This window comes from Neopelma chrysocephalum, unplaced genomic scaffold (assembly GCF_003984885.1).
Source record: "Neopelma chrysocephalum unplaced genomic scaffold, ASM398488v2 Primary Assembly neopelma1_97027, whole genome shotgun sequence".
NCBI lineage: Eukaryota > Metazoa > Chordata > Aves > Passeriformes > Pipridae > Neopelma > Neopelma chrysocephalum.
The window spans coordinates 766,691-838,779 of NW_020925669.1; positions in this window are offsets into that span (position 1 = coordinate 766,691).

Here is a 72,089-nt window from a genome sequence, read left to right on the forward strand (position 1 = left end):
GGCAAAACAGTATTTTTATATCATCAAGGAGCAACAAAAGCAGGGGAAGATGAACCAGGAGTTGAGGCTGGCAGCGTGAAGAGAAATTCTAGTGGTGGCAGCCAGGGCCAGCCACAGGCAGCAAATCCCAGACTGGTGCATAGTGATGAAAGAGGTCTGAGGCTAAGCCAGGAAGCCTAGTCAGCAGATCAGGGTCAGCATTGCAGAGGACTGGGGCACAGACATGCCTGCAGTGTGGCTTAGACAAGAACCAAAGGCTCAGACAACAACGGTAGCTCCAAAAACCAGAGGGTGGAGGCCGATACGAGTCTTTTCACAACTTCTTCTTCTCAAAAGGAAGTAACTACCAAATCAATGTTCCCTAGTAAAAGTTTATTCAGCAGTAGATTCTGCTTAGCCTTTTCTTTTAAACTGTCCATGTGCCCCATTATTATATATCATAGTAAATCACAAGTTTCTTACTCCAGTTGTTTCATTTCCTATTGTATTGATTGAAAAGTATCAGCTCATATAGAGCTGAGAGATGAAGCAGTAGAAAGCAAAAAAAAAAAATCCCCAAACCTTTTTGTTGTTGTTATTGGTTTAGAGTTTTTTCTTGGTTAGGTCCTTGGTTATTTGCCTTGTGACGCATGTCCAAATTCATTTCACAGTTTTGGGATGTGGACATTGGGCCATAGAAACTCGTGTCCCTCAATACGTGGCTGTCTGGTTGCAACCAAAGAACATTCCCTCTCTGAGTGAACAGTCCTCCATTTTAAAATTGATTCCAGCTCACTTCAACTGAAACCGTTGTCTGAGATTGTGAAAAAAAAATTGAGCAATGTGAGGTAATTCATAGGGTAGCAGTAACCCACAGAACTGTGAAAACAAATCATCAGAAAGATTCCTGGCATCATGTGCTACCTGAGACTTGCTCATGGTCCATTTTCCCCATCTCCTTTCCTATTTTCTCTTAAAACAACAAACAACAGAGATTTATTAATGAATAAAAACCAGTTTTCTGGCTTCTTATATTCTACAGAGAGTTGTTAAAAATGACACAAGTAAAATAATCTGATACTAGCAGTGATTTTCCTGAGACAGCAAAACAAAAAAAAATTACAAATTTCCTCTTTGAAATTATAATGATAATGAAGAAGCAAAACCAGGCCAAATTTCGAAACATTAAAAAAATTGTTTCAGTTCTTCTGTTACTACTTCTGTAACTACTTTGTTATTCACCTGAGTGAATAAGCATTTATGGAATCAATTCCCATGAAATTATAGAGATGTTATATGGGGCAACCAATATTTCCTTTCTGTTTAAACAGAAATTTTCTAGATACTTCTAATACCATGATTGCCTCCAGGTCTAAGGAGTAGTAATTTTTATGTGGCTGCAGGAATCCTGGTTAATCCAGAGGTTTGGAGGTGAAGGAAAATTGGCATCAAAAATAACATTATTGGTCTGAAACACAAGATGCTTTGAAGCCAGAGGAGATTGTCTTTCTGGTTGGATCCATGGGTCAAGTAATAATCATAGTGATGATGTGTACAAGTATTATAAAGCAGACCATGATACCTGAGTGAGGGATAGGGTAATATTCTCTAAAATTTCTGGATTTGTTTTGGGATCTTGTTGGTAGGTGGTCACAAGTACAGGGGCCTGGCGTGTGAAGCCAGTGACAAAGTAAAGACCTTGTTCTGCATTATTATATTGTGGGATGGTGAAAAATGGCTACAGCAGGTATTCTCCTTCATCAGGTAAAATGATCGTGATGCACCTCTCATGGAAGGTCTCACTGAGAGGGCAGTGGGGATCTGCTGCCAGCTCACTGAGCTCTCTGGAGGACACATGTATCGGCCCCTGAACAAAGGATTTTAATTCACTATTTGGGATGATTAAAATACAGACTTTCTCCTAAATCCAGGTCTCCCTGAAATAGCTCTCTCCTAAGTCACAGTGTCCAATGTGCCCTTCCATGGCTCCTGCTGAGCAATGCCACCACTTCAGCTGGAGAGGTGTATGGCATGGTCACAGGTGTTGTTTTTTGTTTGTACATCTCATAGAACTAGAGAATGGTTTGGGTTAGAAGGGACATTAAAGACCATTTTTGTCCAACACCTTCCACTATCCCAGGTTGCTCCAAGCCCCATCCAACCTTGCCTTGAACACCTCCAGGGATGGGGCAGCCACAGCTTCTCTGGGCAACCTGTGCCAGTGCCTCACCATGCTCACAGGGAGGAGTTTCTTCCCAGTGTCTGACCTAAAGCTACCCTTTGTTTTTAAAGCCATTCCCTCTTGTCCCATCACTACACGCCCTTCTAAACTGTTCCTCCTTTAAGCCAGTTTCCTCACGGATAAGGAATTTGATCCACAGAAGCTGATATCTGAGCTAAGCCCATATGTTTATGTTTCTGTTTCTGTTTCTGTACAGGTGGGTGCTGTAATGGCTGGATGTTGCATCAAATGCTTGCTACATCATCTTGCCCTCCTCTTCCCCAAAAAACAGCATTAGCAAAGTAAAGCACAAAGGTATACTATGCATGGTTAAATTCAAAAAGGTAGTTTAAACCCTGCAGACCATGATTCCAGAGGTGGCTTTTTAAACAAAAGGCTCAGATATTAAAAGAGAAGGGTGGTTTCAAATGTGCTTCTGTCCTCAGTGTCCCTTTGCTTTTTCCTGGCACAGTTATGCCTCCCATTAAATACACAACTTTCTTAATGCAAGGGAAAGAGTAATACAATGACTATGTCCAGTTGTACTGGACCCCTCATCTATTTTGAGATCTCACCCCTATCTCACTTCTGGGAAACATCTCTCAAGAGTTTTTAAAAAAAAAATTGAAAGAAAACTGAATGTGTACAGGCATTTACAGAGTAGATGCTCCTTCCGATACAGTGGGGTTACACATTTACAAAAGATTTAGTATCAAATTCCCTCTCTTCCTTAGGGTATACTGAGACCTAAAACCTCCACCATTAAGTAAAAGAATGTATAGTGTTATGAAACTGTTTTCCTTTTTAGTGTTTGTAGTTGGAATTATTCAAGTTTATATGGGAGCTGGATTACGAGAGAAATAGACAAAGAGAGGCAGATGGTCAGAAGATGTAGGCAGGCACAGAGGCACATTTCCATGGCCTAGATATTTATCTGTGGGACATGGGGGTTCCAGTCTCTTTTGCAATAAATTATAATTATGTGTAGGCTGGTTTCCTGTGGGAATAAGGCAACATGATCAATTGGTCTGTAGGTGTATCTGGGTCTCCCACAATATCTTTCTGAACTTCTTGGCTGTTTTAAACCCAGTGGAGCTGAGGAGTGATGGTCTCAAGATAATTATGTACTCACAGATTTGAATAATAATAATAATAATAGAGAAAGCAGATAAGATAATTGCTGTAGCTGGATAGAACACAAGCATATTTTTGCCTTGTGAGGTCTTCATTGTGGAAGTCAAATATGACCCTTCTCACAATCAAAACAGTTCAAAGTCCTCATCCTTTCAAATGCCAATAAACCATCAAGGCAGACGGTTTCAACATCATCTCGGGGGGGGGAAAATTTAACATAATTCAACAAAAAGTCAATAAAACAAAAAATACACACATCTACTAGAAACCAGACTGCTTTAGCTCCGGTGTTTGTGTCTGTCGCTGGTGTATCCTTGCTGTGACCCTTTCCTGATAATCTTCCTAACTTCAGTTCCATTTCTCTTAATAGTTTGTTTTCTATAGTTTTTTTGGTTTTGCAGAACAGAAAGCTGTGAAACCTCTCAAATAGACAGTTATGGAATAACCTGTAATGTGGATCCTAGTAACAGCCACGGTCCTGATAGGCTAAAGTCGTGTATGAGACTTTCCAAAAGTGGAAATATAAACACTGTTACCTGCTACAGTGTCCTGTGAATGATGTTCATGTTCCTCTTCCAGTTGGGAATGGCAACTATATTATTTTTCTTTTCTGTTTAAAGTACATTTCAGTTCTGGATGTTATGTATGGTAGGGTTTGATCCTTAGTTTATTTTCTGCATAATTTGTAAAACATTTTTAGGGCTTTGAATGTGGACATAAAATGTATATTTCTTTATGTTTGTGTGCATGTACATATAGACATCTCTGTGAGGAAAGGTCTAGGCACTAAAAAGTTCCAGAACGTAAGAATTAAAGTTTCCTATGAAACTGATAGTTTGACTCATTATGCAGTAGGACTCTGACTGTAACCAGTATAGAAAAAGTCTTTCCAGTTCCTGTATGGAAGAATGCCATTCTTATTTTTATCAGTAGTTCCATGCTTTAAGGACAATAATCATATAATGTCTTGTTTTGAATACTCAACATTATATTAAAAAAATAAGATATTCATAAAAGATTTTGCTATTCAGTGTGCCATTAATATCTGAAGCTGATTTTAGCATTATGTGTGCATTAGATGTATATTTATATATGCGTATGTACTAATGTGCATGCACAAAAACATAATACCAAACACTCAGTTGTATGTCACACAGACATACATATTCCATATGAACATCCTCATGCATATGTTAAGATTGCATCTCCAAAAATTATTATCTTCTCTCCCTCTTTTCTGACAATTTATTTTTTAAATTACAGATTTTTCTTTACTGTGAAGGGGAACGAGAAGCAGAAAACAGATAATTTAATTTTAAAAATGGAGAAAGAAAAACAACTGGTTAATGTTTAGGGGGAAAAAAATTAAACCAAAAAATTAATCTTTTCAACTCTCAAGATTTGAGAGGCTGCTGGTTGGACTGATAGAGGGAAGAGCTCATTATACAGGGAACACATATGGTGTCCTTAAAATATATCTCCTGAAATACATTATTTTAAGAACCATTATTTACTGTGTATGTAATATGCTTTTATTATTTATGGTCAGGTAGTTTTTAATTGGAAGTAGGCTGGGTGCCTTCCAAAGGGGTTGGTACCATTCGCAATGAGTCTTTGACTGATAATCAAAGAATACTTATTTAATTATATACCAGTGTATTGTGTGTGTTTAGAGGGGGATCTGGGAACGAGTTCATCAGCATTACGTGGGGTGACCCCTTGAAGAGCTCTTATCATCCTATTCTGCAGAAGCATCTCTCTTTTGCAATAGAGTAAATGATTTATACTGCTTGTGTTCCTCTTTTTTTAGACTAACAAATTATCTAAGCTAGAGCATAATAATAATAATAATAATACCTGCATCAAATTGATAGAATACCCATGAACAGCGTTCATGTTTAGTGACAGAGTTTTCTTTGAACACTGGATTTTTTTTTCTCTGTATTCTTTTTGGCAGCACACAGCAAGGAGTATTATTTAATGCACTCACTGCTAAGAAAAATCTTCATTCCTGTGTTAAGAGTCCAGCCTTATTTCCTGTTCAGTGACTGATATTTTTGCTTTGGTTTGGTTTGGTTTTTTTTGTTAAAATGAAATGTGTGCCTCCTCTCCATCAGGTTTGTCTGTCACAGACTCAAAGGCTTCACTCAAAGGTAAATTATGTACATTGCAATAAGGAGAGGCAGCAAAAGAAAATGCAAAGGAGAAGAGGGGCAGAGCAATGCTGAGAGGTAGTACCTCAAAAGGGTGTTGAGCCAGATCAATGTGTAATCTGAAAATTTTGCTTCAGTCTGCTCTACATTGATCTACAGTGTAGGCACAACACAACCCATCAGAGGTAGAACAGGAAGCTCAAGAGAATTGATGCTGTGTCAAGAGACACAGCATTTGCAGAAGACTGCAATCCTCCACGCAGGGTATTTAGAGGGTGCAGTAGGGATCACTTGGAGGGATCATGAAAGGTTATTTAACAGCCCTAAGCAGTCCTCAGAATTAAAGAGAAGAAGAAACTATTGCAGTAAGGATCCCTTTTTTAACACAGAAAACTTATCCAGTCTTTTTTTTGTCCTGCTATTGCTACTTTCTAGACCAAAGTGCTTTGTTGTGAATAATTATCAGGATATAATTTTAAACATATTAATAAGAAATTTCTAAAATCTCACATCAGAACACAATCCCATACATTTCTCTGCCCAAATTATCCATCAAATATGCATCTTTCTTTCAATTTAGACCTGATTGAATTATCAAAGTATTCATCCCCTTTCCATTCTTGCACAAGACTAGGTACCTGAGTTCATTGTTCAACCACACATAGTGTCTTATGTTCTGTTCTACATACTGCCACAACTTGTTCTGTGCAGCTGGCACAGAAATTTCAGGTTCTGGGCCAAGAGAGATTAAAACTTTTATAGCTTCACCAATTTAGTTTAAGACTAGAGACACCGAGAGCTTGGAAGTACTAAAAATCCTACCTGACAGCAAGAAGGTTTAACACGGATACTCACATGCGTGCACACACACACAAAATATATATAGATGGTCGGAGTTTTATGGTGATCCCCTGAGGAGCAGATTAGAAAGAATTCTTTTTGTCTGCTGCAATGAAAAGGCAATAATAGGCTGTTTGCCTTATGCCAGCATTTCTCCTCTCCCTCCTCCTCTTCACCCTCAAACCTAATGTGTTGCTCCATAATGCCCATCAGTCCTGCAAGAATACAACAGAATTATTCATTACATCAGTTGATGCCCCAAAGATTGAAAAATAGTTGCTACATACCAAGAGATGATTACGCACTGAAAGATTAATAGGCGTAAGGATTCACCAGCTGTCCACTCTGTTCAGAGAGAAGAGAAAAAAAATATATGTAAATCACTTTGGCTGCTGGCACAAGATGTTCTACAATATTTGCCTGGTGCCAGGGTCACCACAATAAAAAATTGTCAGCTCCATTTGGGCCTCAGTACCTTCCTACCTAAGGCTGAGCCATGATGGACGGTGTCGTTAGCACTGGAAAACCAAGAGCTGATTTGCTTAGGGGCTCACACCTTCAGGACTTCATGTAAATGAATCTCTTTCTATGCAACAGACCCTCTGTGTGGACAGGTTTAAATAGAAATGCTTTCAAACCATAAATTAAGGCAATCCTACCTCCATCTCAGTTCCCTGGTACTCTCTTTCTGTCTCCCTCCATGTCTAGGAATGGAAACTTTAAATTACTCCGCGTAAATCTGGTTTTCAAATGCTTTGTATTATAGAACCATACAGTTTTTTTCGCACATCGCGGGGATTTGGATTTGGGGTTTTTTTGTTTCTTTTTTTGTTTGTTTTGTTAGCAACATAAACTCTGCTCACTGATACAAAATCAGTGTTACATAGATAGCTCACAAAATAATAGAGGTGTATGGAGAGATGCAGGAGCAAAAACAGTGGGAATTTTAGAGGAGAAGAAAGAGATAGAGTATCAATGTGGTAAATTAACAAAGTTATTATTTGATTGTTATGAAAATATGTATTTTAGTTGTGTTTCTAAAATCCACATGCGGTTAGGTCCCCCTTTGGACTAACTTCTCTACACACAGTTAAAAATTCATGGATTCACTAGACATGAACTGTTCACTACATGAGATACAAGACAGAAGTCTACAGTTTTACAGACTTTATGATGAGTAAAGAGAAAAATAGGTGCTGCTAGAGTGATACAATGAAGGTACCTCTTCTTCCTTTCCTACAGAGGGAAATTAATATTTGGTTTACTACAGAGCTGAATATTGATTTTAAAAATGCCTCAGGATCCTCGGTGAGGATGCCAACAGTTAGAAAATGAGGAAGAAGACATATCTGTTACAGATGTACAAGTTAATAGAGTTGATGAAAAAAGGATACTGGAAACATGATTTTTCCAAGGTGGAAAGTCTCATTGTAACAGGTTTTTGTACAGCTTGAGAGAGAGATGGTAACTAGTGCCAAATTATTGGAGTTTAGGTTGTATGAACTCCAGGTTTCTTTAAGTGGAAATCTTACTTTTGGAACAGAATTTGCTGGATTAAACAAGTGTTCACATCTGGAAATGCATTATGCATAGTTAGCAAGTATGAAAGTTTGAAATTGTTAATCTTGGCAAAGGAAATGATGGAAAAACAAAATAAATTCTGACACCTTAAGGACTCTTCAAGCTGATTATCTAACCTATTCAGAGAAAGATTAGAGGAAGGCTTGCCCAGAGGTGGAATTCATAATACACCAAAATGATATTTTAGAATAGACTTCCCTAAAACTTTACCTCTAACATCTTTGTACATTTGCTATCCAAAAAAAAGTTGATCAGCTGCTGCTGGTGCTATTGAACCCAAACTGCACACAAGTCAAGTGTGGTGGGTTGACCCAGGCTAGACAGCAGATACCAACCAAAGCCACTTTGTCACTCCCCTCTTCAGGTGGACACAGGAGAGAAAATGTAATGAAAGGCTCCTGGATTGAGATAAGGATAGAGAGGGATCACTCACCAGTTGCTGTCACAGGCAAAACTGGCTTGACTTAGGGAAATGAGTTTGTTATCAATGAAGTCAGAGTAGGACAATGAGAAATAAAACCAAATCTTAAAACATCTTCCCCCCCACCTCTCCCTCCTTCCCATGGCTCATCCTCACTCCTGATTTCTCTGCCTTCTCCCCTTCAACAATGCAAAGGAACAGGAATTGGGCATTGGCCAGTTCATCACACGTTGCCTCTGCTGCTCCTTCATCCACAGGGGCTGGACTCCTCACTCTCTTGTCTTGCTTCACTGTGGGGTATCTTTCACAGGAGTCAGTCTTTCATAAACTACTCCAATGTGGATTCCACCCTACGGCGTGAAGTCCTTCAGGAAAAGGCTGCTCCACTGTGGATCTCTTCCATAGAGTCAGTTCCTCAAGAACAGACAGTTTCAGAGTGGATCCCCCACAAGGCCACAGGTCCTGACAAGAAACCTTGTCCAGTGCGGGCTCCTCTCTCCATCGGGTCATGGGTCCTGCCAGGACCCTGCTCCAGCACAGGCTTTCTACAGGACCACAACTTCCTTTGGGCATCCACCTACCCTGGCATGGAGTCCTCCATAGGTGGATCTCTGCTCCCCCATGGACCTCCATGGGCTGCAGGGGCACAGCTGCCCCACCATGGTCTTCACTATGGGCTGCAGGGGAATCCAAACACCTCCTGCTCCTCCTTCTGCACTGACCTGGGTGTTTGCAGGCCTGTTGTGCTCACACATTCTCACTTTTCTCTCTGGCTGTAGTTACTATTGCACAGATTTCCTCCCACCTTCCCCACAGAGGCACTAGATGGGCTGAGCCCTGGACAGCAGCCGGTCCATCCTGGAGTCAGCTGGAATTGGCTCTGAAAGACACAATTAAAAGCCTCCAGCAGTTTCTCACAGACATCACCTCTGTATCCCCACCTCATACTAAAACCTTGTCATGCAAACCCAATATATCAGATGAAGAAAGAAAAAAAAAAGGATTAAACACACCTGGAAGATGCTGTAGCTGAGTTCAAGGATTTCATTCTTTAGGGTTCATTATAGAAACAGCACCTCACTCTGATTGCCTCATTTTGACAGCTGCTTGCTGACTGACAGCCTATCATCTTACTGAAAAGCTCTGCTAATGACTAAAAATATTATTGCTCTAACCAGGCTTAGCATACTGCTATATTGAATTACAAAAACCAACCAGTTAATATTTTTACCTCAACTCAAAGAAGCTATAGTTCATACTCAGTCCTATCAAATTCCATGGGAATTTTGTGATTGGTTGAGGGGTTTTTTTGAAATCCTAAGGTCTCTCAGGCTTAAAAGGATTAAAAGCAAAAACCCCTATATTATTGCTGTCACTGCTCGTAGCAAGCATCTTATGCATTAAAAAGAACAAGTACAGAACTATGAGAGGTAATGGTGTTGAATAGGAAAGTATCCAGGAGCTAACAGCATGTTACAGCTGGAACTACACCTCTTGGTTTTCCTTTTAAGACTTAATTTTGGGCAGTTTGGAGTTTTCTACTGAGGAAAAATAAAAAAGTATTTCTACTGGATATAACTACACTCATCATATTTGTGCCTTTGTCCTGTTGTTAGCCATGATTCTGACAAGCACAGCCTGAGAAAAAATATTAGTCTAATTTTTGCCAGTCGTTTGACTATAGTCAGTAAACTGGATAGCCTCAGTGGTGAACTCTTTTTCAACTTGGAGTCATATATGACTCTCATAGACCTCAGATGGAGCAGTAGATCTTTAGTGACCTCAGACCCCGGGTTCTAGATTATTTTAGGTGGGTCATCTTTTACACTGTGCATCTAAAATTTGTCTTTTAGGAAAATACTGATTATATTGATACTCCCCAGGAAGGGCAGACATCAAGTACACCATATTGCAGACACAGCCTGAACCTTCCCACCCATACAGGCTTCCCCACTGCCAGACCCACATACATCGTGTTTATAGCACCAGGTACTTGGCTGAGGCTCCTCACAGGAGAATCATGACATAACAAAGCAGGCTTTGCTACAAAAAAATGTCACCTCATCTCTCCTCAGACATCATTTGACTGAAGATTAATCCACACTCAGAGTCAGTGTCCAATTTGGTTTAAATATATTTGCTTCTGCTTATGATCTCTCTTTGAAAAGACACCTTAAGACAAGGTCTCCCTATATCTCCTCCCCCTCTGTCATTTACGGGAAGCCCTGGATGTTCACCAGGCAGCTGTGTGGACAGAAGATACAAGGAAGGGTGACTTTGGTGAGCTTAGGGCCCCGCTGGAGGCTTCTTTTTCAGCCTATTGTAGACACAGGAATAGCTCTGTGCTTCCACTTCTCTGCTCACTTAACAAGGAGGTGATATTTCCTTGCCTTCCAGGGGTTTCACAAAGTTTAATTCATCAGTGGTCTGTGAGGGACCACTGTGAGGGAGTTTTTGCAGGGATGAGTACCTCAGAATGGCCTAAATAATTTATCCCTTGCTTTTTCTTTTACCCAGTAGGCTTCTCTTTAAAATGCTTCCAGCCCTTTAAAGTTTGGGAGCACACTGTACTTGCAGAAAGAAAAAAAAATTACAAAGAAAAAATGCATAATGTATGATAATGTTGAAAGTAGCAAGAATTAAAGTAAATGGTCTGATATAAAAAGGGTTTCAAACAGGATTAATAATTCTGCAATTTGTTATACAAAGTCAATTTTTCCACTTCCAAAGCTAAGTTGCCTGGTGGGGTTTATTGGCTCACTCATTATTAGGTATATATCACTTTTATTGTTTCACATTTTTATGTGTTTATAAAAAAAAAAAGAAAAAAGAAAAAAAAAGACATCATTCATGAATAAAACATTTTTGCTCTAAGCTGCCATATATGAAATTTGGTCTAAGAGCCTATATCCTCTTTTATTGGAAAAGGGAAATACATTGTATATTTATACATTTATATATTTATATATTTATGGGTTGGTCTATGTTGGGAGGTTTTGTGTGTTTGTATGCATATGAACATACATATGCATATGTATAAATGGTAATATGGCAATATGCGTAGGCATCTATTGTATACCCCATTACCATATATATATACACACCAATCTTTGAAAAAAGACCTAGTGATACTGAGAATTATATTTTTGCTTTCTGATAACCAAAGCCTGCTCTCTTCTGCTCCATCTGACCTGTTCTGGATGACACCCTTTGCAAATGTCGGTTTCCTTTCCCCTTTCCTGTATCCATCGGGTTTCTTGGGTGTTCATATCTACCCTGATAAAACCCTGTTCCTCCCCTAATCTGTGGCAGAGTGGCTCCTGTCCAAATGTCACCTTAGAACACTAGACATGATCGAGCATGCAGGCGGCAGTCGATGTGCTGCTAGAGATGACGTGAGGAAATGTTAGCTTGATAGATAATAGTTTTATTTTTGGTCTTCTTAATCACTCTGCACCTGGTAGGAGTTTTATATGAACTGATAAGTAGTATCAAGAGACAGATAGAAGTTGATGGGGAACATTTTTATGTATGAATGCACTTATTTATTTAATTATTTTTTTAAAATTTTTGGGTGAAAGGATTTTTCGTGGGAAGTTTTCCGAAGATTTTTTTTCTTCTTCTTACTCCTTTATCTTATGAAAGTTAATTTCCTGTTGACAGATTTAGTCTGGAGTTTTAGTGTTGATAACAACAAAAATTAAATAGATGTCCAACAAACATAATTTTATTTGATTTGAAGGAACTCATTGTCACAAAAGCAGTTTGAAAGTATGATCTCAGCCTTTGACCTTAAGGCTCTGTCCTCTTTGGTGGTGAGAGGTAAATTACATTTGCTAACTTCATCTATGACACGGCACAAATAACTCCATAAATGCTCCATAACTGTGCCGTGATTATATGGTTATTGCTGCACATTGTCAACAAAATGATCACCCTGAGGCCCCGTAACATCAGTGTCTGGCACATGGTAATTAGCTAAGAAAGGACTAGGATCTAAGGGGCTCTGGAGGAACTCCTTCAGCAAACACACAGGGCAATTAGCATGTTGAATGGACACCTCCAAAGACAGCAACAATGGAGACTGGAGAAGGAAACACATTTCGCAAAATGTGAGGCACAGACTTAATAGAAGACTAAAAGTATTGCAAGGGAAGAGAAAAAAAAGTAAAGTAATGTTGTAGACCAGTGTCTCCCAGCAAAAGTTTCCACGCTGAGTTGAGCACTTGTCATCAGACAAACATCACATTGAGGCCTAGGATGACTCTATCCTGTTAAGAACTGTTAAAAACTCTCTTTTATTCTTGAAATTAATAGTTGTTGCAGCTGCAAACAGTCAGGCCTGAAGTGGAGGGCAAAAATTTTAAGACAGCTGTCAGACAAAGACTTTATGATATCTACTGTGTATATTTCCAGTCTCTTTGGAAATATCTGAGCTCTCCAGCCACCGGACCAATGCATTATAATGTCCTGGTCCTTATGCCCAGGACTGTAAGTATTCTCTCACTTGGCCATACTGTCCTTCTGTGTCTCCAGTATAGGCTGAATGTTGGAGTTCTCTCCGATATGTTTCCCAGTGATAGCCAAAAATTATTTTTATGCAGTTTAGGTTCCATGATTGGCAGGGCAAATATAACGTGGCCTAGTTCACCATTAGATGTCACTACTGGCTTCATTCAGAACAACATGATTTGTCTGAGTACCACTTGCATTGAGGATGACCTTACAGACAGGGAGCAAGTGGGCCACGGGCTTTGTTGTACTTTGGTTGAGGATTTTGCTTACCCTGTTGCATGTTGAGGCCACAATTGAGGCCATACCTTGAATCTTGGCTTCAATTCTTACAATAAGAAGGACCTTGAGGTGCTGGAGCAAGTCCAGGAAAGGGTAATGGAGCAGGGGGAGGGTCTGGACCACAAGTCTGATAAAGAGCAGATGAGAGTGAGAGAGTTTAGCCTGAAGAAAAGGAGGTTCAAGAGGGACCTTTTCACTCTGTGATGAAGTGAGGGTCAGTCTCTTCTCCCGAGGAACAAGTGACAGAACAAGAAGAAACAGCCTCAAGTTGTACCAACAGAGCTTTAGATTGGATATTAGGAAAAATTTGTTCACTGAAAGGGTGATCAGACATTGGAACAGGCTGCTCAGGGATGTGTTGGAATCACCATTACTGGAAGTGTTCAATAGACATGTGGGTATGGTACTTGTGTGTATGACTTAGTGGTGAACACAGAGGTGCTCAATGACCTTGGAGGTCATTTGCAACCCTAGTGATGCCACGATTCATATCTATTAATCCCAGAGTTAGTTTCCAGGATTGGATGTTTTTCTGAGAAGTTTTGACTGAGCAACAAGGGTGCAGAAGTTAAAAGCGGAAAAACACTGGTGTTATTCCTTACTCCAAGAACAGGTGGTATTTTGTCAAAGGTATAATGGTTTCTACTCCTGGGATAGCTCTATCTGTCTTTAAACAACTTATATGTCTGGATGCATGTTGCTCAAATTGTTCCTTTCTCTTATTGATTAACACTCTGCTAGGGCTGCTAGCTCTAGAAATCTGTTTCTCAGGCTTCAAACTCACTATATGTAATCCTGAAATTTTAAACTCTTAACAGGTCTGGGTAATTTTTACCTGCCTGCATTAGATGCTGCCTCTTCTAGGACTTTTTGTAGGTTTAATTATAAGTGATTTGGCTAAGATCATCTGGAAAGGTTTTTGCAGAGCAAGGAACCTGAACCCAGGTCTGAAGCATCCCACATTCCTGCCCTAACCACTGACTCATCCTTCCTCCCACACGCTGTCCCTTAGGCCTTGTTGTTTTTGGCATGGTTTCTTCCTGTCCCTATGCCAAGGGAAGAGGGCACATGGAGGAGAGCCAAGTGTATCAGACCCATGACACTCAAAAACACTCTTGCAACAGGGGGTATTTACAGTTACTCCTTTCAGGCAGGTTTTTGGTTGCTTTTCCTTCCCTCATTAGCAGAAAGCATCTGGAGTTGAGGCCTTGGCTTGACCCCAAAGTATGGTCTGTGTGAGATGATGGCCAGAAATGAACTGCTCGATTGCTCACTGCAGTGAGTGATTACCTGGTGGTTGTACTTTTTTGTTTGCCTGTTATTCAAATGAGTGGAAGCAAAAGTTTGTCTGGATATACTACTCTTGGGCTATGCAAGTTTCATTACCAAATTCAGCAAACTTTCCCAAAAAAACTGTTTTTCTAGAAAATGGGAATATTTCCAATAAGATTGTAACGTGCACAAGATAAAATACCAAGAGCCAAATTCATCCATGTAATGCATCCAATGACTTCAGCATAGAGCTGCAGCAAAGACAAACTGGTCTGGAATGTATATGTTGAATATTTAATGGAAATACAACATACCATAAGTGCATGTCCTGCAGGTAGAATGTAATTATTCTAATTACACTGCAATTATGGTACAACTACAGAGTAAATTACCTGATTATTTGCATTCTGTGCTATAAAATGTTCTAATTCAGCCTTCAAACCTATATAAACCTATTTCCCTTGCATAAGAACTCCAGATATTTTGTTTAGCAGGCACATCATGACGAGACACAATTCTGGGTACTGACATATTTTTTACCCCTTATTCACATCTCAGTGTCCCCTTCACTTACCTGTTGGTGGCTGTGTTTTAGTTGATAGATACAGAAAGACATTCTTAACCCTTGTCTCAGCAATGGGCAGAAGTGATGCTGATTCAAAGGCATCTGCACCACAAGCCAGGGCAGCTGTGGCACACTGTAGTGCACATTGTGTATGCAGTAGCTCCGTGTTTGGAGGTGTTAACTCCATTTCATCATACTGATGGCTGAAAAAGGCACACAGGAAGTTGGAATAGCACCACAGCAGAAGGGATGGAGGAAAGTCGTATCAGACAGAATGAGAGTCCGTCTGGGTGGAATGTAGAATCATCAGGAATATAGACCTTATAGCAGCCATCCAGGACTTAAGGGGGGCTGTAAGAAAGATTGGTACAAATTTTCAGCGGGTCCCTTGCTAGGAAAAGGGGTAACAGGTTTTTACCATGTGGGCGGTGAAACACCAGAACAGTTTAATCAAAGAGGTGGTGGATGCCCCACCTCTATTCAAGGTCAGGTTGGATGGGGCTTTGAGAAACTTGATCTAGTGGAAGGTGTCCCTGCTCATGGCAGAGGGCTTGGACTAGATGATTTTTAAAGCTCCCCTTCAAACCCAAACCATTCTATGATTCTATGATGATAGAAAGGGTGATTAAATTGGAATCTGGAGATCATCTCTTCTAACCTCCTGCTTAAGACCAATACAAGGTGAAGTTAGACACAGTTTTGGCCATCTAGGTGCTGAAAACATCCAGAACATCCCTGTGCAACCTGTTTCAGAGTGGCACTACCCTTCTATGGAAAGAGCTTTTCTCAGTACCCCACCTGAACCTGGCAAAGTGCAATGTTTCCCCACCATCCTTCTCTGTATTGCCTACCCACTGTTGAGAAGTATCAGGTCTTTCACCTCTGAAAATATCCTTAAAGTATTTAAGGGCAAAAACTAAGGAGTACAGAGTTAGACTGTGTAAAAGTGCACCAGGAGGATGTGGTTTCTGTGGCAGACAGAACAATTATAAAACCAGATAATTTCCCCGATTCCCTATATGTATGTAATATCAAGATAAGTACATGTGTATGTGTAATCTACACGTGTCTACACACAATGCTGTGGTCTGGAAGATACATCAGAAGATGAAGAGGCTCCAAAGCCTAATTTCTGCTCTGCCACTAGCTGATGATCTTGATCAAGTCACTTCTCTGCATAACATGGGCACTGAAGGAAACTTTCTAAATAAGCTGCTTTGAGACATAGTAATGGGAAGAGCTAGGTAAGAATAAGGTCCTATAATAACTGTTGTTATTACATACTATTATGTGATATATATAATGCACACAAAAATAACACATTTCTGAGAATTCTATCACCAGAGGTCAATAAATTCCTTTTTTTCTTTTTTTTTTTTTTTTTTTTTTTTAAATTCTCAGGCTGGAGTTAAATGATCACTTTTTATTGAGCAGGTATCATGGATTCCCTTCAGTCACCTCTTTCTTTCTGTCTGGGAAACTCTCTGAGGCTTTGTTTTCTACACTCCACAGCAAAGGCAATTCAATTAGGACATCAAGCCAGCCTGAAACTGAGGTCTCTAAGGTGCACTGGAGACAATCTTCTAAGATGGCCAGTCCTGCAGAAATGAATGTCTTTCTTATTAATTTGGGAACACAATGGTTCTTCATGACCCTTTGGACCCTGCTTTTTATTGATCAAAGTATGTAGGCATTTTTCCTTGGACAGATAGTTGAATGTGAATGTTTCCTAAGGCTGGGTTATTTTCATTAGAAAGATGATGTAAACTGTAAAATCATAATCAAAATTATAATTCACAGAAATTTAAATATCTGTTGATTTTTCACATTTACTATAAAATATGAAGTATATGTGTTTGTCCTGTGGTCTCTGTTAGTTAAATTAAATGTCTTTTTCGAAGTTTTTGTTTGTTTTTTTTTTTAATTTCAAGAAGCTACAGTATCAGATACAGTACCTCTGATGAGTTTCTAGAGATTTCTGAAATAATTCATGATGTACAAATAGAAATTTTATATCAAATTTTAAAGAGTTTGGGTAACAGAAATAAATGAGGTTTCACATCACATTTTGTTACAAAAAAGTGCTGTCATTATGGTTTCAGTAGTATCAGTAATATATTATTTTTCACCAATTCAGACTTTCATAATTGTTGTTGTTGTTTGCTTAGTGTCTACCTTTGTCTGAGTTATTTATTTTATTTATATTAGGTGAAATTTTAGGTAACGTTATGTAGCCATTTTTATTAACAAGGTAAAAGAAGGAAAATTAGGCTGCTCCTGACCATATTAAAAACAATAGAATACAACAGGAAAAGAATACAAATTTAATATGTTTATGCTCGGGAAACCCAGGACCCCATATGTTTTACAACACAATAATAATTTCAACAGTATAGCTGTGATTGCGTCAAGGTTCTTCTCTTCATATTCCTCCAAAGGTGATTGATGCACAGGCCTTTCATTTGCCACACAGTCAATACACACTGAGAGCAATTGTTAACAATTGTTTTCTGGAGCTTTTGTCTATCCTCTGCATACTCCACCCCTTACTATTCCCTCTTTCCAACTGTCTGCTGCATCCCATTCCTGCAATTTTCATATTAGATCTGCAAATATTAGACAAGAGTTGCTATGCAATTATTCTCCTTGGTTTTCTGTAACATTTATGGTAGGACTAAAGGCAAGGAAAATATCTGACATGAACAAATGTTTGGGAAAAAAAAGGGTACATCTTCATGCAATAAGTATATGTCATATAGGACTTTTATGAAGCAGTAAAAGAATAGCCCATTAATAAATGCATTAAGCAAATTATTCTGGTTTCAATGTTGTTTCAAATTGTTCCATATGCATATTGTCATATGTAAGATGAGGTAAATGTTTATAATGGACCTCATGTATGAGGTAACATGCACTTATCAAGTTTCTTTTCAAAGCGTAGAAATGAGACTAGAGGGAGGAAATGTATTTTCTGTTAACAATCACATGTAGCTTTGAAATATTTGGAGGTAAACCCCTGAAGCTGAATCTGAGCTGTCCTCTGCCAGGTCATCCCATTATTATGCACATAAGATATCAGAAAATGCAGAATATATGAAATACATACATTTTATAGTTATGTAAGCATCTAAAAATGTTTCAGTTGAATTACAGTGGTCTGGAACTGGGTGCAGATATCACACTAAATTATATTTAGTCCCAAAAAATATCTGCCCAAACTTAGTCTTACGATGTATTCCACCTGGTTTTGAATGTGGTACTTAAAAAAGTGAGTCCTATCTCTTTAGTTTAACATTTTTCAATCCTTTAATTTGAAGACTGATCAATTTGCCAGCTCTCATATGAAACTGTGACTTTTCATAGGTTTGAAAAGGGTTAAACAAAGCCCTAAACAGGTGCTCAGTGCTTCCTTTTTTCTCATATTTTGGTTAATGTTTGTGTCTACAGTGTAACGGTGGGAGGAGTTGTCATAAATCTTCCCACACCCTTCTTTTCAAGTTGATTCACAATTTATGTTCATTTGCCTCTAATGAGATGATTAGAGTGGAATCAGATCAGATTTAATCTGCAGTTAAACTGTGAAGTTATTTTTCCCCCAAAATGAGGTTGTAAAACCAACATCAAGTTTAAAATGCTATGTGTGATTTTTTCCTCCCCCCCTTTTTTTTTTAAACTTCAATATTTCACAACTGCAAAACAAGCCATCTATTTGAGCATGGTAAATACTGACATCTGGATTGCAGCTACTTGTAAACTACGTAAGTTGAACTAGAACTGTGTAAATATACTATTCAGAGTTCAAATACAAATTGAATTTCTTGGAGATTCTCTTGCAATATTACTTACCAAAATTTCAGGGACCTCTCAGGTTTTGTAATAGAACACCTTTTTCCATTCTAGATGTAAATTAACTATTATAATCATGCCAAGATCATTAGATGTCATGGTCTTTTTATGTCTGATAGCTGGTAAATCTGTGCTAATGTTAGTTCCCTTTTTGTGGGTGCAGAATATCTTAAATTGTAGATGTTCTTATCTCTTGGTTTATCAAATGTGGGTTCTTCATATGCTTAGGTCAAATGCTCCAATGTAAGGGCCCCACTACTCATGTTCGTTTCTTACTTTTTTGTTTTGTCCCTACTAACCAAACTGTTCATTCCAGATTAGCACAACCAAGTCATACCAGCTCTTCCTGTCTCTGAACCCTCACTTAGAAACAGAGTAAATATTACTCCCTGATTTGACATCACTTTACAAATCATACCAAGTGGTAAACGTCTCTGCCTTCAGGACTAGACTTTTATCTGTGACTTCCTAATGAAATATCCAGGAACCACCTCAATAGTGATAATACACACATACATACAATTGTTGTTAAAGTCTGTTTGAGCTGCAGGGGATCATGAGCCTCCTATGCTTTTTGCACGCAGGTTATTGCAGTCAAAAGTCCATGAAAAGAGCATGTGTATCAAAACAGTACTCTTTCAAAGCAAGGGACACATTTCAGCATCATTCTGAAGTGAGGCTTGCACTCTCAGCATGACACACTAATAGCTTTAAAAGCACAATGACTATGTTGTTCAGGTGACTCATAAAAGTTGGCCATCAAACCACAATCCCTCGAGCCCATGTGAATCCTCCATAGTATAAAATGCCAGTCTATGAGTCCTTGCCAGAACAAGTGATTACAAGGTCATAGCCTTAGAAGTCAAGGTCTTCCAAAACCAATGTCTAATCAAATAACCAATACTAACTATGTTTAATGCTGTCCTTTTTGCAGCATTTCTATCCTATTACATTTAGAAGAATATAGAACTTGTATACTGTACAGTCTGCTTATCTATAGCTTACCCAGTGAAATATTATTAGTTTTCATATCTATAACTTTTATTGTTTTATCTTTGACAAACTCTGAAATAGTACACTAGTGACATTTTTAAAAATTAGCCTTCTGCGTTTAAAGACCACTCATCATTTTTATCTATCATTGTTCTGAAAATGTCACATTGATTTTATCCTCTTTGCAATAAATGGTAACATCCAAAAAAACCCCAAATAATAGTCTGACACTTCAAAATCAACTGCCACTCTTGGGTAGAGCAAAAATAAATAAAAGAACAATTTTCTTGAAGGACAAGGGAGAGAAAAAAAGAAAAAGCTAAGAATGAGGTGAAGAAAGAAAGCTTTATCTCTTTCTGGCAATACTGAAGACAACCAAAATAGCAGGAAACATAACTGTTTTTTTTCTTTTCAACCAGTGTTATACAGATAGTAATTGTGTGACTGATCAATGAAAATGCTTGCAAACATGTCTTAAGAATTAGTTCAAAATCCTTCCATGTATGAACTACCACACTGAAAAAGAAAATGGGAAGAAAAATAAAAGATACAGACTCCATTTTCCCTTCTCTCAACCCCAGCAGCGTGATCGGGCAACAGAGACCTTAAACTGACAATCTGTCCTTACCAAATCATGCAGGAATTTTGCAAAAAAAATCACCAATTCCAGCAGTTCACATGCAGTGACAGCAAGGACACCAAGGGTGGGCTGTACCCTTGGTGAAGACAGAGCTGGACCAGGCAGCGCTCCAGAATCTGGGCTTGTCCCAAGCCTCAATGAAGTGACTGCAGGATTATCTTTGCTGGCATTGAATGGTGAATCAAACTACCTGTATCCACATCCAGATGGGTAGAGGAACGGGGAAGTGGGTGGATGGGACCCGAAAATGAACAGGTAAAGAAAGAGTGGGATGTCCAGATGATAATGGTAGATGTGTCTAAGGAGTTTAAGAGGCCAAAGGCAAGTTAGGAAGGAAATTCCTAAATAAATATTCTCTGAGGCCACATGGAAAGGTTTGCTGATATTGATTTTTCATTACAACCATTTATCTGGGATTATCTTGGATTTTTTTTTTGTTTGAATATTAAAAAAAATAAGACCTATTGTGTCAATAGAGAACAAAATCCATCCAGTTTCTTATTTTTCTGTTAGGGTTTTTTTGTTTAAAAAACTTCTTCTTCATTATAAGCACTGCCCTGTATCTCCCCTTAGAGCAAATTTAGAGCCTGATTTAGCATTGGCCTGTGCCTAGGCATGACCATCTACACAATTGTAAAAAAAAAAGCACATAAACATGTCTGGAATCCCTGCTTCACCAGGCCCAACAAAGAGTGGTTTCCGATGGGCTCATGCCTTCAAGCTGATTGAGTTTGGAAAATGAATTAGACTGAATATGCTGTCTATATGCTGCTCACATGTGCCCTCAAGTCATATCTCCTTCCCCAAGACATGAAAAGGCTTCCCCTTTTTCCCAACAGAACCCATAACACGATTCTCCTCATTGTCTTCTTGTCCCCTCACAGTATAGCACAGTGTTCACCATGAAAATTTACCTCCCTAGAAAAAGAATCTTCTTTCTTCATATCACTTTGCTCCAATACAGCCTCTTATTTCCTTCCATTTGTTAAACAGGTAAAGAGCTGCTTAAGCATTAGTTAATTTGATTTTACCAATGTTAGCTGACTATCAGGTCCAAAACCCTTCTTGGGAAGAAGAGGAAGAGGAAATGGTTAAACATGCAGGCAACAAGATCAAATCTGCTTTCTTTTTTTAGTAAACTTGGGAACAATTTCCACTCCAACACAAATATGATTTCAATTTGGCATTTCATCCTTACTCAGCAAAGCATGTAAACACCCTCTTAATTTTAAGCAAGTGCTTAAATCCTATTCCAGTGGCACTTAATCAGGCACTAAAGTTAAGTATGTGTTTAAATGCTTTGATGACTTGAAGCCTAAACAATGAGCAAAGTAATGACTTACTGAGATTTCACTGTGCTAGGAAATAATGCTTATTGAAGAAGGGACACTGCAATACACCTCAAGCCATTTCATGGTGAAAGAGAGGACTTTGGGTTGTTCGCATGGTTTTCTACAGTCTTTCACCTTCATTAAAATAAAATAACACAAAAGAAAGGAAAAAATATCCTTGAGAAATACTCAGAGCTATAAATAAATAATGAGGCATACAATATTTCAATCTATAATCACAGTTTATGGAGGTAGTGGAGACTGTGGTAGAAATGTGTTCATCTGTCTTGTACATGAACAATAAGGCCGTGTCATGAACAATGAGCCTATAAAACAGGATCATAACAGGAAGAAAGCTTTAATGTACATATTATTAAAATTAGGAAATAACACTGCAAGGCTCTTTCTTTTATTTTTTTCTTAAATTGAACACTGCATATATAACAATGAGATGTTTTATCTCCTTCACCACTGGTAGAATGATTTTGCGAATGTTTTTATGTGGAAAGAGTATTTGGGCAAGTATTTGGAGGCAATAGAAATGGTAGTGCCTCCTAGACAGTTCAGTAGTGAAACAGTTAATTTTAAAATCCAAATATATTTTATATTCATGAGAAAACACCTGTATAGGGCATGCTTATATCCGCAGGACAGTAACACCTTGACTGATTTAGTATCAATCCTTACATTATAGCTTGAGGATATTTAAGAAACAAACATACAATATTGTTGAAAATGAGAATTTCAAAAGTACTGAATAAAGGATCAGAACACTTATAAAACAGAACATAAACGTTCAGGTTCAGTGGATAAGCTAGTCAGCAACTGGAAAGGTTAAAATGAGTTCATTTTGTTTGACTGTTCCACAAACCTTTACTACAGAATATCTTGCTCTCCTGAAACCACCAACAATTGACACAGACCACTGTAAACCATCAGAGAGAGGTCTCTAAAATGGTTCCCAAACTATTTGTTTCCTTCCGACTAAGAGTACCAAATGATACACAACAGTCAAATTATAACAGTATGTCAATTTTGCTATACGTACCTTGATGTGTGCAATGCTTCCTGCATTCCTGTGAGGAAATGCAGATTATCTGTGTTATAATATATATCCTATTACTCCTCTATATACTATCACTCCTCCATTCTCTCAGAAAGGATGTGAAGCACAACCAATTTTGAACTTGGCCCAGTTAGAGTTTGAATAATATTCTCATTGAGTGGGCTTAAAAAGTTTCTCACCAACATTTAATTTAAAAAGAAAAAAGAAAAAGAAAAAAAAAAGGTGGAAACAAGCAAACGTAACAAAAGAAATCCTGACATGGACAAGATTCCTGAGGCATAGATTGTCTCTTCCTTTCTTCGTTTAGTTTTATATTGTATTCACAAGAACAGAGGCCCTATATTTGAGGCCAGAAGATACCTCCATAATAATTAACATTAAAAAATTAGGAGCATTTGAAACCATCAGGCATCATATCTGTGTGCTTTTTCCCTTCATACATTGCTGATATTCATAAGGGAAGCAAATGAAGCTTAAGAACTATCAGGTTCCTTCTTGAATATCTCACGGAGGCTCGAACTTCATAGAGGAATTATCTTAATCATATCATCAAAGGAAAGGGCTTGAAATATGATCTCAGATGAAAACTCTGATGAAGAGAAGTATAGCATAAATTTCTCAGCACTCAAGCCTTAGAAATTACAGCCATGACTCCATATCTCAGGCTCTGGAAGGAATAATAATTACTATTTGGCAATTTATCAAGGTGAGGGTTCCACTGGAGGGAACATCGTATTCAATTTGGGAGCTGAAATTACACAACTAGTGAGATATTAAATAACAGCACAAAGCAGGACGTGTAGGCAAGGAAAATGATGGAACAAATCTGAAGTAAAGGTGAAGAACTCAGAATGAGTTAGCAAGACAAGCTCCTTGTTTTTCAGTTATTATCTTTAGGTTCTTCAGTAGAAAACTCTTTGTAGCCTGCCAGCCTAACTCAGTAGCTTCCAGTAGAATCTTTAGCAGAAGATCCAACCTGGAAAAGTACAGTTGCTCTGCTGGTACTTCTCTTTCTAGATGGACACATGGGTTTTCTGGGTATACTTAGAATCACACAGTACCCTGAGACGGAAGGGATCCATCAGGATTATCGAGTCCAATTTCTGGTCCTGCACAGGAATATACCTGCTGCATTTGTCTCAGGCTTTCTCTTGGCTATATCGTAATAGAATGATTAACTAAGTGTTTTAGGAGGCTTATAACTTATGTATCTGTAGAGTCAAAATTAAATATGTGATTAAGAGCATACTTTCCCTATTACAAACAGCTGGGACAGTTATTTTAGAAAATTGCTGCCTTTTGCTTAACACAGAGGACCTGATTCCTGCTTCATGGAAAATGTGAAGAAAAGTCAGACAACTTAGATTCCCTTACATATCTCCTGTTTCAGCTGTCATTTCCAAGAGAGGTGGAATATATACATGGCCTGTAACCTGCAGAATCTCTCTTCTCACCGACAACTTTCATGCAAATTTATTAACTTAGTTAACATTATATAAAAGGAAAAGGAATCTGTACTTTCAGGATTTTCTGGGGAAACAGAGAAGCCCCTGAGGAACCTAATCAAAATGAATTTGGAATTAGTAAGAAATTGGATTAGATAACCTCCTGAGGTCTTTTCCAGCCTAAATTGTTCTGTGATTCAGACTGCCCAGAAAAGTGGTGGAGGTATTTAGAAGACAGGTAGGTGTGGCTTAGCAGTTTTAGGTTAAGGGCTGGACTCAATGGTCTTAGAGGGCTTTTCCAACTTAAATGTTTCTGTGATTCCATGATTCCGTGGTATAGTCTGCTCTATATGTCTACTTTCGGATCTGGAAGATCACATTGTAGAAGTGTACAATTCCATTGGTTATAGAACCACAGATTCACAGAGCGGTTAAGATTGGAAGGGACCACTGAAAGTCTTCAATCTAATTTCCCCGGTGTGCCCAGCTCAGACACAGACACCTGCCCTGGATGGGTGACTCTCAGGCAATGACTCAACAGCAGTGCAACAATTTCTTTGGGTATGTTAGACCACTGCTTATGTGAATATAAAGAACATAGAAGCACGTATGTGCCACAGTTTGAAAAACACTAAAATAAAGACGAGCCAACATTATGTGTTGCCTTTTTTGGTGTAGGTTGATTAAGGCAAGGGATGTCTTCTTTACTCTGCCCAGCAACTTGAGTTTTCAGTGGTACAGATATATTGTGAAAGGCTCATGTTAACTAAGCTAATGATCAATTAAACAAATTTGAATGGTATGTTATATATGTGACATTGGATTGTCTAGGCAAGAATGCCTAAAACTCAATAGCTGAACCAGAGGCAGGAATGACATAGTGAATTTATCTTTGTGTTAATGCATTTAGTTCACAAATTTCCTGTGTATTTGTTTAGTCTCAAGGATATTCAATGCAATTCCCAGACTGATACATGAATTACTGTAAAAATGTTTAGGCAGTGTCATGCTTTATGAACCAGACCCCTGGGCTGTTCAGTATGGGTTAAACCAAGGACAGACTGTTTTTCATGACAAAGATATTAAGCTATCTATATGAACCTCTGACCATCAAATTACTCACTGTTTGTCATACCATTTTTAATTTACATGGTGCAAGGGGCTTAAATGTCAGCATCTCTGTTATAACTTAGACTCCAGTGTCTTTAATTAATGTTTCATGTTCATGTTATGGTTATTTAGAATTTGCTGAAAACCCAAGAGTCATAAATTTCTTTTACAGGTCTTTGTGGTATGAACTTTAACAAAACAGCTATAAAGAGGTAATAGGAATGAACAGTACATCACATAAAGAAGAGCAAAGAAGGAAGAAAGGTGGGAATAAACTCCAGATAGATTAAAAATTTTTTGATTGGCATTTGTGATCATTTTGTTACATCTTCAGAAGCAGGAAGACAGAAAGTAAATAAGAAAATTGTGCATAAAATTTTTCATAGTTTATTGATGTTGAATTTACTTTTTTTTAATCTGCACTGGTATTAATTTAATATTTCTTACAAATATTTAACTAACTGAAGCTGAAAGCATTCCATCTACTTGCATAAAATATTCCTGTCTTAGCTAACCTCATGTTCTTGATGAGTGCCTGGACTCCATTAGATGGTCATAGACCCATTGGTATGAATTTGGTCTTGCAGCTATGCAGTTCAAGATGATGGTAAGAATGGGAAAATTCTCTCTGCTGGTTTTCATCCATGAACGTGTAGGCACATTGCAGAGCTAGAATAAACTCAGGAATCTGAGAAAGCTGATAAAGCAATATGAATGGTAGTAAAGAACTCCCTTAGCTTCCAAATACTTCCCCCTTAGGTGAACAGTGACATAGCTAACGAGCCTCTGCTCTTCTTGGTTATTCAGCTCACATCTTATTTTATTCTGGATCACACTGGTAATCAGTAAACTTTAAGTGGGATATTGTAGTCAGGAATAAGTTTATGTCTAACATGTAGGAAAATATAAATGGACTTTAGAATATGAAACAGTTGCTATGAACAATGTATGTTGAGTAAATTGAAAAACACTACAGTATGACTCAGAAATGTAATATCAAATATCTAAGGGATTGGAATTGAGGCTGATATATTTTCACATCAGGGAGGAAGATGCTTTTTTGTCAAGTTTTGTTCTAACACAGAAAGCAGACATGGAATTGTATTTGCAAAAAAATGCAGAGGCTTGCGTCTCCAATTGAATAGTAAGGTGTATTAAGTCTCACAATGAATGTATTCACATGTATGTATTAATACAGAAATATAACAGGAATAAGTTGTGTTATGTCAAAATCATATATGACTTTAAAAGTCTCTATGTTGCCTTAAGAATAAAGATGAAGAAATGTTGTGCTACCCCAGGTTAACCTGCTTTGATAAACTTTGGTGGAAGGAGTTGAAATAGAAGAACAGACTGAGCAAAAGTAAAAAGTTATCCTGCCTATACAGAGCCATTATCTATCAACATAATTGTGATTTCTCAGTGTCTTCAAGAGCACTCAGAATACACAAATCCATCTGAAGAATGAGCAGCACTGCCCTGTTCCCACCACCTCTGTTCATCTGCTCAAAGGTTCAGAAACAATCTATAGCTTAATACGTTGCATGCTTAACTGCAAATACAGATATGTGTGAAATATTACAGTTGTATAAAGAGGGCCTCTTGTGGCTATTATTCTGAAATTAAACATTTTTCTCATAATCGAAATTATTCAGTCTAGTATGATGAAACACCACAGTCAAGAAAACTCTCCGAGCTCATGAGTTGTTCTACAGAAAAGTGACAAGCAGAAATATGAATTCAGAAGGAGACTGAATGACTTCTCACTCTCTTTAGGTCCAGGAAACACCTGATTGTTTGCATTGCAGGTTTGACCTGGATTGGATACTGAGTTCTGACTAGGTGAATGAATTACAGGCTGTATCCAAATCCATATAATTGCCATTTTCAAATCCATACACATTCAGATATTGTTTTCATTTTACTCTGAGACTGCCACCACAAGTTATACAGCTTGAAGTACTGCAGGTCTACTAAGATTTTGGGAAATCTTTCTTATTTTCTGGCTCAAATGATGTGGATACCTTTCTTTCATCATTCATGTAAATACTTTGGTCAAGCCTGAGTCAGTGACAAATGGAATCCTCCAGTCATCTTTTCCCTATTTCTAGTCTACTGCAAAAGCATTCAACTTTCCTTCTGTTGACTTGCCTGCCAACAGTTTCCACTAACTTCCCATCTCCTCCACTCAACCTGACAAAACCTGGAGTATTTCCTGTTAATCATATTCCTTCACTCAACAAACCTAAAATACTCTCCAGACTGCTCTGGATAAAGAGACAGTCATGAACAGTAATGAACAAATTCCAAAGGGCTGGAGTATTCATTGGTAAGAACGGTCACTTGGCAGCGGGACTCACTGCCTGGTCAAAATTTGGGGAGTGGGGGAAGAAGGGAGAAACAAGAAAAAACTAAATCAGGAGAGTGGCTGGGGGTGGGGGAGAAGCTGCCATTTAAAATCAAAAGAAAACCCCATTCCCTCCCAACAACTGAAATTCCAATCTTGATATAAGTAGAAGAGGGGGGGAAAAAAGAAGAAAAATAAAAGAAGAATAAAGGATTTCTTTTATTCTCTTCAGAATACTTCAGTACCAAAGCATTTTCAGAGACTGCTACCATTCCTCAAGGGATTGAAAATGCCTTCTGTCATCATTCCCATCCATTGAAATGTACATTAGATACTACAGAGAGAAAACTGGGGCAAGGCAGAAATGAAACAAAACAAAACCAAAGCATAGCCCATCAAAGAAAAGACTCGTATTTTTCTGGAGTTCAAAGGAATGGTGTGTCCCTAAAACAAACCTATTTTCTCTCCCTTCATACACCACACACACACACACACTCACTTGAACACACACACATATAGAGGCTTCTGCTCTCGTTGTAGGCATCCACTTTCTGAATAACCATTTCTGTAAGTAAACAAGCTGCTCCGACTGCAGCATAAAATGAGCTTAATAACAACTGAGATCAAAATGAGCCAAGATAGTAGGGGATAATAGTGGGGGATCATTCCTAAGACTGTTTGCCCCTGAAGGGAGAATTATTATTATGACCTTGTACCACCGAGCGGGCATGTGCTCCTAGCTGGATCAAATATAGGCCTTGGCAAAGCTCTCTGCCTGGGAATGTGGTTGCAGTATCTAGTTTTTAACACTACTGGAAGTGTTGCTACAGGCACTGAGGCACAGGAGCCAAATACAGGGGAAGGGAAATAATGAAAAATGCTGATTAGGAGCTCAGAGAAAGGAATGGAACATTTGTGCTCAACAATAAAATGTAATGCTCTGTTAATCTGTTTCTTGGCTGTCTGTACTCCATAGGATTTTTAACATACTTTTTGTATATTACTATATAGGTTATTTAATACACTTTTACTCTATGGGATATTTAATATCCTCCTTTATTCCCTCTTAAGCTACCTATGTATACCCTTCTCAAAAAGCCCACAGTCTTTTTTAATGCAGCTTGATTGAGTCTAGTGTGCACTCACGCTCTAGGAAATATAAAACAAACTCCCCTGCTGACTGCTTGAGAGAACAGATATTAATTAGCACTGTTAGATATGCTATAGACTGAAGAAAATATTTCCTTCCATGAGAGCTTCCTTTTACTTCATCCACTGTAATATGGTTTACCCTTTTCCCACTGATTGATGATAGTTCACACCTATGCTGTATTCTCAGTGATATCCAATACACTGTCAAGACAAACAAACAAAGACAAAGCTTTCTGATTTCAAACACCATGTCTTTAGCCAACTGTGACATTGGGACATTGTTTCTCATTCCAAGATTTTTGATACTTAAAAAATAGAACTATATTGACATGAAAAGTTGCCAAATCTACAGTTGTTTAACTGTACAGGAGTCTCTTGAAGTTGAGCACCCTCTTTTTAATCAAAAGTAAAATGCACTTGCATACCATAGTACCATTACCATAGAACCACAGAATCCCAGAATGGGTTGGGTTCAGCTGGATTGGATTAGAAAGGTCCCTAAAAATCATCTAGTTCTAGCCCCCCCTTCCACTAGACCAGCTTGCCCCAAGTCCCATCCAAACTGACCTTGAATGCTTCCAGGGATGCTTCCAGCCACAGCTTTTCTAGGTAACTTGTGACAGTGTTTTACCACCCTTATCGTAAAAAATTTCTTCCTAATATCTGATCTAATCCTGCCCTCTCTCAGATTTAAGCCATCCCTGCTTCTCCTACCACTACACGTCCATGCCCAAAGTCCCCCTCCAGCTCTCTCAGAGCCTTTTTAGCTACTGCAAGGGCCTGTAAGGTCTCCCCAGAACCTTCTCTTCTCCAGGCTGAACATCCCAACTCTCTCAGTCTGTCTCCATAGCAGAGGTGCCTCTGAGCATCTTCGTGGCCTCCTCTGGACTCACTTCAGCAGTTCCACAACCTTCTTATGTTGGGGCCCCAAGAGCTGGATGCAGCATCTGCAGATGAGGTGTCACAAGAGCAAAGGCAAAGTAGAGGGGAGAATCAGCTCCCATGTCCTGGAAAACTTTGAGCTGTGACAGAGTAAACTTGGTGTCTGTAAGCTTGTCTTTCTTGCAGCATATTTAGCTCACTGGCCTTCTGTGATCAGACTCCTAACAATTATTCTATAAAAATCCAGTGTTAAAAATAAACGCTGAGGTTTTTCCCCCCAAACTCATCTCAAGCTAAAGTAGAACGATAGCATAGTTGCCAACAAAACAACTGATATTCACCCAAGCTGGGCATCTGCCCAGAAATTATAGACAACTAGAGTATTTTTACTTATTTTACATTAATATACACCCCCCCCCCAACATACACAAGCCCATATAAGATGAAAAGGCAACACAGCATGGTGTTGGGAAACATAAACTCTCATTAAAGTAAATGGACAAAGTTTTTACTGCAGCTTTAGGAAAAATATTCATTCAGTCCAAGGTTAGTTTTCAGTAAACAGGGAAAAACTAGTGAGAACAGATGGTTTTATCCTTATCTATGTTATTAGGAATGGAAGAAACTTCACATCTTGCTCAATAGTGTTTCATATTAAACTAGGCAATCTTGGAAAATAAAGTTAGAAGTGTATTTTGCAAGAGTTTTAGGTAAAATTCTCCTGATTTTTCTTCTACTCTATATGTTTTAGTATAACCTGCTGAACTTAATGGGACCACAGATCCTTTAACATGCAGACCTATGTGAATTTCTCCTAATTCTCCTGAGCTGAGAATGTGGTCAAGTGGCATTGCACACCTGCATAAGTCATATGGAAAAAAATTATTCTGTTAAATTATACCAGAATCATACCTGTGGCATCAAAAAATAGGTAAGGGCAAAACAGAGGAAGCAGGTGGGGGAAGAAGAACCTGGGAATGTGCAGAAAGAAAGAAACCTCATTCATTGTTCTGAGCAGATGCATGCGTGTGGGAACTGAAATAATACCCTGTTTAGCTAATCTGGCCTTGGAAACATGCAGCGCCGTAGATTAGGCATGAAGGCAGAGCCTGATGCTTTTCCAGAGGAACAGGATGGTTTTTAGCTGTTCAGCATGCACAGGGCCTTACTGGGAACACTTAAAACCTTTTCCTCCTCAAATGCTTACCCAGCCTCCCTTCACACCCACCTTGATCGGTGAGGGGAGAGAGGGGAAGGGACAGAGGGGAACGGGATGCCATGGGATGTCACTACGAGGTGGTACTGATCTAGTCTCCCTGCTCAGAGATCTTGATTTGATTTAGGGTAGCAGTTGTTAAGAGCAGAAGGAGCTGCTGGCACGTGTGGCAGCCCTCTCAGCCAGCCACACTTTCCAACTGTCCTGAATATTTAAAAAAAAGAAAAAAAAAGTAAAAAAAAATTGGGGCGGGGGAAGAGAGACTGAGAGAGAGAGAAAGAGAGACTCAAAGAACAAGCCTACTGAAGAACAGTGGCTGCAGCTCACTCGGAGGAATTCTATTAAATGAACTCATCCGTCATCTTGCCTTTTATTGATGAGTGGCATTGCTTGGCGGCAAGTGACATGGCAGAACAAATAGCATCGGAGACCTGGCTTCCTCTTCCACTGCACACAGAGACACACAGGCCCCAAAACAATGAGTCATTACTTATTACATCCATTATTAACTCAGCTCAGGCTCATTAGGCATGGAAATTGAGGAGGAAAAAGGGAAAAAAAAAAAAAAAAAAGAAGACCAAACCAGGAGCTAAGTAGCATCAAGTACCCACAGATCCAGGGAAAGGGTGTGGTAGGAGGTGGAGAGAGATGGGCAGTTAAAATCTGCTGCTCAACATTTGTGACATTGTCAAATCCTGAGGGTCATGGGTAGTTGATCATATGTTTTCCTTTTTCTGACATGATTGCATTGAGGACTGTGCTTTAAAGCAACAAGGCCAAAGGAACAGCAATATAAGAACTACATCATTAACTACTACAAGACCTTCAGAATAAAGTTTATCAAGAATGATATGGTTTTATTAGAGGAATCTCAGGTGGACACAAAAAATGACAAATAATGCTACTAGAATAACCAAGTCAAATGCAAACATTTTTTTAGTGAGGGGAGTGAAATTGAATTCCTGTCTGTCTTCCTGCCTGTGGCCTTGGATTACTTTCAGTGAAAGTTGGTTTTCTAAGAGTTAGATGCCTAGCCTAAAAATGTGCCTTGTCCAAATTTCCTTTACAATCAAGGTAGAACAATACCTGCTGGATGACTTGTCCAATACTAAAAATAAAAATTAAAAAAAAGTTTAAAACAGTTTAAATTAACTGCTATGTTGATGTTAGTATCTCTCAAGGAAACCTAGATGCCAGTTTTGATGGCTCAAACAATTTGTAGAGACCTTAAATTAAATTGAGTTAGACTGTAGCTATCTTAGCTCATGACTTACTATAATAGCAACTGCTTTCTGGATCTGAATGAAAACAAGATTTCTTGTTGCTTCCTTGGCTTCTCATGTCTAGAAAATTTCCTAAACTGTGTTCATTAGCATACAAAAAAAATCAAACAAACAAACAAATGAAAAACAAACAAAACAAACAAAAAACCAAAACCAAACCAAAACAAAACAAAAAAACCAAACAAACAAACAAAAAAAACCAACCCAAAAAAAAAACCCACCACAAAAAACCAACCAGTTTAGGGAAAAAAATAACAACAGCCAATGGACCATGGAGAAAATACAGGTAGAAGTAAAATGGGATTGAGTGGGTCTGCAAAAAAACCAAGAGGTGTGTGGACCCACTCAAATAAAATGAGACAACAACAGTGAAGCAATTCCAGTAAAAGTAAGGCTGTCTGAATTGGTTTAGTCAACTGTTCAGTTAAAGGGAAAATTATTCCAAGTGTCTGCACCAGGTTCAATCCGATTCAAGTTTCCAACTTACTCAATAAGTTTTATTAACTCTTCTTGGCTAGATTTCACCTTTTCTCTATCAATGCCCCTTCGCTTAAGGATGAGATAAAAGAAAAGAGATTACTGAAGTATTGAGAAAGACTGTTGATATTCCAAGGATTAGCCAAAGCCAGGGGAGAAGTCTTGAAAATTCTCGAGGGAGTCCTGTCAGCCTGTGAAGAAAATGGACACTGATTGCAGTCCAGGTGGTCCTCACCTCCAAGCACAGACTTACAGGTGGATTTCAAAACTTCTGTTGTACTTCCTAAAACTGTTTACCACAAGGTAGTAATTAATATTTGCATTGTGAATGCAACTAAAGGAAATTAAATTAGTTCTTAGATCAAGTAGCTATATTTTCAATACAATTAACAGAAATGGCTAATTGCACAAATTTCCGAAGCCAGGTATTTCCAAACTGGTTGAATTCTTTTGTGGCACCAAAAAGACTTGCTATATGTTACCTCTTGTAACTCCTGGCTTACACCTGCTATAACAGGAGGTGGATAGCTTAAGAACTCGCACATTTATCTCCTCCAGAGGTTTGCTGGGAACAGGCAGTAGTGGGGAGTAGAGTAAGATTCCTTCCAAGTTCAACTTGGCAAGAACATGTGTATTAAAGGCTGTTCTTCTGCTAATTAATTCTGAGAAGAAGCACAGAAGAAAGCTGTGGTGCCTCTGACAGCTGCCCTAAATATCTTAGTGTCAAGGTTGGTTAGCTCATGCCACTGATCAGATTCTTTCAGCTCAGATGAATAAGTTGCAGTCATTTTTTGCAAGAGTTAACAGAACTGGGAAAATAAAAAGGAAATGGATCCTCCTCAAAATGGGAATTCAGCTGATGTTTCCCTGTATTTTTTCTATCACTCTGTAGATGCATTTTACAAGTTCATAGGGTTATTTTAAAAGCTTATTTCATTAAACGGAATGGAAAACATCTCACCCGTTTTCATCTCTTTTTCTCCCCATTTCAATGTTTTCTGCTCTCTGTGAAAAATAAGTCAAATAATGGAAAGTATGAGAAATCAAATTTTCAGGGAAACGAGATAAATCTTTATTAGTCCTGTTGCATTGTGATGGATTTCATTCACACATGCAACAAATAAATGATTCTTATATCAATAAATATTTTAAATAACTATCTGTAATATATCTATGTGCTATAAAATAAATTTTACTTTTAATCTCAGACAGCACCATTTCTTAAAACTATTCTTTCAGAGGAGAGATAAGGAGGAAATGGCATTAATTGCACCAGATGATACCTACATGTCACTGTGGTGACATGTGGTCAAATGTCCACATTTATTCTACCCTTTGAGGTTCAGAAAGGAAAACACACGGGGTTTTGAGTCTGTGGTAGCCGTAACAGTAGATGAAACCATCTGTAGTGTTTTGCCAGTGATTCAGAATGTGTTAAAAAGCAAGAAAAAAAATAGATACATTCACATGGTTTATTTTTCTCCAATTAATTCTGAGGCATCTGCTTTGAACATTAAGAAGCATTCTCTTTGTAAATATATAACCATTAAAAAGAAAAATCATGGATAGTCTTGGCAAGTTATCTACCTTCCCAAAATCTATGAGGCTTGCATGAGTTCATTTAGAAGCTCAGGAGCTTCAGATCTCTTCAAGTGAACGAGTTTCTGTGGATGCTCAGGCAATATCTCTAACACTCCTCTCATTTGCCACCTCTGGAACCTACTGTGGGAAATCATTGCTCATAACTTGCAGCACCACAGCACAATCCATGGGAGCTTTACATGGTTGCTGTGGATGATCATCCTCTCTGGTTCAGAGCACTTTGTCTCTGAGGACAGTCTTGCAATGAGCTTTAATTATTCATCAGCTTTCACTTCAGCTGAGCCCATTCCAGGGCTAGGCCTAGGGGTGGGAATTATTTCACCTTGTGTGAAGTGTCTGTAAAGTAGAAATGTAAGGGAGTCCGTACTTCAGTCTCTCTTTCCATTAATAAAGAGAAATAGGAACATTTAGGGCACAATTCAATGACCTATTTTTTGACTTGCACCTTAGGATTAGATGAATTGTGCCTTAAACGTGCTTGATTCTCCATCGATTACAGAGACTCAAGTGACTGCCTCAGATGTCAACAGCTACATTTGGGCAGATGAATCTCACCCAGGAGGTTTACATTTTATTTAATGACTTTGCATTAAGGCTCCAGAGACAAGGCACACAAGAAAGCGCAGTCAAAGAAAGATCATCTCCCCCTGCTTGTGGTACAGTGATATTTTGTGCTAATGTTTTGCAACTGTTGTTCATCGCTTGCTTCTTTGCAGTGTCTGCAGTAGCAGGGAGGCTGGAGGTGTCGCATCAGCCTGTCTCAATTCCATCCACAGCTGCCATAGCGGGAGAAATCCTAATTTGGTACAATATGCCAGTTGCTGAGGTTAGCTCAGCAGCAGCAGCAACTAAAAGACAGATGTAAAATCAGTAGCTGATGATTTTACATCAGAGAAGTGAGTGTAAAATCAATGAGAAGTTTTAAAATGGGGAATGGCTTAAATTTAACAAGGGAAATTAAGTCAATGTTTATTTTGGCGAATGGAAAGGTTTTCCCTCTTCCAGACTATGATTAGCAGAGTGCTAGAAACCACGGACATTTTAGTAGAAGCTTGTGCTAAGCACAGTTTGATGTCAAAAAACAGACTCTACATCTCTCTGATCTCACTGATTTGGTCTCGAATATTATAGGCTGAACAAAATATGTAATAGAGTTGAAAATGGTGTTGCATTATGGAAGGCAATGGATGTAAATGGAGAACACAGAAGTATTTTCAAAGAGAAAGAATGTTCTTTCCCTAAATTTTAATTTTCCTTCATTTAAATATATCTTGATTTGTAAAAAAATGCCTTTTTTTCCTCAAAATTTTTGGTTTTTTTCTTTCCCCTCTTCTTTTTTTTTTCTCTTTCACTGAGTCCTTCTTCCTGGGGTTGGGGAAGGGATTAGGGGTAAGGAAGAAAGAAAAAAAAAGGTAGGAAAAAAAAGGAGAAAAAACAGTAAGGAAGACTACCCATTAAACAAAAGACCTCATACAAAATACTGCATCACACTTTCATTTTCTTTTTCTTCTTTTTCTCAACTTTGTTTGAAAAAAATACGAGTGAAAATTGAAATAAGCCGGCTTTTAATGGAAAGGATTTTGAACTTGAACTTCTGTTAGCTCTATTGTTGCTCAGTAAAGGTTAAGCAAGCTAAACTTTAATCGTATATTCCCCAGGAAATTTCAATGAAACATTCATGTTCATACAGAAAGAACCTTGAAATTTTTGGATATAAAATATTTCAACATATATCTCTAAGTTAACGAGTACTTAAGTGTTTTGGTGTATAGGCAGCCCTTCAAAGCATTTATGCTGAAACTTCTGTTATATAAAATATTCCTCGATGAACCCCATCCCAGAGATTTATGTATGCCTGCATATCAGTCTCCTTTCTAAGATGTGTGATCAGATGTGAGCTGGTAGATTACAGCTTAGGTGTTTGCAATGCTGTGACATTTTCTTGTATCAGCTCATCTCTTTCCCCATTCCGTAGAAGTGTAATTTGCAAAGGTTTCTTCATTTCTCATGTGTTTTAACACTGCCCTTCAACAGAAAACAAATATTATATAAATATATACACCTCTATAGATGTATAAATACATATGCAGCCCAGCTGGCAGTGTGGAATCTACCTGCACTGTTGATATTAGAAGCTAGTGAGTTTTAAGAGTTATGATTCATTTTGCATATACTTGGTTAATATTTTTCAACACTTACTTTTATGGGAAAATGCTACCTGTTTTTTCACCCTGTACTATTTGACAGTAAGTTTCAACTCACAGTAATTTAGAATGAGATGACTAAACTAAGTTAAACTGTTTTTACTCTGTTAATAGCCATGCTAGATAAATACTGAGGTGTGGACAAAAATTTGCCAGACGTTCTAAAAGGTGCTTGGCTTTGGATGGGATAAATCATTTTCTGGAAATATCTGTTTAAGTATTTCTCCTTTGTCCATCTGTCTATGTGTCCACTTCTGTCTTCATTCTCCCCCAGCTAAGCACATGACTAATTTCTAGACAGCAAAGGATGGGAGATTAGTCCCTCCATTTACACAGATCCAGTATTTTCTGGTGCTTGGAAAAGGGAATGGTAGTGATTTCTTACCAGTGAGTTTCTGGTAAAGTTAGGACCCGTATCAGTATCCATTTCAAATGTACAGTATAAAAATAAGTATTCTGGAATTCTTCCAGATAAGAATTACTAAGTTTCAAATACTGGAGCTTTAGAATTCTACAGGGAATCTGCAATAGTGGATGAGCTCTACACCATAATATTGAGACTGTGCATGAGATATAATATTTTGAGACAGCAGGAATATTAAGAAGAAGAATTCTTAAGCAGAGGTTTTTAACTAATTTCATATATCTAAAATATTAAAAGGAGAATACGACAAGTTATATATATCATGCTATACAAAAAAGAGGAGAAATAATATGTTACAAATACAAGATTATTTTCAAACCCTTATAGCCTTTCAAAACCTACAGTATGATGAAGCACCCAAATGAACCTGCATGACATAGTGTAATGTATTTATTCAAGGTCTTCTTTTTATTAGATCCTTCATATATAGTCATGTAAAGCACATACAGTGTCTGGTGTGTATTATCAATCCATTTGTTCCCCATCTAGATTTACATTTCCTCCCCAGAAAAAAAATAAGATCATGTCCCTAAAAGATTATTTTAAGATTCAGATTTTGGATGCGAGCTTTTAATTGCTATGACAGCAATGTGTTTACTGTGTCTAAAGATATGCAACCTGCTTTATAAGTAACTCGATAGTCTAATATGTGTTTGTTTGTGATCTTTTTCTGTTAGGGGCTGATCCAGAGCTCTTTGAAGTCCGTGGAAATTTTTTCATTGACTTCAAAGGACTTTTGGCTCAGACCCTTATCCTTAAACACTGAATAGATTAACAACTGATTTATGAATAGTTTGCAATGCCAAAAGGAAGAGGGAAAATCCAGCATTTACAAAATTATGTATCTGGCAAACACTATTTAACCATCTTCTATTGATATGTGTATTAATATTAAACTAGAAGCACAATGGCATATGTACACTGTTGGGCTGACAGAACAGGGTGGGAGAAAATAAGTGCTCCATATATGGAAATATTTAATGATATCCTTGTATTTTACACAGAGCTTCACCAAAGCCTATTCCAAGAGTGAGGCCACTGGAGTATTCAAGGATGCACAACCATTTCCTAGGCAGAAGTTCTTTCCCAGATGTTCAGTTTGACCCGGGGCAACTCAATCAAAGTCTGTAAGGTTTCCAACATTTCTAGTGGGGATTTATTTTTAAAAATGTGGCATATGGATTTTTCTGGCAATAATGAAATATAGCTGTGCACACTCCATTAAATAAAATGAGACTGTAATCCTTAAAACTGTGTGAGTAACTGGAATTGGAAAGTTGGGAGCTGGGAAAAAGAGAAAATGTTGAGGATGAAGAAAGTGAAGAGCTTCAGGAAGGACATTTGAAGAGGTGACCCAGGGAGGATATGGAATGAACCATATGGAATACATGAATACAAAAGACATATAGCCATCCTGAAAGGATGGATTGATATAGCATTGTAAAATAAGCTCAGGAGAAAAAATCAGATCAAAAGATGGAGAGTGAGTTAATGGAACTGTTTCAATAAGTAGATTGGTTTTTTTTAATACTTGCTGTGGAATTCTCTCTGTATCTCAACCTCTTGCTGCTTAAAAGCATAAAAATGCTGCTTTGGGTAATTAACTGACTTGATTTGCACTACAGCAGTTTTGAGACTTTCAAAGCAGGATGAGAGGCTTAAGAATCTCTATTCCCATAAATTCAGTTCCAGTTTCAAAGAACTTAAAACACTAATAGGCAAAGCAGACAGAAAAATAACTCCATACAGTATTTGTGGGACCTGTGGTCTGACCTTTTAGTTTGTGAAGCCTTTTACCCCAGCACAAACTGGAAATGTTAGGATTGAGTAGAAATATTTTCCCTACTTTGCTCCAGGATGCCTGATCACAAAATGAGTAATACTATACAGAATCACCTTTATTATTTGAGACTTCTGAAGCTCAGCAGAGCCATCTTTTCCAGGTGCATGTCCCTCTGCCTCATTCTCTTTATTCTTCCAGAAAATGTCCCTAAGAACTCTTCTCCCCTCCCTACTTATTTTAAGCTTCAAAATAGTTTTTAGCACCTTTTTTGTGTATTAGAACAGTATTTCTCCTTACACTGTGTTCCATTTAAGCTTACATTTAGGAGTTATTTCTACAGTGACCTCTGCGAGAGCATCATGACCTGCTCCTTTGTGAACAAATGACCATGAACCTGCAGTGTCTGTGTGCAGCTACACTGCTGTCTGGGTACATGGTAAAGAAGCTATTCTCCCTCCACTTAACAGATATGAACATTACTGAGTCCAGTTGGCGGTTAGTAAATAACAAATAACAACAACAACAACAAAAATAATGATAATAATTATAATCTACTGTCTAACCACAGCAGGAGGGAGTCTATTATGCCACCAAAATTGTTTGCTAAACGTGAGCTGTTCTACAGAGTGTCTCAAGCAGCCGCTGCTGAGGTCTTGTCATACTGAGGTCTTACCATACAGAAACGCTAAGCTGGCCAAAACTTCCTGGTGCAGAGATATCAATTTCCCTCCCTTTTGGCTGCTGAGTTCACTCTGTAGACAGACAGCGTTGTTGTCAGCTCTGTGTCTGTGATGGACAAAAGAACTCAGCAACGATGCACCAGAGCAGTGCATTGCTTTTTACATGAGCAGTGGGTTTGCACTGTCAGTGACAGTGGCAGTAGAGTTGGTAGGTTTGCTAGGAAACAGATGATTCTGAAGCCATTAAGAATATGAAGGGCAATTAATGTTGTCTTCTCCATTGCCTGTAAGATTCAAGCGCAGAGAACTATGGCTATACTTTCCTCTGTTCTTTCTTTAGTCTAAAGAGATATTGTGTAAAGGATCAGAGATGTGTAATGAGGTAGGTGTTTGAGAAACTTTGTTCAGTGGAAAAGAGCAGAGCCAGTAAGGCTCACACCTGTAAAAACCTAGACTGGAAAACTGAACTTTAGTCACAGTTTAAGCACTTAACTCCATCATAATGTCTCACAAAACCCTATCCTACCTGCTGAGGCAACGCGGTATTCATAGGCATTTGCAGGTTTTTTGCCACAAGACTTAGAGAGCTCCTTAAAACTCCATCACTGCATACAGCCAAAGCCATTGTCTTGACATGGGCAAGCAGCCCATCAGCTGTTTTCACCTCAGTCTGCTTACGTGACAGTGCTGGATTTTGTGCAAATGACAGCCTCTCCTGCTCTGAAGCTCAGTGGGATAGTATGTAGCACTGATAAAAGCAGCCAGGTTTTACTTTTTTAATTTACACTCACGTCTCTCCTCTGTGTCAGACAGCTCCAACAACTCAAGTGAATGATTTAACTGCTAGCTTTATATAATTCTTCTTTACTGTCTTTATGACCCCTGAATTAACCAAATTTTGCATTCCCTTTTCTTTTTGTTGTTTAGGAAAAGACAAACAAGATAGAAGAAGCTGAAGTACGGTGTAGATGGGCATCCACCAAAGTATATGTTCTTATTCTGTTGCAGCTGTCATATAACTTGTATTTCTCTCCCAAGTGTGAGAGACTTTTTCCTTACTACTAAAAGATCATATACAAGCACTTACTATCAGGTATATTGTAAAGTCAAACTCTACATTATTTAACGATAATGATTTGTATTATTAAACATTATATACACATAAAAAGATGCAAGATGAAACATCTCAGTATAAAAATAGAGTTAATAAGGCCTAGATTGGCATAGAAAAGTTGTTTGGAAGAAATACTCAGGAGACAGCTTCACTCATAGAGTCATAGGACGGTTTGGGTTGGAAGGGACCTTAAAGACCATCTCATTCCACCCCCCTGCCGTGGGCAGGGACACCTTCCATTATCCCAGGTTGCTCCAACCTGCATCCAACCTGGCCTTGAACACTTCTAGGAATGGAGCATCCACAGCTTCTCTGGGCGACCTAAGGCTGTATCTCACCATCCTCACAGTCAAGAATTACTTCATGATTTCTAATCTAATACTATCCTCCTTCAGTTTGAAGCCATTCCCCCCTGTCCTATCACTACATGCCCTTTAATGATTCCATCTCCAGCTCTCTTATAGCCCCTTTAGGTATTGGAAAGTGCTATAAGGTTCCCCTGGAGCTTTCTCTCTTCCAGGCTGAGCAACCCCAACTCTCTCAGGAGAGGTGTTCCAGCACTGTGATCAAATTAGTGGCCTCCTCTAGACTCGTTCCAGCAAGTCCATGCTTTTCTTGTATTAGAAACCCTAGAGTTTGATGCAGCACTGCAGGTGGGGGTCTCATAAGAGCAGAGTAAATGGGAAGAGTCACTTCCCTGATCTGCTGGACATCTGCTGGTTATCTTTGAGGGGTACCTCCTTGGCCTTGGCCTTGCTCTAAGGACTGCAGCCCAACGGGTCACTGTGACTAGGCTGGGCTTTGGGCTTGGCTCTGTCACCCAGATGTGAAGGCTGTTGTTCTCTTTTTCCTACCCAGTACACTGGCACAGTTCTCAGTGTTAGTTTTAGAGTTCTGGCTTCTAAATCATGTTCTCAGTATTAATTTCCTGAAAAATAATTTTTCATCAAGTGATTTACAGACTGAAAATGATCCTCTGAGAGAGTGATGGGAAAGCATGAATGGAAAGACAAGTAAAGCCTGGTATTCCCAAAGGAGTTTGTAGGGAAAGTGGAAATGTGAAAGTTAACTTGCTGTGATAAATTGTACTCACAACTAGGAAGCTGTGGAGAGCTCAGTGGCCCAGTCTAAGCTGGAACTTGCCCATATGTAATTTTTTTTTTCTGTTTTCCTATTTATCTTTAAGTTCACAGGAAGTCAGAACCCGCAGCTTACAGCACAAAGTAACCAGATGTGGGCCACATGACAGGCTTCTACTTAACAGCAGTAACAGGTTAAAATAAATAACTGTCATCCTTAACCACACACACTTGCAAATCCCAAGAATGCTTTGGTTTGACATATATAGCTAAATCTTATGGTGAAAATTATATTGTCTGCTTAATGCACTTTGCTGTTCCCAGGAATTTACACTTTGAGTTTAAATGTGTTTAATCATAGTTCATAAGCATTACTTTTTCTTTCTTTCTTTCTTTCTCTTTCTTTCTGTTCCTTTTTGTCTTTCTTTCTTTCTTTCTTTCTTTCTTTCTTTCTTTATCTAATCCAGTGATCTTTGAGAAACTGGGATCTTTTTTTGATTTAATTAAGAGGAATCATATATTTTCTTTTTGTGGTATTTCCCTTTCAGCTCAGTTTTACTAAGTCATAAACTTAACTGCATTAGATCTAGTGATATGCAAATGAGTCCTTTAAAAATCCACCCCCTAAGCTCCAGAGACATGTGGGGTGTAATACCCACAGAAATCAGAGCCTCTGGGGTTCATCTGTTGTTAGTCCTGTCAGAAGTGACATCCTTGAATACACACGGATGTCTTCTCCCCCTCTCCCCTCCTTTAAAGTACTTATTTGCAGATTGTAGCATTTTGAGTCTTTGAAGTGGCACCTACAACTAAACTGCCACCCACACTTTCCTCTATTTAGGTCAGAGTGACTTCAAACTAGAAAGAGAAAAAGCCACACGCGCACAGACACACATGCACGCACTCGCACAAACAAAATTGATGCAGAGAAAATCAAATAATGAGGTGCAGCCACCCAAGGCTGGTGTGAAAATCAACATATGGGGAATTATTGCGAGTGTTGGGCTCGGCTTCAAATGGGCTTGTTTTGCCTGGAACCCTGAGATGAGCTGAAAAAGGCAGAGTCGGTTGCTTCGCTAATCACTGAGCTACCTGCAGAGAAACAGGCAACCATAAAAGGAAACAAAACAATAGAGAAATAGATACAGGGGGAGCTTCTGCTGAATGGCATAGGATGGACTCAATGGCACAGGATGGAATCACCTCTGAGAGGTCTCCTAAAACTGCTGGTTAAAAACACTTTCTGTGGCAGTCATTACAAAAGCCAGACCTTGGACTTTAGTCAGCCCTCTGTGTCTGAGACACCTGCACAGACAGTTTTCCAAAGCCATCAGGGTGAGGGGCAGGTGTGACTCCATTTCACTGGGTTGGCCACTGCCAAGTCCAAAGGTTTTGATGGATCTCTGCTCCAAGCACTGAAATAGCAGACAAAGCATGTTCAGGAGGATATTTCTCGTGGATTTGTACTCCAGAGACTTCAAAGGATGTCACTTCATAGGGGTTTTATGATGGGGTCTTAAGAAGGGGGGGGGAGTGGAACCCTAAAAAATAAAAGGAAAACATTTTTGGAAGAGTAAAAATACATCTCAAGTCACTACCATAAATACATTACAGTATCACATCTACTTTCTAAGGGATGTAAAGCAATGTGACGCCCCTGCCCATGGCAGAGGGTTTGGAACTACATGATGTTTAAAGTCCCGTCTGAAACAAACCATTCTCTGATTCTGTGAGTCAGGAAAGGACACTGTCCAAAAAAGGATGTGGATTCAGTTCATAGAGTCTAATTTTTGGTTGATGACTGAGACTCAGAAGAGGAGACACCTGTAGAAGATGCTCTTCTCTCTCCTTGTACCTAGACAATCTTATTAGGGTTTTATATATTAAATTATATCATCTTGGAAAGGAAGAAAAAAATTCATTTAGTTTTACTGGTTTGATCCATACTTTCCTGGCTGTTAAACTAAAGGTATATAGGTGCATAAATTGAATAATGTGCATTAAAATGTCAGTCCACATACAGATTTGATATAATGTAATGACTAACATTGGTCATTTTCTGTTAGAAAACTTTCTCTTTAACAAAATTAAGAAATATGACAATATAAAGAGATGTTGGGATTCAGATTTCCTTTATTAACCAGGAAAAAAAAAAGTGTCATATATGTCTGCAAGCAAACATACAAAAAGCATGTCAGAGCTTACCAAAAGAACAAATTTCAAAAAAGTCAGAATTTCTAGGAGGAAATTTCTTTATCCTTATGGAGAAAACAGAGGATTTCAACCTAAACATGACAAGAGGGACCAGAAAATAAGGCAAAGTGAAATAAAGGCATTTAACTTAGAGCCATTAAAATCTGTTCTAACTCTTCTGAAAATTCATGTATGTTTGGTATCCAAATAGAAGTGTAATGCTAAAATACCATTGCAAGTCCAGACAGTATTTATCTAAAAGTAAATAGGTGAATTCCAAAAGGAACTGAAGGTTTGTCTACGTTAACGTTTCAATTCAGACTATGAGTGCACTTTTTCAGTGAATCATCTGGTGTTCCCTTTCCTGGTGTACTTAAACCTGATGATGGTTCTACTCAAACCTCTTCTAAAGGCCCCCAGTGCACTTCAGATGCCCAAAGTCTACAAGACCACAGTGAGGTTGTCCCCTGAAATGAAAATGATATGGAGATGCTTGTCCAGCGACTGATGTAGGTAAATACTTATAAATGAACAGGATCATACTCCTGAGAAACATGAGGTGGTAAAATGTGACTGTGCTTGTGTGCATGTGTGCCTGTGTGTATGTAATACAGTTATAACCATGCCAGCAAAGAAAATATTGCCAATACTGAGATGCTACAGAGATCGTAGTACCATATTGTATTGTGGTGAATATTTCTTTCTTTTTTTCCGCTGTAGTTTTATAACCTTCTTAAAACACATTATTGAGAGTGATTCCCATATCCCCCAGTAGTGATTAGTCAGTCATGAATGAGAAAGTTTCAAAAGAAACTGCGTTACACATACAATAAAATAATTTTTCATTTTTACAGCTGTAATAAAAACGGGGGGGGGGATGAAGTGAAAGGAAAACAAAAACCAGCCAAACTGAAAAAAAAATTAAATAAAACATTGAATGCTACTAAATGGAAAAATAAAAGACACAAGTAGCAATGGCAGGTCAGGATTCAGATAGAGCCTTCAAATCATACAGGAAATATGAAAAGCGTTAAGCATCAGTATTCAACCAGCAATATGCATAAAACAAAAAGATATTAATCCCAAGGTGATGCCCATCTTTCACTCAGAGGAAACTCAAGCTAACTAGAAAAGTCAAGCACTTATCATGAAAATTACTTGAAGGATTATAAGAACAACATCCCAGTCATTCTTAGAGAAGTAACACAAACTGTAAAATCCCTAATGCCAGTTATTTAGTGAGGTGTAGGTTTCATTTTCTCTCTCATCTTCTTCTTTTCTTCCAGCTTGACAAAGATAACTTGTCTAAACAATAGAAATACCTCCTGTGCTGCACCAGTTCAATCCAAAATCTATCAAGGTAATAATGTGGTTTGAAAAACCATCACAGAAGCTCATTGAAAATATTACTGAGCATACACCCCGGAGAGGCAATATGGCTTATAGTTCACATCAGGGAGATGAAAATCAAGTTAAAATACAGGCTAAGTGACATGCCCAGGGTCTCACCAGTATTTTGTGGCAGACCGAGGGTGTGAACCCAGGCTAATGTTCTGATCAGCACTTAACTATACAGACTTTGATTTAAATAGCTCAGTTACAACAGACATAGCTGTAAATCCTGAGCTTGAAGCCAGAAAAGGGAAGCTGAGAGAGGAAGTAATTTGCATATACGTAACTTTGTGAAAGATCTTGCAATTAAACATATAATTTCTAAGACTGAAAACATCATTTCGTTCACGAGACCATGCGTTCTGAGCAGCAGGGAACTGTTTTTGTTGACTTCTTTTTTTTTTTTTTTGCTGATGTTCTACTCCCGGATAAGTGCTATTCAGCAAGAATTTGGGTGACATTATCAATCTGGAATGTGCAGAAGTTTAATTTTGCCACACACTTAGCAGAAACTTACACAGTGGTAGATTATAGTAAGAAGCAGTTGAAAAAATCCAGTTTGTAAGGCACTTACGGCAATATCTGGAGTCACAGGTACTGAAGAGGTTTGAACCCAGAATAAGCTAAACAAGGAGCAAACAAGGGCTTGCAAAAGCAGACAGCAAACTATGTATCACCTCATTCTTTGAAAAGTCTTCAAAGTTGTTTTGTTTGTTTGTTTGTTTTCTTATTATCTTTTTTTTTCTTATTTTTTCTTTCTTTTCTTTTCTGTCATGTCCTTAAGTGCTCCTCAAATTTGCCTCTGGCTCAGCTACTACACAGGGGAGAACAACCTCTATTCCCTAAGCTTTGAAGTTGCAAATTCACAACACTCCTGTTCAACCACTTGAAGCCACATTTAAGCCTTAAATGGGCTTAAAACATAGTCTGTGCTGAGAATTTAGTCCGGGTAAGAAACAGTCAGCAACTCTAAAACTATCATTTTTGGATCAGAATATAAAACACATAAAATATTTGGTCACAGAAAAAGCAGAAGGCTTAAGTCCAGTAACCTAACTGACATAGAAGAAAAACCCTTTGTTGACTTTCCTTTCTTCTGATATGTTTCATAATTTATTCTAACATTTTCTGTTTATCAGTGTTCCTAACTACTGATTTTAAATCTGCCTTACCCAGTACTTTTTCCTCATCTAGTTGTTTCATTCAGGTTTTGATAGGCCATTCAGAGAGCAGTTTATATCATCTGATTTCTTCCCTGGGGAAAAAAGCTTTCACTCACTTCACTGCATATAAACAGCACAGAGAGAGGTGGCGAAACTGATTTAGACACGATGAAGGTAAAATATTACAGAACATTCCTACTTTCTTTACAATGCCAGATACAAAAAAATATTTGTACTCCACTGCAGTTGCTGCCTAAATCTTGTCTTCCTTCTGTCATATACATTAACATTTCTGAAATTAACTCTCATTCCATCATTTCCATGCTTGTTCCTACCCATTCTTTCACTCAATCACTTCTAAAACCTTCTGGGATTTACAGAACAGACAGACCAGGCACTTCAGAAAACACAACTAAAGGCAAGTATGTTGAAGAGAAGCCTCTTGGAATCCACAGTTTACCTATTTTTTGGGAGCAGGAGTTTTGATTTCCACATTTTTCCAGGAGGAACTTAAAAATTTCCTCTCAGTTACAGGTGTTTTTCATGCTGGAGATGAGTATGGGTGTATTCTCAATTACCTATATTAAAACTGTTCATTTTGCTTGTCATTACTAAAAGAAATTGTGTGAACATTACTCCAAAGGTTATTACTTGAGCATTTAGGTGAAGGCACAGAGTTCTAAATTGTGATGCTTTTACCTCCATTTAAAACTCACAATTCTAATAGGAGACAGGACCAGAGTGAAAAACATTTTTATGTCATATGAGTTCCTCATTACTAAGATACGGGTCTTCTTCCCTTCTTTGATGTTCCTTGTCCTCCCCATCTCCATTCCGCCTCCCACATCCCTTTACCACTGTCAGGGTGCCACAGGACAAAGAAAAAGGCTGTTACACCTTGGATGGCCAAGGGGTTGAATAACAGGTCCTACAATAGAGAGACTACAGTGCTCAAGTCCCTGTGTGAATCTGAGTGGATCCTCAAAAAGATATAATACTAATTTATCTCTGATGAAGTGTGTTTTGTTAGGAGATCTCAGAACCTTTCTGTGGAAGTCAACACCACTGTTTTACAGATAAGACATTAAGTGAATTATTCAGCTGTTAAGTGGCTAAATTAAAAAAAAAAAGAAAAAGAAAAAACCCACAACAACAACAAAAAAAACCAACAAAACCAAAACAAACCCCAAATTCTAAGCCATTAGATACTCCTAAAAACTGGATGAGCAATCTCCCCAGCTCAACCCCATATATATTTGGAAATCAGCCACTGTCTGTTCTGAATACTTTTTCATCAAGTGAAGTTTTATTATTTAGGCATCAATACTTTACCGTCTCTGTTTCTTTACTTCTTGCTTTTTTCCTTTCATGGAGTACATGAGGAAAGTACTCAGGTAATCAATGCCATTGATAATGAGTTGGCAAACTGGAAATGATGCTAAAATATGCATACATTAAAAGAAATGAGCATGAACCACTTCCATAGGCCTTCAAAAAAAATTTGTATACAACCTCTCCAGAATACTCTATAGGTTTCACATAAATAATTCAAAGTATACTTTAATCCCTGATTCTTGGTCCTACCATAGTAACAAAGGAAATAAAGCCTATAAGGTGAACTGCAAAGCATATCTGAAGCCAGTACATCATTAGGTCAAAATATGGAGTTATCTTGATTCATAATTAAGTATTGCTTACTTCTCCTGTCTTCTTTTCTGCTGCCTGCCTCCTCCTCCTCTTCTCCCAGGCTCTCCACAAACTCAATCTTTTTTTTTTCTCTTTTTTTTTTTCCTGGGTATATTGGAAAATAAATTAGTTGGATTTCTGCTATCAGGGAGTCTGTCATTAGGGGGATATTTGTCTTTCTCTGCTTCCCTTGTGGTTTCTATCAAAGGTTCAAGCACGTGGGTTATATCTCTCTTTATCTCCATTGTGTTTTAACTTAGAAGGGAAAGAAAACAGGAAAGATATTTTATCTCCTTATGTACCATATAAGGATCAGCTGCATTGAGGCAGCATCCATATCTCTCTCCTGTTTCACATGTCCACAGATTGCTTGAGCCTGCTGACCAAACTGAAACAAAAAGTGAGGATCTGATTTAGATAAGATTTCCTCTGGGTTACTAAATTATTGAAAGTCTGGGTAGCAGCGTGGGTTTGTGCAGTCTCTATACTTTGAGCTTATTTTAGGTGTGTCTAACTGTAATTTCTAGAAAAGTAAATATAAAAATAGGGGAACCATTTGGGGTAGTTGTTTCATCAATTTGAAGTGTGTCTCCTCATTTCTAATATGAATATAGAATTGTCTTGAACCTCTAAATTAGTTCAGTTAAATGTGAATGGCCCACCAGACCTGTTTCTTACCATCCGTGTATCTTCATCCCACAAAATGCAAGAAATTGCTTCACAAAACAAAGATTTTGCCTCAGATTTCAAAGCCCACTTGAGGTCAGACAGTCTGCGTATTCTTGGAATGAAGTAAGTACCATTTCTAGTTCTCCCTCATCAAATTCACAGTGTTATGGAGAGAACAAAACCAATGACAAACCCTCCAGAATCAGATGCGTCAGTTCAAGTGACTCAAGTCTTGTAAACCTGATCAGTGTGCAAAAAACATTTTAGGATGGAAAACTAGTGTGGTGTGCAAGATTTTTTTCCTTTTTTCTTCCTCCCTCCCAAATGATTGGTTCTGTGTTTAACATCACACCTGTGTTGTCCTGAAACACAGTTTCAGTACCCCGTGGAGGGCTTCATGTACTCTGATTCTACTAAAAACTTCAGCACCTTTGTAAAATAAACCTTATGGTGATTGGGCAATAAATGTAATATGGATGAAGCCAGCTGAATTTAGTACTGATTTTTACACTGCCAAATGTGAATTGTGTCTGACCCATTTATATATGCAACATACTGACCATAAATTTGCATTTTACATGCTATAATGTCCAAATTTTCTGTGTTTTTTTTTTTTCCCCCCGAAGTTTGCATTTAAATGGCCAATGAAGCAATTACTTGTTTGGACAAAAAAAAAAAAAAAAGAAAAAATAGAACACAGCCTACATTATAATGTTTAACAGTGATGCTAATTCTGAATATTCTATTCTTGAATGATTTGTTTTCTGGCTGCAGAAAGCAAATAGGAAGAGAGGGCAAGATTCTGACTGAGAGAGGTGAAAACACAAGCAAAAATTACTTAAGTGGTGATAAAAATACAGAGGCTGGGACAGATATCTGAATTATTCATTTCTGTTTATATCATAAACACGGCATGGGGCAAACTGTAGTATATGTCTTGGAGGTCACATAGATAATGAAATCAGATGTTTATTTCAATAAAAATCATAGGAAGGAGTTTTGATTAAATAATAAGGATCTGTTAACCTTGATTTCTTTGAATACTTTTAAAGTGAATGTAAGGAAGGGTGGAAAAAAAAATCTGTTTTTCACTGAAAACCAACATTTTCTCTCAAAGAGAGTTCTGCATTGTGATATGAAAATACTACCACTTTCTAAACCTGAGCTATGTCAGAATGTTAGGCAGTTCCTGTGACTACAGAATCTAGTACCATTTTCCCTTTGCACTACATTTTCTGGCTCTCAAATGCCCCTTAGATAATTAACTCTTTTGGGCAGGAGTTGTTTTTTTATTGTCTATGTAGAAGTCATCAAGGTTTGAATGATTTTCAGTTTGATCCAATAGATGTGGTTATACCTTCTCATTATCAGCACACCATGGAAGTCATCTGTCCCATAGAATGAGTTCTGGCAACGACGGGATGAACTCAGAACAAACTCAACAAGTGGGAAGAAGCCAAATGCTGTCTGGCCTCCCTGTCCACAGTGAAAGGCTTGAATGTGTCCTGGAGGATTCCCTCCATGTCTACTGTGGCTTGTTAAAGCATATTCCCATTTCATTAATCTGTGCACATCTCTGATAGCCTGTTTGTGTAAAGTTATGCAACATGAAAATGTCTTCAAATGACAACTGTATTTAAATTGATCTGTCAACATAGAGGGATTATGTTAGTGTGTCACTGATGCATGGGAAATTCTTCTGCTGTGGTTATGACTGAGACCTTTGATTCCTGCAACACAAGAGATATCAATGTTCATGAACTACATTAGTTTTCCAATGGTATTTGGTTCGTTAAGCATCTTAGATATTGTTGTTTTTTTGTTATTTTGAGGGGGAAAGGTGTTCTGGGAATGCAAGAACTACTTGAATATTCATATAATAAGCCCACAGGAAGGAAAAACTGTAAATTAATTACCTTTTCTTTGTTTTCATCATCATATTTTCAGACCATACCCACACAGAAATACAGTTGAGCTAACTTAAACCTAAGCTACTTTATCCCAGCATGTTGCATCTGAAAATAGCAAAGTAGAGGTGTAGAGTAAAAACAGAATGTGCATATAGGCATGGACCCTGGAATATTCTGCAAGGCTGAATTCTTGTCCATGTCTGTTGGTTTATTTTTATTCACCAATCCACCACCTCTAACTTTTCTGAACTCCCTGAACAAGTTTTCCAAGGCACCAGACAGACAGCAAGAAATATGACACCAGAGAAAGGTATGAGATCTTCTTAAAAAATGCAAAATGAACTGCTTTCCTCAGATGCTGATGAGGTCCAGTAAAAAATTTCTTGCGTCTGAGTGTGGAGTCAGTCATTTGGGGAGGCAGAAAACCTAAAACTCACCAAGAATTCCTTTGAGTTCTGGCTGCCACAGAGTTACTGTTCACAGCCCATTCTCGTGGTTGTTTTTGCCTCTTGGTTGTTGAATATCCCCGTGATATGGTGGTTACTTCCATTGGAAATCTATTCCATCGTCTAGTGGTTTGCTTTGTAAGAGAACATTTACAAATGTGCGAACAAAATAGGTTCTGGTCATACATATTTAAAAGTGAAGTTGTATGAGGCTTCAGCTTAGGAGATAGCACTGTATATTTATTTATCTTTTCAAAGCATTGTTGTAGTTCCCGGAGCTCTCCTTGACATCTTATCTATCACGGTGCTTCCACTGAATATTCTAACACCGTGCTGCTTTTAATCTTCAGATGTAAACAAAAGCTTATTTTTTCATACCACCGTCAGCACCTGACAAAAGAAGAGGCTGAATATTGATCTATCTGCTGGAAGAAACTGTCCAAAGATAATTCAAAATACCCTCTGATCTACTAAATATCCATTACATAACCGTGTTCTTTTTTTTCCTTTTCTTATTTGGATTCTCACAGGCCTTATTTGCAGGGAACGAATACCAGAAGCTGAGAGCTGCAACTTTACTTCATTTTTTGATTTGCACTAAGCGCCATGAAGGGGAGAAGGATAAATCAGTGGTGTAGTTCCACTCTCACCTGGAATTCTGTGTTCCTTTTTGGTCAACTCAACATGGCAGGAATAGAAAAGTCTTTGGAGAAGCGAAGAAAATGACTAAGGTTTCCAGATGAGGAGAGATTAAAAAGCCTGAAACTATTCATGTTTCAGTTTCCCTAGTCCTCGCTCCCACCTGTAACTCACCTGGCACTAGGAAGCGTTAACCAGAGCTGGATGAGGCTTGGACAACTGACATTCTTTATCTCCAGAAGTATTTATAGGTCTCTTCTCACTGTGTATCTACAGGTCTCCTCTTCCTTTGATGCAGAGAAGTCAGTGGCACAGGTACATGTTTAAAGGCAGCAGGACTGTTTCCTTAATACGAAGAATGTGAGGGGAAAGTAAGAGAAAATGTTTTCTTTTAGATTACAAATTACTTGGGAGAGATATTTCTGTCATGATGTATGTGTACAATGCCTAGCAGAGTGTGTTCCAATGCTTCCAAAATATAAATGTGAAATATGAAGAAAGGCAGAGCTAGCAGTGATATAAATAATAAGTGACGTGGAAAAAGCCCATTAGGAGTGCTCTTAATTTAGTTCTGTCTTAATTATACTATTAGGGTAAATGTCACCAGATGATGCATTTATATACAGTCTTACAAATTCTTTTTTCCTGGAATGCACAGAAAGAATTTATTCATAAAATATTTTTACAGTAGTATTAACCCTATATGTTGGAAATTCTATATCTGTCAGGAAAGTTTACTGTTTTCTTTTATTCAACTTCTATGACAAAGCTGGTTATGAGAACCGGATAATTGGTGGTTAAATAGAAGAATTATCAGCATATTTTTTGGCTGCCTCTGTTCCAGGGTTGTTGTATCCATAACAATTAAATAACTGATTTAAAGAATATTCCATGTCATGGATTGGCAAGTCCAAGGTGGTAGGTAGTTCTCAACAAAGGGACAAAATTAAATGATTAATGGTCAAAATAAGTAAAGAACTAGTAAGAAATCATTTTTAAAAATCAAATTACTTGATATTCAGTTCTGACCCACCGTACCTAGAAAGTTAGTGTTGAAAGCTACAATTACCATTTTTGTGAAATGGATGGTTCATTTTTCCACCAGAAATATGCAGATAAGAGAAGAACATCAAAATTCATAACTGCTCAGATATTTCAGAAATACTCATTTTTTTTAAGGGAAGAAAATGTTACCATCTGGCCTCTGTGGGTAGGGATCAAACACAGAGCTGAAATGCTGCAGTTTGTTACCATTCATCACAGAGCAGAGGTAACCTCACCGAGAACTTCACTCGGCCTTTTACAAACAACATGCCAGGTATATTAGGTTATTTTTTAAAAAAAGCAAAATAACAGAAAACAAAACTAAAAAAACCCCAAACCCAAGAACAAATAAACAAAACTATAGCATCAGCAGCAACAACAACAACAAACAAACAAACAAACAAACAAACAAAAACCCAAGAAACTTTCCTTGGTAAAATAGATTTATATTGACTATTTTTTTTCTTGTGTCTGTGCAGAGTTATGAGCATTCATTCACTCTGAAGCTCAGGTGAAAATTTTTAATGTCACCAGATACTGCTATTTGATCCTGAAACTGACTTTTACACACCCAAATTGGAAATGAGGTGTTTTAAAAGCAGGCAAGGAGTGTTGAGTGGGCCCTGCAAGAGTCTGGCTCTGCTCACTTGAGAGAAACACCTCTTTCTTACAGGTCTGTCTGGTGTTTCACATCTGTGTTATGTAATGTCATGGGAGTGTCCTTTGTCATCCTGCATTAATGGTGCCTGTCAGGCACAGAACACTAAAGCCTTACAATCAGACTTGTGACCTGGCACATCTATCTTACAGATGGCACCTTTGCTTATACCTGAGCTTGCCTGTGTACATTCTAAACACTTTTTTTCCCCGAATCTGTAATAAAAGGCGTTTTACAGGAGTTTGGCATGCAGCTGCTGTTGTTAATCCAATCCGTCAGCATCTTGAACGGTATGAGAGGGGAAAAAAAAGAACCCACCTGGGAATGTGTGTGTAGCCACCCACTACATCATTTGTCTTCCTTCAGCAACCCAGAAATCCAGATTTTAATATCTGCTAATGGGCTAAAACATGCAAACCTTCATCTTTGTCATGTTGTGAGCAGTCACTCTTTGATAAAGCACTCAAAAAAGCCCTCAGGTTCTATTGAGGCCAGTGGATAAAAATATATATTTAAATTTGTTTTCAGTACATGCAGCTGGGGTCAAGACTCGCCTATAACTCCTACAGGTCTCTGCAGCAGACTTACTGGGTACAGGGAAAGATCCCTGCTCAGAACTTGCTGCAAACAAACAGAAAAGAGAAAGGAATGACATCACTGAATCCCTATTTTCTAGTGATACAGCCTAATGTGTGTGAAGAACTCTCAATAGCACAGTATCAAATAATAGGAGAAAAGTACATATGTGAGTGCATACATGCATATACAATTAGGTCAGAGTATTTTCACCTAAGGACTGTCCTGTGTCAGAACACCTTGTGTAGTCGTATTCACACAGAAAAAACAAACAAACAAACAAAAGCCTACTTGAATGCTTAAGCAATTTTTAAGACATCTCAAAGAGACACTATGAAAGGTCATTTTTCCAGGAATTTCTCATTATCAAATTCTCAGAGAGTTATGGAGTAGAAATTTATATAGTGAACAATGCAAACTATATAAATGGAAGAAGAAAGGTGGGCAGGCTTATGTTAAAAACCACACAAAATGTATAAAAATGCACTTTTCTGTTTAAAAGGATCAATAATCTACAATACTTTGAAGGAAAAAATCTTTCTTTTTCTTAATAATATTAAAAGGGATATTTATAAATTTTCCAACAATGAGAAAATTTAACAGTCACTTGCCCATCTTAAATTTTAGTATCTCCATTTCTTCTACCAAGCTGGTTTATATTTTTTTGGGAACTGGCTATATCTGCCTCTCAGTCTGAACTTCTTAGGACCATAATTGTCATTAGAGCCTACTCAGCTTCTTTATTCTTCTTCTATTAATAGCTCAAAATCTTCCTTTAAACCAAATTAATTTGGTGCAATTATTCCACAACCTCTGTGTTTCATCCATTTTATGATTCTTAGTAGATGAATATATGGATGTATTAGCAGATAAGTAGGTGATCATAAACATTTGGAGTACAATTTCACCTGAAGATATTAGCTATTACATGCAGGACTGTCTTTAGCTTTTGAATTTAAATATAATTTCCAATTTATTTTTAAACTGTATCTAAAACAAAGTGTGTATGCTGATCTCAGTACCAGGTTCATCACATAAATGAGAAGTTTGAATAAATTGTTCAGAAATTTCGCAAAACTGCCTAGAAATGAGCAAGGTTGGGGGTTTTATTGGTTTGGTTTAGCTAGAACGAGTCCATATTTCTGTATTAAAAAAAATAAATAAATAGTAATACCCAAACATTTTCTTGTTTCCGACTGAATCTTTAACTAAAATGTGCTCTCCACCATTTTAAGATCATAATCTCTTTTAGTCAGTTAAGGATCCAAATCCTCCTGCAGTAGGTCTTAAATAATCAGCTTTAACTATGTCACATCAGATTGGACTTTTTCTATACTAACTTTCAACTAGAATGTATTATGTTACTTATTCCTGTCCTGCTGTAATCTAATTTTGCCAGCCTCCTATGTATTATTACCTTGGGCAGCAGTTGGTCTTTTCGTGACTGTCCATCACTGTCTCTGAGCATGAGGTGACTTCATCTTCCTGACAAAGGTCAGCGAAGAAATATGTGTCACAGAGTCTAATTTGGTGTGCCTGAATTATGTGAAATGCAGGTGAAATTTCCCTGGAAACATGATTTAAAACAAACAACCAATTTTACTGCCTTGGTAACACCTGCCATTGGTAAATACACGTTTATGGCCAACATGAAACTCTAGCTCTGTGTGCAGTAAACCCAACTCTCATGCTCATCCCATTGGTACTTTGAATACCTCAGGAACTCGGAAAAGGTCTTTTAAAAACAAATATTGTACTTTGTTTCATAGCTGGAGAAGGAGACTTAATGAGATAGTTAATCCGTTCTTAAAGGTCTTCTCCAGTTTCTTAGTCAGCAAAAAATAATGGAAAAACGGCATTTTCGTCCTTTCTCATGTGAAATGTTTTTCAGTTGTGGTGGAGTCCTTTTTTTCTATTTATTTTTCTTTTCCTTTTTTTTTTTTTCCCATTTTTGCTGCTCAGCTTAGTGTGTGCAGTTTATTCTGGTGAAGTTTTGAGATGTCCATGTTATCCTTCATGCAAACTGTGTATCTTTGTACTTTTCTCCACCTCTGATTTGTTATTCTGTGAAGGATTTATGAGCCCCATTTTTACCATCAAAAATTCATATTAACCTAAGGTGAAACATGAAGACTACCCCATTTCTCCTCTTGTTTAATTAATTAAAGATAAAATTCAGACAATAGCTGATACCTTAACTAGAACTCAACTCAGAAATCATTTGTTTTATGGAGAACTTCAGAATTAAATCTCATATTTAAGTCTAGCTCTTAATTTTTCAGTGTTGTTTTCATGGCTTCTTGCGACAGAATAACACGGACAGCGTAATGAGTTTGCCACAGCCATAAAGTTTATTGACTTAGACTTTTATCTCAAAGCATTGATATTTATGTGGGTAGATCGATGGATCACAGATGTTCACAGATGACCTAGCCAGTGGCATTATTCAATATAAAACAAAAATACTTTTCATCAGCCTCCAGCTTCTGAGAATTTGCATCTCTTCAACCCTTTCATTTTTGTCAAAGTGCCTAAAATATTTATGTGCATAACAGAAACAATGCTAAGAGGTGAAATAGTGTAGCAGAATTAAGTTTAGAATCTCTGAGGTCTGGCAAAGGAATACACTGCCTAGGAAGGCTGTAGAGACTTCACCCTTGCCAAGACTGAGGCTGTTTAGAAAGATGTAAACTTGGTCATAAACTATAGCATGACCACTCAGTTTGATTGCAGATCCTTTTGGTAATCTTACCAGTTCTAATTTCTGTGAGAAAATTAAAAGCTATGTTTTGTCAATGGAAATTATAATTTGGTGGTTCTTTTCGGTAAATATGAACATCGGGGTCATGACGTTAACACAACCATGAGAATCACTGGATTATTCTTTTCATGAGTTCTGATTTTAGGCTTGGAAATAATAAATAGTGAAAGATATTCATATAAGTTATTTTTTGTTCCCTGAAGACTTTGGTAAATTGTAATAATCAGAAATAGAAAGTTATTTGCAGAGGTGATTTATGTAGACTACCTTAAAACCTTCCTGTGAATTACACTCAAAATTTCCAAAAGATTCTTTGTTACCTGTAAACAAGAACATCTGATGCAGGTATGTGATGTCTTTGGTGACTCTAAAAAGTCAAATAAGAACAACTCAGACCTCACCAAACAATTCTAATATTGAATACTGGGCTGAAGTCCTTTTCACCGCTCTGGTTTTAGACTGAGAGTGAAAAACAAACAAAAAAACCAAAACCAACCAAAACAAAGGAAAATCGAAACTAAAACCAAACAAAAGAAAACCAAACCAACAAACAAAAAGAACTTCAGACATACAGAATAAGTAAGAAACGTATTTATTTATTTATTGAAAAAAAAGAAAAAAGAAAAAAAAGAAAAAAGTGTATCTTAGAGAGGTTGATTGTTTAAATTAAGGTTGTATGGCAGTGAGATTCTTATTTTATCCATGCACATCATTAATGAGAAAATGGTGTCACCATTTAACTAGTTTCCTGATATTTGGCTCAAAATCCAGGAAATTTATATAGGAATAATAATAATGTATACTTTACCTTATGTATACAATTTTATTTTTTTTTAATTCTAGTGGAGTCCTGAGTTCTCAAGACTCACCCTTTCTTTGAAATCATTATCCACCAGTGTCATCAGAGAGAAAAAAACCCACTTTTTAACTATGTTTTCTTGTTTTAATATTAATATTCATATTTATAAAGGATAAATTCTTTCTCTAACAGGACACCAAAAATAGATGGCAAAATAGGAAGCGTCTTCATCATGTTAGTGATTTTAGTTGCACAAGCATCCAAGTCCTCACTACACATCAGGGTGTTGGTGAAAAAAAATTGTTTTCAGGCTTTGGAGAATTTGAATTCATAGGAATTTAAAAGAGTGTAAATTATCCATTTCCTGCTCTCACTCAAGAAGGAGCCCTTTCCAATTGTCCTTTTCAGAGAAACAGACATTTTAGTGTGGCAATTAGCTAGTTTACTTAACTGAGAAGCGAATATTCCTGTGATCACTCAGGCTAACAGTGAAAGCAAGCAAGAACAAATCCGTACTCTAATGACTGCAGATGGCAATACTATTCTACATCTCATCTCTTCTGCATTGCAAATTCTCTTATTAATACCCTTATACGTCCACTTTAGAGTTGGGAATTTTTTTTTTCTTGTTACTCCACATTTCCCACTGGTGTTCGTAATTAAAAGTCTCCAGAGAAGACTAAAGTTAATCTGAGCTCTTGTTCTGCCTCTGAGTTCCATAATTATAACTTGCTACATTCATAGCTTTTTATACAAGAGCCAGTGCTTTATGCACTACTGTAGCAGCGCTGCTACTCTTTTCTGGGGGGAAGCAAGGGCAGAAGGGTATCTCATTTTCATCCTGAGAGCCAACTACATATTAAGTCAGGCTTGAAAGCAGCAACCTGGAGCACAGAAGCCACAGATGCTTTCGTAGGACAGGTTTCTTGGCTTTCCTGCATGAGGTCAATTACATCAGCAATTACACCACAGCTTCAGCCAAAATCCTCCTTTAGGTACTGAAACAAATCACCTGCTGGTGTCCACTACAGGCAGCTAGATTTCAACTCAACAACAACAACAAAACAAAAAAAATCCAATCAAACAAAAAAAAATCCAGAGTAATTTGGGTGAGGATAGTACGCAAGCTCAAAACTGTCTGAAAAATATTACACCTGAACTCTGTGACAGGTCACTGCACTATCCATGCTGATCTACTCAGTAAGTCTCCTCATAATTTTTAGTGGATGCCCTGGTGTGGTCAAAATGTTTTATTCCCACTTTCCAGTAGCAAACCAAGTTCTCCAAAGGGGGGAAAGAGATTGTTAGAGGGAACGTGTCATGCGTAAAATACAACCAGTCTATGGCCCACGGCTCTTGGTCAAGAGAAGGACAGATGGGCAACTCTCCCAAGGCAATAGTTGGAAGAGACTGAGTTGCAGGAGGTGTGATCCTTCTACCAGCTCTCTGGCCTGTGGTACAAACAGACCTTTTGTGGCATCATGAAGGGTTCAAGTGCTCTCTACACTTTGATTTGAAGATGGCAGACAATAGAAGAACTGAGACTGAAATTGTCAGCACAGATCCTGAGAAGAAAAGAAAGCCTCTACATATGTCTGGACTCCACTCTGTAACTGTTGAAAGACTAAAAGCAATTAGAAGAATCAATTAACTCAGTGAAAGCCTAATGAAACATCTACTGAGGGATGAGATAGTCACAGTGGTTTTAATATTTACCTTGTCTATTTTCACACACACATGTTTCTGCTTGCCTGAATCTGCCAGGACACTCTGCTTGTGCATCCTTGTCCCTTTCCATGAGCTAACAGAGCTGTTTAGGTGCATTAAGATCACTCTGGGAGGAGAAAAAAACTATGGGGTTTTATTTCCTTTTTGCAATCTGACTAGTTTTATGTGAAAGAAAAACATCCTTGTAACCAAGTTGATTGTGCTTACCTAAGTAACTTGCTGCTACTAACAGGGTAGTCTCCCTTTCCCTTCCCTGTTCTCACCAGTTGTAGAACTGGTTCATGGGAAACAATTCCATTCCCTAACTCAGCAGAAAATGAAGGGATCAAAATAATAACTAAAAACACCCCCAAAACCACAACAACAACAACAAAGAACCCAAAAAACATACCAAACTTGGTAATTTTCTGTTTGCTTCATTAACTGAATTGGCTCATAAGGATTGAGAGATGTAAAGCATGTGCCAGACAACTCAAGAGAAGGAACGGGGTATCATGCAGAAGGAGTTGAAAAATATTAACAAATGTTATTCCTGCAGTACTGTAATTGGTTCTTTTTCACTGACATTGTCTTTTTGATTAAACTTCTCTGCACTTTTATTTAATAACATAGAAAGATTTAGGGGGCACATATAGGATGGACGCAGGAAGTGGAGAGAAAAGAAACAAGTTCATCTACTTGGGGATAGATTTTGATTAACTGCTAGAATGAGGTCAGAATCATCCCACAGACCGTGGATTTACACTCAGTGGAGAATTTTAGGGTTTGAGTTAAGGATACCCCAGATCTACTGAAGAACAAAGCTTTAATTACAAGCTTGTGTCCACCCTCTAGAGAACAGAGGGACTCCACCTGGAACACTTCATCCTGCTCTGGAGTCTTCAGCACAGGAAAGATGTGGACCCACTGGAGTAGATCCAAAGGAAGAGAGGAGAGAGCAGGAGCTGTTCAGCCAGGAGAAGAGAAGGGTCTGTAGAGATCTCAAAGCACCTTCCAGTACATTAAGGGTCTCCAAGATAGCTGAAGAGGAACTTTTTCAAGGACTTCTAGTGATAGGAGAGGGGCTAATGGCCTGTGCTTTAAACTAAAGGAGGGTTGATTTGGATTAGATATAAGGAAAAAGTTGTTTTACAGTGAGCATAGTAAAATGTAAGTACAGGTAGCCCAGATGACCCATCCCTGGAAACATTCAATGACAGGTTGAATGGGGCCTTGTGAAGATGTTCCAGTTCACTGCAGGGGGCAAGTTGGACTAGATGGCTTTTGAGGTCTCTTCTAACCCAAATCATTCTATGATTCGATGACCTGTGTGCTCAAGTATTTATATTATGGCTTAGAGGACTAGCATGGAAATTTCCTTCAAAATTGATACAGAAGGTAGTATTTTTACCTTTTTTGTTTTTTTCTTTTTCTGTGAAGATACCCTTTGTCCATCAGATAACCAAGGCCTTTATGTGATGTGCAATTGCCACAAGCAGAAACACACCACATTGCTTCTCATCTTTGCTTATAAAATCTTTGAGAACTCTGTGTTGTCTGGGCGGAGCTGGCCATGGACTGAGCAGCTCTGTGACCTCTCCCTGTCACAATCCAGCTACACCTACATAATGCCTCTCAAACAAGCACCTTCTTCATGGCAGGCAGAAATGGATCATCAAGTAAGATTAAAAGCCTGGTCAGAGAAAAGTGACTTTCTTTCATCTCAGCCAAGGTTTCAGCAGCTCTTAAACCCCTAATTGCTGGGCCTTCACACTCTGCTTCCTCGATTGAGGCATGATGTGGGCTCTGTATTTATTTATCTCACCCTTACCAGTCTTCCACAGAAAATACAGTAGTTCTTTTTTTTTTTTTTAATGGAGTAGGAACATTTGGCAGCACTGCAGGTGCATTTTGTCCAGTATCTCTCTTACAGCAGGCAGAATCTAAATGGGTGATTAAGGGTACACAAATCTCAAGAGACTCAAAAGTTTATTTCTGACAGGCACCCAGGAGTGCTCTTGTTTATGTACTATCCAAAACCACTAGTGAATACACACTTATGGACTCATCTCTAACACTGCAATGTCCTATTTGAAGACAATAGCCCAAACTCACTTATAATAAAGGTTCTCTGACTTCCTTTTTCTTGTCTCAAAGTCGGTAGGCTCCAGGACTGTCAAGTCAGAATGGGTTTGTTTAGGTAGATGTGTCTTAGGACTCAGTGTTTAAATTGAGACATCCCAGGCTCATTGTGCTGTGACATGAGACAAGTTAGACTACATTTGGTTTTATGCTTAGATCTAGTGATTTGAATGGTATCACACAGCAATATATAAGCAAGGGAAGTAAGAAATAGAAAAACTACCAGGTATAGATTTTCTTTGAAAAAAAAATCTGCCTGTGCCCAAAATGTTTATGGTTTTGGTTTTTTGTTTGATTTGTTGTTTGTTTGATTGTTGTTGTTGTTGTTTTCCCAGCTAAAGCAGTCATTCTAAAACTAATGTCTCTTCCCTTCTTATCATCTTGGTTCTTTTATACCTTATTTTTTGTATGAATAGACAAGATACTTTGACTGTCTGAAGGGTGACTGGGATATGCAAGCTAAAAAAGGAAAAACTTATAATTTTCCTCCTTTTTTTTGTGCACCAGAAAGACTTTAACTGCCATTAGCCGGTACTCTAGGAATGCAAGCACACCACAGTGGTACCAAAATACAAACATAGCTACATGATCAATGTGCAATCATAGGTGCTGGTACATTCAAATTGTGATGTAGCATGATTTAGCTCTTTCCAACAGCTAATGTGACAATATCTCAGGTCCATGTGAGAATGGAAATATTCTTAATGCCTTGTTTTAACTCATTTTCTTTTCCTAGAAATCAGTCCTGTAAATTGGGTGTATTGGACTCTGGTTAGGAGCTTCATTTAACCTTTCCTGGCTTTGCACAACAGCAGCTTGTAAAACTGCTACTTGTACTTCTTTCGATTAAAGCAGAACTAATATAAAAATGCATTTCCTTCTGGTTATAAGTCTCAGGTTAAATTAAAAAATAAAGATCCAGCAGACAAAAACAAGACAAGATTTTAAAATTTGCATAAGCAATATTTTTAGAGATTAAAAAAAAAAGTTCATTATGAACCTTGGGCAAAGATTTGAGTGGTTTCTTATTTGATCAGAACCTGTTTGTTTATCCCTAACTTTAACCATATGGGAACAGTTTTATGGAGCAGGCTCATAAAATGAAAATGACAGAGCACACAGCTCAATCTGAGTCTGCCTGGGCTGTAAATATCTTGTTATCACCAGCTATGATGCTCTAAACCTTAACTCCTGGATTAGCATAGTCAGTGCTGTGCTTTTCCAGACTGTAAAGGTGGTTCAACCTTAAGATCCAGAAACAGGAATGCCAAAAACACACATCGATATACAAAATGTCAGAATTGTAAAACAAAGGGCAATACAAAGGTGGGCATCAACTTTAATGAGAAAGAAAGAAAGAGAGAAAGAGAGAAAGAAAGAGAGAAAGAGAAAAAGAAAGAAAGAAAGAAAGATAGAAAGAAAGAAAAAGAAAGAAAGAAGGAAAAAGAAAGAAAGAAAAAGAAAGGGAAAGAAGAAGAAAGAAAGAAAGAAGGAAAGAAAGAAGGAAAGAAAGAAATTCCTATGAAATACAATATAGTCAAGTTAGACACAAGTGAAGTGAGGAAACTCAGTCCCAAACATACAATGTGAGTTGCCATCATAACAGAACAGATCAGTAGTAAAGAAAATATAGTTTTTAAAATATATTTCTAGTTTGATTTTTCAACTTTCTTTTACTGACCATTCCCATGGCCCACAGTTGCAGACCTGGCATGGCATGGCAGCTCTTTCTTACTCTTTCATTGCATTAACTTTAAGCAAGAAAGAATAAAAACCAACCAACCAAAACAAAAAAAAAATCCAAAACCACCAGACAAACAAAAAAACAAAACAAAACCCCCTAAATCTCTCTCAATTCAGCTACCGGGACTTATGCTACCCTCCTTTCCCAGTTTCAGAGGGTGCCAATTGGCTTAGTTTACTGGTGCCATATCAGCTTCAGCCAGCCATCTGACAAAAACTCCCAAAGTTTATGATCTCCGAAACAGTTACCCATCTGATCCAGATCGCTTCCAGTGGCTCTGTACCACTGGGGTGCAAAGAAGAGTTAAAATTTTGCCCTAGCTGGTGTTATACCTGCTCCCATCAGTGCCTAGTTACACATCAGATTGATTGTAAAGCTTTATTGTTTTATAAGTCTCTGCTTGGTCTGTTACCAAGTCACATTAACAATCTGTTAATGGTTTTCATTATTCCCAAAGCATCCACAATAGGTGTCTACGACCTGGAAACAGTCCTTAGAGGAGAGAAGAATAATGGCGATAATCGTGTTGATCTGCTCCTCAAGTGACATTTCTGATGTACTGGTGGGGAGGGTTCTGAACGTGGTTTCTGCTCCCTGAGTAGTGGCTGGCCCGTAAACAAAGGACTGTTAAGAAAATGTAACAGCACCCGGCGACAATACGGAGCAGAGAGATTCAATTCACTCCTGTCAGTGCTTAACTTCAAAGAGGGAAGGGAAAAAATCAAGGAAAATGAGAACCTATCTGGAATTGCTTCCTAAAAGTAAACCCTCATCCATCTTTAATGGAAACAGTGGAAGTAAACAGGCTGGCTTCAGTCATTTAAATGTAAATTTGGCTAGTCACTGTGGAACCTATAAGGAAAAAATCTTGTCTTAACAACTTGATGAGTCTTTGTAAGTCCAATCTATAGTTTCTTGCTGAGGAAGGTGGTGCTAAATAACGATTAGGAGAACATTAGCCAGCAACTGCCTCTGGTTCCTGGCTTCATCACTAATCTGCAATCTGACGTTGATCAAATAACCTCACTTCTCCATTTTTCTGTTTTCCACTCATATTTTATTTAATTGAAAAAATAAGTTTTGATACCACTGATCGCTGCTTTTGATGCATTCAGATGGCAGGAATACACATTTGGGGACATATCAGCTGATGCTTTCAAGTACATGTGAGTTTGTAAGGAAAATAAAATGACACTTTTGTGATTAGAAAGTTTTAGAGACTCCATTCCCAAACTAGTTATTCTTATAGGAGAGGATGAATTTTTACTCAGCCTTCAGGATGCTTTGTAAACAAATATAATTACTCTAAGTTGGGTTTTATCACTGGTGGTGCAAAGTATATAAAAAAAAAAAAAAAAATATTTGACATTGCAGAATCAAATCCTCCTTTAAGTACCAAAAAGTAACTGTTAAACTATTAGTTTAGTAAAGGGACTAACAGGAGTTGCTATGCATAAACCAGTAATGTCTCAGAAAAACTAACATTGCAGGAAGGTGAACTAATAGACCATAAAAAATTTGGATACCTCAGAAGAACTTCAGTTTTAAAGTATGAGATTCTTTCCCAGCCCAAAATGTCTCAGTTATGTCTGCACACATTCCATTTACTGTGTTGTGTTGTATGCTCCTGCTTCCCTCTCCCCGAGGATCACCAGTGGTGCCTACTGAGAACAAAAGGAGTGTCACTGTAGACTTTAAAGGTCAGTTCTCTATAATATGTTTATGACATACTTTGACTCATGCAGGGAATTTTTGGTAAAGATGATAGAAATTAAAGCAGTTCAGCTTTCTGCGAATCTGAAGCCATTTTTCTCAGGGTGCTCAAGTCAGGTCCCAGTTTACTGTATGATCTAAGGATTGAAGCCAAAGGAATATTAGCAATTGTTTGTTCGCTTCGAAAATATGGCATGCACAAACTTAAATTTCAATAAATGGAATTTAGGATATTAAATGCTCGTTTGCAGTCCTGATGCTTTAATTTCTCATAACCTGCCAGTTATTGTTCCCACATTGACAGAAAAAAAGTTGTTTAGACCTCATGTCTAAGTACTGCTGGCATCTAAAAATTATTTGGCTATCTCTCATGAAAATCTCTGTTCTATAGTCTTCTTGAATCTCATGCTGAAGGACCAGGTTTTTTTCCTGTGTTAGTCATCAGACACCCCACTGCCTAATTGGAGATCATGGATCCCAAGATAAGAGTAAAGGACTGAAAAATAATTGGCTATTGCAATGCTCAGCTTTGAAGTCCCTAAATCCAATTTTGTATTCACACTTAAGAACTGCACTGGACTGGTTTACCCGCAGCAGGACTTTTTCTTTTTAAAGACTTATTTATTCATTTTTTAATGATTTTAAACAGGTTTGAAGAGGCTTAGATATTGTTAGTAAATACTCACATGTCAGTCATTTGAACTAGTATGAACAGATCAGACCTAAAGCTGATGTATCCCAAGATGTAGAGTACTTGTGGATTTATATATGGCCCTGATTTCTCATCTTCTTTTGCTTTTAGCAACTTACATTAAAGTACGAGAGCATAAAATACCATTAAGTAACAAGGACACGAGTGTAAAAGGCAATACAAAGCAGTGATGAACAGAGAATCAAGCAGATATTTGTTACAATCATTCTCAGTTTTACACATCATAATATGTTTGGTAGATTCATAACTGTTAATATATAGAAGATAATTTTTTTAAAGAAAGTTTCTCAGAAAATTATCATCTTTAATTCTTGAAACCACAGTGAAAGTGTCAATTTACAGTGAGGTTCAGTATTGTTCTGGGTATCCCAGGGTACATTTCCTTATATCCTTGATTTTTTAGGGGGTTTTATGGCAACAAGGAGGAAATAAAACACCTGCTGAACAAGCAAGTGGATTTGTTCTTTTAATGATGAGGTGATAGTTCTGAATCTTCCTCTTTTTCTTTTCATAAAGCATTTAAATGATGCTGTATATATTTATTCCACTGCCATTAAGAAAAAAAAAAGCAGAAAATGAAGAAATCTTGCTACATAAAAGAAGGAAACAAAATATAATCTTTTACTTTGAATTTGTTTGCCAGTAGCTTATAAAATCTCTGGGTTATGTGAAGCTTTTAATCCATCACCCAGAGCTGAAGCTTCTCATTGAAAACACATTTTATTGAATTGCATTTAAATTATTTAGCCATTTTTATAGGCATAAGGTGATCAAATACATAATGTATTTTGATGCTCCCCAAAATGTCCCTGATGTGTGCTGGCTTTTGCTAATTAAATTCAGACCACTCGTAGAAGGGGAGGAAAAAACCCAAGCTCTTAATGTTCTTTTTTAATGTTTCATTTTTTGTTTCTGTTTCTATCTTTCTCTCTCTCTTTCTTCTTTCTTTCTTTCTTTCTTGCTTTCTTCTTTCTTCACAGGAAAAATAAAGGTCAGCTGTTAATTAGTGGTTTTCTGAAAGTATCCATTAATATTACATAAATTACTGCCTCAAAATCCAATTAGAATCCTGGGCCATATTGAAACTAAATAGATCATTTAATTTTCAGGGCACAATATGAAATGAGGTCTAGGAAAGAAATCAATACTTGTTCAGTAAGGAAATATCAAGAGAAGGGTGTGGGGGTGCTGGTGGTGTGTATACTCACATAACATAGTAATCTCAGCTTTATGAGAACTTGGATGTACGAGATAAACGTGTATTTAAACGTGCAGCAAAGCTGACTTTAAAACAACAGGAAAATATCTATCTCTTCAGCTACCTGTGCTTTTTATTCTGTGAGGATTTGCTTTCCTTCTGATCTCCTCCCCCTTACAACCTTGTTGTTATTTTCTTTCAACTGTGGTAGCATCCTATTTCAATCTAAGAAAAGGGATCGTTAGAAACTTTTGATTAAAGGATGACATGACCATAAAATCAAACTTTTGAAGTAGAAAGCTATAGACAGGAAGAAAAAAAATATGAGGTGGGGTTTTTTTTGTTGGTTTTTTTTGGTTGATTGTTGTGGAGATTGTATAATTTGACCATGAACAAATAAATGAAGCAGTATATAGACCTGGTTTCTATTTAGTAAGGACTGTGATTCAGTGCTCTTTGAATAGTGCTAATATTTGAGTTTCTTAGCATTTGTAAAGAGATGGAATTGAGTTGGATGGCTTAATGGCTCTTAAACATTGTAGAACATTTGGAGAGCCAGTGCTTTTAGCAGTTTCTTTTAGCAAAAGTGCCCTTCTCAGTACATAATGAACAATAATTGATCAATATGACATGGAAATGTGTTTTTGTTATTAGCTTTTCCTGTGCATAAAAGGAGTGCAAGTACCTCTACAAAGACCATTAGGCAAATGGACTGGAAGTAGCAACTGTTAGAGTGAATGGGCAACTCCAAAGCTTGAAGAAGCCAAGTTTTCAGACAAATAAATTTGGTAGATGGTATTACAGCCACTTATCCAACAAAAAGGACATGGAAAACAATGGTTCAGAACATTCAGCATAAGTTGCATTAGCAGGTCAAGCACCTAGTGAGAGATGAGTAGGAGGATGGAAAAGGGAGTATTAAGCAACAAGAGAGAAGGAGGTTCCAGAATTCAACAAATAGAAAATTCTGCTACATCTGATAGAATATCTTCACCTTCATGTGAAGGATGTCTCTTCAGACTCATCTGAACAAATAGAAAATTAGTTTAGAATGTATCTTTGCATGGCTGCTAGGCCCCAACACTAAATAACTCAAATCTAAAGGTGTTAATTATGGAATCTAAACACTGGTAGAAGGGGAGAAGATTTGTCAGAATAAAATAATAAAATCCATAAGTCTTAACCATTCAGAAAGACTGATTCAACATAAGAAGATAAACACTGAAAATCTGTCAAAAAATGCTACTTTCCTTGTGTTCCTTACCAAGTTATGATGGAAAAAAAAAATGATCTGGTGTAAAAAGATAACAGTGGAAGGAGATTTTAGAAAGAAATTTCTGTTTTGGTGAGCTGTGCATGATGCAGTGGTTGGGATGCTGCTCTTGAAGAAGCTTTGGTGTGGGTGAGAAGGAGAATCTGTGAAGTTCTGTTAAGTCCAGTCTATCTTAAAAGTTGTTGTCAGAGATATCAACTACATTACTCAGGAATCAAAGAACCAATGCAAAAGGGGAGTGTTAACAACAAATAACCTAGAAATTCTTATCCATTAAGCACAAAGCCAAAACAGAAGGAACACAGGTAGTGTTATTAATGTGATTGCTGTCTTCTGCCTCCTCAGTCTGCATAGGGGTGGGAAGAGAGGTAACATTTTAATGGACACAGGTTGGAATATTGGGACTTCTTGCTGGGAATCAGGAAAAAATTGTCATGGCAAAGATGATAATAATACAAAAAAAACCCACAAACATTCTCAGTACATAATTACCTTCTGCATTTAGGACAAGCAGAAAAATGTACTCATAGCACAGAGTAGCATCCTTTCACCTTCAAGAAATGGTTGTAGCATATTAAACCACTGCTAGTAAGTTTGATATATTTCCATTAACATATCTGACAGCTTTTACCAAAGAACTTTAAAAGAACTATCTGAGGCTATCTCTGAGATCTCTGTGTCAATTTTCACAAAATTTTGGAATGCTGGACATAATTCAGAGGACTGGGTAAAAAAGTGCTGATGTTTTCAAGAGGAAATAGGAAACCTGAATAAAACCATATATTTAGAAAATATTCACTCTTTTACTTATTTTATGTAAAGTAGATTCCATCTAACTAATGTGACATTTTCATTTGAGAGGAGCATATGTTAAATTAATAAATACAACGGTGCTGGTACAATGCTCTTAGATGTCCGTGAGGCGTTTGATTTGAGGCTATACAATATTTGATTAAGTAATTAAAACAGTTAGAATCAATGCAATAAATAGGTTTAAAAGAACGAACAGATGCATTTTGTTGTAAATAGTTTTGTTTGCAGTCAGATGCTATGCCATTTATAAAGTTTATCGTGAGTGACAGAGCTGAAGCCTCAAGACATGAATTAGAGAAAAGTTGAGTAGCACAGAGAAGCTCAAGGGTGATCTTATTATGTGAGTCTATGTGAATACCTACCTGATGGGAGGGTGTAAAGGAGACAGAGCCTGACTCTTGCCACTGGTACCCACTGACAGGACAGGGCACAAAGTGAAAAAAACCCTAAACTTTATGTCGATCAAGCACTGGAACAGATTCCCCAGGTTTACAGAGAGGATGTGGAGTCTTCATTGCAGGAAATATTAAAAATGCAGCTGGACAATGTCTTGAGAAACCTTTGACAAGGCTTTGAGCAGCGTGGTTGGCCTAGGTGACCTCCAGACATGCTTTCAAACCTCAGGTGTTCTGTGATTCTGAAAAGTCTTAATCAATTCTGATGATAAGACAAAGGTAAGTCAGTACTACAGAACTTGTTCAGCAAAGTAAAAATAAACATAATTGCTATAATATACAGTGAAGGAAGTCTGAAAAAAAAATGAGGGTCATGGTGTCTAACCAATGAAAATAAATTTTTGGTACCATTGTAGGGACCACTAGTAAACCCTGGCCCAGATAAAGAGGAAGATCTTGAGAAGGAGGATAAAGGTTAGATGGCCTTCACGTTTAACATAGCATGGCTATAAGACCTCAGAGAAGAATGAGAGAGCCATATCACATTAATGGTTTTCCCTTACAGATGGGGTCTTTGTTCTGGATTATGTTGTGCCTCATTCTTTTGTTCTGCAGCCTTGCAGGATGGCATATGGCCCCACGTGTTTTATACCAGACATAGTCTATTTAATCTTTTCAGTAACAATTAAGTTTCCATCTTAGATGATTCACAGATTATTGTATCAGAACTATTAAACTGGTGAGTTGTTTTTTTTCCACCTCAGTTTAGCTATTTTTTTTGTTGTTTAAAACAAACACTTGTCTCTGTGGTGCAGCACATACCAATATAGAACAGAATTACAATGTACTTCCAGCCAAAATCAGTTTATTGTCTATTTCAGTAGTTTTCTTATGGTAGCAATTATTCTCTGTAAGCCTGCAAGCAAGCAGCAGAAATCTGAAATCATCAAAGAGTTTTTATCTGCAGCAATTTCAAAAATGGCAGGTAGCTGATAGTTTAAACTTTAGTTCTCTGCAGTAGAGCAGTGTGAGAACTGGAGAATGCCATCTGCCTTCAACAGCTAGTTTTAAATGCTCAGGAATCAGGCTTGTGTTGCCATTGCTCATATGTGCTAGTTAAATCAAGCTGGCATGGCACAGCAACAAATGAGTTGCCCATAATAAAACTGATGGGTGAACTCCATTGCTTTGAGGGTCACGGCTGGGCTGGAGAAGTACATTCCCAGCTCCACCAAGTGGGCCTTCTGAGCTGAACTCGCAACAACTCTCTGTTAAACCAGAGGAAAACGCATTGGAAGTGTGTTGAATAGTGTCCTTATTCAATGCTATATAGTGTTTCTAATATATCCTCATAGGAATATCAGATTTCGTATATGTATGTGTTTGTATGTAATTGCTGCAGAGGGATTAATGAAGTCAAAAAAAAACACAAACAAGCGAAAAGCCCAAAAGCATCTTCTAAATTTGCAGAACAGTTTTTGAGACTTGATAATCCATAACATCATGGTGATTCTGGAGGGTTAACATGAAGCATTGTAGTTTACTACTATTATATTTCCATCAGTGATTACTGAGTCACTTTGTTTAACCCTCACCCCCCTTGGCAACTAAGTCCCACACAGCTCCTTGGTCACTGTCCCTGCCCTCAGTGGGATGGGGGAAAGAATTAAATGAGTAGGAGTAAGAAAAATCATGGTTTGAGATAAAAACTGTTAAACTTATTTGTACCTAATTATTTATATTTGGAACTTTCTGGTTTTGAGCAAACCATATTTGGTTGTGGCTAAGGAACTCTTCTGCACAACAACTGTTAATTATGTCCAAAATTTGTGCAGCTCACTGAGAACTATAAAAAAATCCACAAAGAATCCTAGAATGATTTAAGAAAATTAGATGAAAGAAAGAGGTAATGCCACTTTTTTGATAAAAAGGAAATATTGCTGCATGGAAGAAGCAAACTGATTTGCTGCTATACTCTGCTGGGGTATAAAGATAGGAGAGCGGAAGAATCCTGTCTATTTGGGTGAATGACTCAACAGAAAAAATTATTCAGAAGGACCTCAGCTGCAGAGGTCATACAAGAACAGGAAAGAAATTCTTACCTGAAGTAAAGTGTTCCATTTTGGTTGCCCAGTGAGACAAAAATGTGATATTGCAGAAAAAAAATGTCTTTAGACTAAAGGAATATATATCATGGAATCACAGAATGGTTTGGGTTGGAAGGGACCTTAGAGATTATGTTTTTCCAACTCCTCTGCTGTGGGCAGGGACACCTTCCACTAGATCAGGTTGATTCAAGCCCTGTCCAACCTGGCCTCGAACACTTCCAGGGATGGGGCAGCCACAGGTCCTCTGGACAACCTATGCCAGGGCCTCACCATCCTCACACAGCAAAGAATTTCTTCCCAACACCTCATCTAAGTCTCTCCTCTTTAGTTTAAAACCCTTCTTCCTTGTCTTACCTGTCCATGTAAATGGTCACATTCCCTTTTTTTATAAGTCCCCTTCAAGTGTGGAAAGGCTGCAACAAGGTCTCCTCAGAGCCTTCTCTTCTCCAGGCTGAACACCCCCAGCTCTCTCAGCCTGCCTTCATAGGAGAGGTGCTCCAGCCCTCAGAGCATCTTTGTGAACCTATAAACAGATTTCCTCTCCAAAATAACTTCAGTATGTGTATTTATAAATGAATGATGTATTGAAATGAGTAAAGTGCTCTTATTTGGATTTCTTGGAATGGAAACGTATGGAAATATTCAGCAAAATTCAGAGGCAACTCATTTAAATCTGATTAAAAATATAGAATTCATTTCCACCAGATACAATTT